This window comes from Protopterus annectens, chromosome 7.part0 (genome assembly GCF_019279795.1).
Source record: "Protopterus annectens isolate FY-2018-M chromosome 7.part0, PAN1.0, whole genome shotgun sequence".
NCBI lineage: Eukaryota > Metazoa > Chordata > Ceratodontiformes > Protopteridae > Protopterus > Protopterus annectens.
The window spans coordinates 1,010,176,277-1,010,248,365 of record NC_056739.1 but is presented as its reverse complement, the minus strand read 5'-3'; positions in this window follow the sequence as shown (position 1 = coordinate 1,010,248,365).

Here is a 72,089-nt window from a genome sequence, read left to right as displayed (position 1 = left end):
TTACATCAATTGGGAATTTGATCCAGAGGAGTGGCAATCTCTGGGAGACATATCTGTCTCTCCAGCCTGTCCTGTTAATGTCACAGGTTAGGTTAAGATCCCCATAGCAAGTGAATCTTGTCCGATTTGACTTGTGGATGTGCAGCATTTCCATTAGGCCAGGATCTAAAACTTCTCTGTAGGACAGACACAAATAGCCTCTCAGCAGCCTATAAGATACAGAGTACAGTGACAGGGGCTTTCAGTCTATCCATGTATGTCATGTGTTGAAGGCCCTGAATTTTCTTGGTGAGAAACCTCTAAGATACCTCCAGCTGCTGCAGGTGTCTAGTCAGGTACTTGTAGAAGGGAGCGTTGTGCTCTTTTAGTGGTCTGATGATGGATGAGTACATGGGAGTTAAAACATCCTTAGCTCTGGATGTGCTGCCCTTACTTATGAGATGTGCAACATAAAAGGCCTTCATTACCAGTGTGGTATCACCCTGTGTTCCCAAATCTCTCACCACAGGGTTTGAGCTAAGGGGGGTACAGTTAATATTGTAATTTTCAAGGACTTCTCCTTTGCCAAAAGGGATGATAATGCATATTTATGTGTTTAGTTTTAGTCTGTGGCTTTGGCATCAATCATTTGTCCATGTAAGCCCCTTTTGTAGTATGTCAACATCATTGAGGGACTCAATGATTGCACCCGGTTTGCAGTCATTGGTGAACTTGGCAAGCCACGCGCCATCTATGTTCACCTGGGCTTCTGAGAAATAGATTCCAAACAGTAGGGGGCCCATAACAGATCCTTGTGGTATACCAGTGGTAACTGGTGTGCTGGTAGAGGTGGAATTCCCAACTTTGACTGTATGCATTTTGTTGGTGAGTTAGTTGGCTACCCATCAAGTAACATCTGGGTTAATTCCCAGCTGGATGACACTCTCAATGATGTCTGAGTTGCAGGATCGTGTCAAAACCCTTGGCTAAGTCAAGATAGGCTGCATCTACTGTTTTGCTTTCATTCAGGGCTTTGGTGACATTTACAAATAAGTCCACCAGGTTTAATAATGAAGTATCTTCATGTTGTTGGACCATTTCTTCCATATTTCCTTACTCCAACCCAGAAGAAGCAATATGAGAAAAATGTTGTCAAGTTCCACATCCTGGAAGACTTCTTTAGAACAAGATCACTGAGTCAGACCCCAGTCATCTACAAATAATCAGGGATATATCCATTTATAGCCTGTATCTTCTATGGTGCCCCACTGACTTCATCCTATCTTCATGTATATACTCTGACTGTATAGATATTAGCACTGTTACAGATGAACACTGCGGGTTTACATGCTCTGTGTATGACAATCATTTATCATCTATGTCCAATGAAATTGTATTTTACAGACAGAGCTACACTCTTGTTAATATTTCTGCATATTTTGTATATTATTGTTTAATGTATTATTAGCAAAGCTTTTCTTCCTTAGTCTCTGCAATAAAAGATCTACATGGAAAAGAAAACCAGAAAATGAGTAGAGAGAAATGAGTGAAGATAAATTAATTTCAATTAAAGTACTGAGTGGGAGCCCTGGGAAGTGGAGTAAGAGACTCCCTAGGGCGTATAAAATAAGGGGGCTGCATCATATTGCCATGAAGTAGTACAGAGAATATACCACCAAGTTCTTCATCTGACTTAATTTTACCCAAGTTCAATCTGAATGGAAGTATATCCCATTTCTAAAAATAAGTACTTAAACTCCTTATATCCAAATGATTTGAACACTTATATAATAATGCAACACAGACACAGACTTAAATAGCCAGTGTGCTTTAACCATATTACTCTACCTAGATAGTAGAGTGATGTCTCAAGCTTATCTCTTTTGTTCATTTAATATTACATGGATTCACTTCCCTGAATTAAATAAACTAGTTATTTCACAACTGACTGTCCTTTATCTCTTATTTAAAAAAAAGGTCATATTTTATGGTGTGGATAAAATACATCCATAACAACAGGCGTACCATACATGTTTGTACATATCATTACTGAACAGGCGTACCATACATGTTTGTACATATCGTTACTGAACAGGCGTACCATACATGTTTGTACACATCATTATTGAACAGGCGTACCATACATGTTTGTGCATATCATTACTGAACAGGCATACCAGATGTGTCTATGCATATCATTACTGAACAGGAGTACCATACATGTTTGTACACATCATTACCAAACAGGCGTACCATGCATGTTTGTACATATCATTACTGAACAGGCGTACCATACATGTTTGTACATATCGTTACTGAACAGGCGTACCATACATGTTTGTACACATCATTATTGAACAGGCGTACCATACATGTTTGTGCATATCATTACTGAACAGGCATACCAGATGTGTCTATGCATATCATTACTGAACAGGAGTACCATACATGTCTGTACACATCATTACCGAACAGGCGTACCATACATGTTTGTACATATCATTACTGAACAGGCATACCATACATGTTTGTACATATCATTACTGAACAGGCGTACCATACATGTTTGTGCATATCATTACTGCTGCTGCTTCGAGTGCTGCAAGAAGAAGGAGATACAGAAGTGAGCTGATTTGAATATGCCATAAGGTGCCTATACTTTTACTGTAACGCAGGTTTCGTAGGTATGACCAGCAAAGGCACTGGAGTGGCCAGCCAAGGTGTGGGGTATGAGTGTGTATGCAAAGTAGACTCATCCATCAGGAGTGAGTTAAAAATCCTCCCAAAGGAATGCTTCTTGATGAAAGATCAGTATTGTGTTCCTACAAATGATAAGTCAGTTACAAAACCCCTGCATACACTAAAACTGACATCACGTATGAGCAAACTAACAGGGACATGACATAGCCAGGCAGATCACCAGGCTTATCAGTATGCATGTGGAGGGCTGCCAGGATCATTGAAAAAATCTTCTCTCCTTTTGCCAGATGACAGCCATACTCAGTAGCTCTTTCCTTCCTGTATGGTATATCTTAGTGCTTGGAATGGTGAAGTGTTGCTAGGCCAAACTGTGTACCTGTCTTGGTGGTTGCGAAAGTGGGTGAAGGAGGAACAAAACTTGTAGTTAATACAGAATGACCAGTGGAACATCATTGTCCAAGCCATTTATCAAATTCTGCAGGTAACATGAAATACTTGTGATGTGAATAATATCAACACTTTCACCCTTCATCATGATCATTAAATTATAGGGCAAGTCAGTTAAGATTTTATAACAATTTCAGAGAGCAATTATCAGGATTCTTCTCTAAAACTGTTGACATTCTGACTAGGAGCAAGTTCCCTGAAGAACTGATCAAATTGTCCATCACCATGTCTGTAGGCCCTTGTGCTGCTCTTCTACTTTTGTTCATGCCTATTATCAATTTTAATGCATTTCTCTGGCTTTTCTTCAACCCTACACTATCCAGCAGAAATGACATGCAACCTTAAGCTGTATAACTGGTACTCCTATAGCACAACAAGCAGACATGTAAGTCAGTCAATGTAGTTAACGACTTTAATGTCTTACCTTTTATGTGATGATATAATGTATTCTTTCCATCTTCTTGATTTGTTTCTTTGCACAAGTGGCCCATATTGCACTGAAAAACTTTGATCGTACTAAAACACTATACTGAGAATGTGCTATATTAGCAAATCAGGATATTCAGTGTCTCAGTATACACCACACTATGTTTAGAGCCTCTGTGTATGCAGTGTCTTACCAACTCTTAAATGTCATTTTATCAGTCACAATAAATGACCACATTGCTAAAATAATTTACCTTTTAAAGTCTAATGCTTTGATTTCATAACCAGAATTAATCATACTGGGACCAAAGCTCTGGGTGTTGATTCAATTAAAATATGAATTATTCCACTAATATAAGTTTGTGTGTCCTCCATGCATGTTTGTTATTCTCTTATCCAGTCTTAAATCATCTCTGCATCTTAACATATAGATACTAAAAAAAAAAACCAGCATCCTAACACACATCCACTCAGAACCCCATGATTTACTTTACTTCACGGACTCTGTTCTTGCTTAACTTATGTTTTCTGAAGTATCTTTACCTTTGTTTGACCCAGCTTTTTAAATTTTATAAACCAATGTAATTTTTTGAGAAGAAAGGCACTATGGTTATAAGGGTCTATATTAGATAAACAAAAGTTTGTCTTACCGAACGCTGACATGAGCGAAAATCCTGGAACCCGAAACCGCAATTGTGAGATTGCGGTACAGTGAAGATGGGAATATTTGCCCTTTCCTCACTGTAGTGCAATCTCAGAGTTGGAATATATATTTAGTGGAGGGTGTGGGGGGCACAGCCCCCCACAAATGCAGTTTTGAGTTCCGGGATTTTCGATCATGTTAGCGTTTGGTAAGATAAACTTTTGTTTATCTAATACAGACCTGGTTATAATGAAGTTGCAATCAGCCAACTTCTCAGTTTAGTATTTGGCAGTGTATTGTGGAAGTTCAATGAAAAAAAGTGAAGCACATACTAATACTGAATGATCTGCTATTGTTCAAATATAAGATATATATATTATATATATATATATATATATATATATATATATATATATATATATATATATATATGGGTGTGTGTGCGAGTGTGTGTGTGTGTGTGTGTGTGTGTGTGTGTATATTCTATATGTATATATATATATATATATATATATTTATATATATATATGTATATATATATATATATATATATATATATATATATATCTATAGGGTCTATATCAAAATATTGAATGATTAAAATCACGGACTCTCTAAAGAGAGAAAATGCCGGACGTTGAAGTGCTTTTTTTGAGATCACAGTACAGTGAAGATTGAAATATTTGTCCATTCCTCACTGTAGTGCGATCTCAGAGTTAGAATATTTATTTAGGGGGGGGTGTAGCCCCCCACAATAATGAGATCGAGGTCCAGAATTTTTGTTCTTTAGAACATTCGCAATTTTAATCATTCAATGTTCTGATATATACCACACACACACACACACACACACACCTTGGCCGACGCAGCAAATGTTGAAGGCAAGAACGATGACCACAAAAGGTCCCAATAATGCAAACATTGACAGTCAGTCGTGCATGTGTGAGAGGAAAAGCCTCAGTGCATGCAAACAAACAAACAAAAAAGATAATATCGCTATGTCCCAACCCCCCACATCCCATGATAATTTTATAGATTAACTCCAAGAATGCACAATCCACATGGAAGGAGAATATTCCTCCATCTGGGCTTATTGATCTATCACACCTGTTGACCCTCTGCATGTGTCGACCAAACTGTGGTCGATTAATCAGCTATTGACCAAATTCAGGACTTCCATATATGGGAATATATATATATATATATATATATATATATATATATATATATATATCAAGAAATCCGAAGTTCCCAAAGTATGTATAAACCAGTCCCTTAACAAAAATGTATAGGAAGCAGAAACAAAGTCTATGTGAAAACACTGTTATTTAACTTTCCAGTAAATTGCGTTTCAGTAACAGTTGAAAGCATGTGAGAATGTTCAGTTGCTTACTCAAATATAAATATGCTGGTTTCTAAATACCTGTTATTTTCTTTACAGGCATTAAGTATGCCAATGTCCAAAGTGAAAAACAGACCTTAAAACGCTATTGTGTGTGTGTGTGTGTGTGTGTGTGTGTGTGTGTGTGTGTGTGTGTGTGTGTGTGTGTGTGTGTGTTTGTTTGTGTGTGTATGTGTGTGTGTGTGTGTGTGTGTGTGTGTGTGTGTGTGTGTGTGTGTGTGTGTGTGTGTGTGTGTGTGTGCGTGTGTGTGTGTGTATATGTATATATATATATATATATATATATGTAAAATAATATATATATATATATATATCTATATATAAATTTATATATATATGTAAAATAATATATATATATATATATATATATATATATATATATAAATTTATGTATATATATGTAAAATAATATATATATATATATATATATATATATATATATATATATATATAAAATAATATAATATATATATATATATATATATATATGGATCACCTTTATATCCTCGAAATCGCGTTTCGCCGACACACTAATAACCAACACCAAAAGACCGACAACAAAAAATGCCGACAACGTGAAACACCGAAAACCATTACAGCAACACACTACATGTAAACAACACAGTACACTACATAACATATGCACTATCCCTAACCCAAACCCTAACCCTAAGGTCCGACACTACCGCACACTTACCCTACCTGCACCCTAACCCTAACTCACTTACCCACCCGTAACCCCAAGATCCGACACTACCGCACACTCACCCTACCTGCACCCTAACCCTAACTCACTTAACCCACCCCTAAACCCACAGTCCCTCACTATCGCACACACACCCTACCTGCACCTAACCCTAACTCACTTAACCCACCCCAAAACCCACAGTCCCTCACTATCGCACACTTACCTGTCCGCTCCCTAACACTAAATCCCTCACTCGATCGCAAACTTACCGAGTCCGTCGGGTTCTCACCTTGTCGGTCATCTGCGTTGTCGGTGTTTTCGTCCGTCGATTCCGTGTCGGCGAACGTTGTCGGGCATATAAAGGTGACCCATATATATATATATATATATATATATATATATATATATATATATATATATATATATATATATACCTTCTTTCAAGTTCTTTATGATGGGGTAACTCCGAAAATCACTAAGGACGTTGCTACGCTTATAATAAGAAAAAAGAAAAATCTGGACAGAGATCTGTAGCAATACAGTAACCACCTTTCTTACCCCTTCATAATAATTCTAATAAAAGGAAAAAAATGACGGAATAATAAAAGGAATGACTTTCAACAGATACAAAGACAAACTCAGAATCGGCACCTTATTTATTCAACTGCAGCAAACTTTAATGATATCCTTGTCTCTACACCTTCCCCTCTACAACTTCACACCTCTCTGCAACCTTTTGTATCCCCAGGTCAGTCAAACCAGATACAGATGACTCCTACTCAGATGAGAGACACTAGGGGAAGAGGCAGAGGAAGAGGCAGGAGGAGATTTCAGAACCTAGGAAATACCATGTGTGCAAGGAGCTACTTGCGAACATAGAATCTAACTTTTCCCTACATACAATGAATCACTTGATGACTCTCGCTACAGCACTGAACCATCACTAAATGTTAAACTACAAAACATTAATTGTGCAGTTTACAGTTTAACAGAAAGAACCTTTTCTAATATATACATCCAGCTTTTGAGCAGAGGCTTCTCTTTCATCCATGCTCAAAGAGCCCCTCGCAGTAAATTGCTTCTGGACTTATGCTTATACACACAGAAAGTTAACCTTGCATTTCTTTTTGATAAAGAACAAGATGAGCCCTTTAATGCTTCACAAAAAAAAAAAAAAAAACAGCAACACAGGAGGCAAGATGTGAGGTAAAAGGAAGAATCCTTTAATCCAACACCATACATGTTCTGGTACCTCGGCAATTCGCCTTCTTGGAACATTTACCATGTGCACATATCTTCCTTTTAATGCTTCCCCTGTCTCTCACCTTAATGCCCCGCTTAAAAAGAAGAGTCTTTACAACCCAGTGATTAATAATAATACACTCTCTACTTTTTTCAAAGTTTGTGAGATGGATCTTCATGATTTAGCAAGTTCAACAGACACTTACAAATGGTTTAATTTAAGTCCTTCTGAACTGGAAACCCTACAATCTCTTAGTAATGATAAGCAACTATGTATTATGAAAGCTGATAAAGGCAATGGCACTGCTCTTATGGAACAAAAAGACTACATATCTAAAATGGAATCAGACTTAGACAATAATGACTTTTTTAAACAAGTTACCTTGGATTTTGTACAAGATCAGTTTAATATTATTGATAATCTACTCAACGAACTTGAACATAACCAAAGTATTACACTCAAGGAATATTTTTTCATGCATGTACAGAATCCCTCTCTAGGAAAACTATATGGGATCCCAAAAATACATAAGGTTCCTAAAAATTCCCCCTTTCGGCATATCATTTCTAACAAACAGACAAAAACTGAAAAGATTTCAAAATGTGTTGACCACATTCTGTTATGCAAAAGGCAGACTTTTTCTTAAGGGACTCATGGGTTTTCCTAAATAAACTTTTTCTAACCTAACTCGATGCAATTGACTGTATTTTAGTTATGCCTGACATTGTTGCTTTATATACGAATATACCACATCAACAAGGACTTGAAAGCATAAGATCATACTTGCATAAATATGTCATGTTTTCCCAGAGTAGAATTGGCACCCTAAGCAAACTTATTTCAACGGTGTTATTCAACAACTTTTTTCACCTTAATGGAAAGATATACTAGCAAATGAAAGGCGTAGCTTTAAGCTCAAAAACGGCCCCACCATGCGCTAATATAGTATTGAGTACTTGGGAGGCTGAAAAGCTTGTTCACTTACCTGGTTTCCAACACATCCACATGTATCATCGTTATATCAACAATATATTTTTTGTGTGGACTAGCTTTGAAAATGAATTTGACATGTTTATCCAATGTCTGTCTGATAGCATTGGCTTCATAAAGATTCAGCTCAAAAATTGCGGTTGCCCAGTTACATTCCTGGACACAACAATTACAGTAGATACTGCTGACAACTGCTTAGTCTCTGACATACACAGGAAAGATACTTATAGAAATAATTTCTTAGACTACATGAGCCAGCACCCACACTTCATGAAAGTGAATGTTGTCCATGGCCAGTTCATCAGATTTTCACGCATTGTGAATGAGGATGACACTTTTGCTAAAGAATCCTCCTTCCTGAAACATTTGTTTTTCCAAAGACATTACCCCATGCACCTAGTGAACAGAATAGCTGAGGAAGTTACAAAGGCTAGATACACTTCCTATAAACCAATATTTACATTTGGCTTCATAACGAACAACAAGAATAATACGTCAGAGCAATCCAACCACTTGCTCAGTTTCCCAATCCTCATTAGCAGGAACATGAATGCTATTAAAGACATTTTCTGTAAGAAATGGAACATCATTGAGATTAACAACGACCTTGAAGGCACTCTTGGCAGCAAACTGATTATCTTCTGTAAAAGAACAAGACCAAATCAGGACCACCATTTACTGATCTCTAATAATTTGTATGTCTGATAAACCTCCTGGCATGTTTACATGTGGAGCATGTGTCTTCTGTCAATATATTTTAACAGGGACTTCATTCTTTTTTAAGCACTGCAACTACACTACCAAGTTTTTCAAATATTTTGATTATCACAGTAGCAATGTTATATAGGCAGGGATTTATGAAAATTGTTCTTCATTTTACACAGGCAAGGCTAGCCACACTTTCAGATAGAGTAAAAGAACATTGTAGGGCCATTCACACTAAAGATAAAACTAATGCATTGGGGAAACATAGTGATCTTTGCTTAAACTTCACTAAATTATTATTTTTTTGTCTTAGATCAAGTTGATGCTTTTATTGGAGACCATAACACATTAGTAGAAGTGAGGGAACTCATGTGCCAGCTCCTTCTAGGGGAGGAGACTGATCCTGATATAAATAACAATTTAAACCTGAAATGTGCACTGCGACAGTATAATTAACTTAAAGGAACATTACATGTTTCTTTGCTTCTTTCCTCTTTTACAAGTTTTTCTTCCCTATTGTTTCATGTTACCACTGTAGTAATGTCAGACTGCAAAAATAAACCCTGCTATTGACTGTTTCTGTCATCCACTGTTCTCATGGCTCCGATACAGTGAGCCGTCTTTAAGCCAGTAATAGTCTCGCAGAGCAACAGAAACTCTAAGGGCGCTGGAACAGCATAGTAATAATGCCCTTGGTTATTTTGCACACTTTCCTCTGTTGCTTAGGAAGGACCACCCGTGAACTGCCTTTTTCCAGTCATTTTGTCCAGGAAACACCTTCAAGAATTATATATTCATTGCATATGTTAAATGCAGCCAATGAAAATGCGATCTGGATCAGCTCGCTGAACTTTTCTCAAGTGTAGCTGCTGGATGCATCCATTTCCTTGATGGAGTACTTTTAATGCATGCATTTCAAGTTAACCTGCAGCCAGTGTTCCCCATCAAGAAATACATTTTCCCCACACATTGGTAAGCATATCTTTGATATCACCTTTCCGATCCATTAAATTTTGTTTCTGCATTTGTGCCTAATGTCCTATAACTGCTTGCTATTTTCTCTAATGACTACCACTGGCAGCCTATTCAAGCACTTCCATATATTGTGCTATTCTTCCCCCTAAAGTTGTGCAAGGAATCTTGAGAATGCCTCCCATAATGGTGGAAAAAAGCTCAAAAATAGGGACATATCTTAAATGTTGCTTTTATAAACTTAAAAAAGTTGCTAGAATAACATAGCCTGTCTTAGCATGCATTATTCAGAAGGATATGAATCTTGAAACTCATGTATGTCATTATTTAGAGACTTTAGTCCTCAGATGCTTCCTGTGAGTTGCTTGAAAAACTCAGATTTTATGAGGAACAGACCAAAAATATAAGGCAAAAATTTAGACAGATAAGAGTTATGATTGTGACTAGCAATCTTACATCAATATTAGAAACATGATAATTGACTAGAGTAGCACAGTCAGAGTAAAATATTTACTTTTAATTGCGTGTACCAGTCAGTGCTATGGAGCCTCATAATTTTTTTTAATTTTCCAAACCATTTGTGTTTCTAATAGCATGAAGGGAATGGACCCCATTCCTAAGTCAAAGCATGATTAAAATCCATGAAATTAGAACTGTTTCAATCTTTTATGTCTGCCAGAAGTGCTCTTCGCAGCACCTGCAATGTGCCTGATAATGACTCCTGCAGTTCGTGTGTAGCTACATGCATTGGTAACATAAGACCCATTGCTCCTACTACTCTTGGAACGGTCTGGGTGTCTCTCTTCCACATTGTTCTCATTTCTGCCTTCAAATTGTGATATTTTATGAATTTGTGTCTCTCTCTATACACAAGACACTGTAGTCACTGGGTGTAGTGATTTCAATGATCAATGCTACTTTTGTCTTCTTTTCATGGACCACTATATATGGTTTTCTCGCATCTATCTTTTGAACTGTTTATAATGGGTGATCCCATATGATGTGACTTCATCATTTTCTTTGATGCTTTGTGGCTTATGTTTCCAGTGTTTTTCAGCTACTTCAGTATTATAATGTTTGCACAATCAGTCTTACCACATTAATATGCCTTTCAGTATACAGTCCTTCTGCCAATAGTATATCACAACCAGCAACGAGGTGTGCGACTGTTTCCATTTCTGTTTTACAAGACCTACATTTGTCTGTTTCTCCCACATGCTCAATGGACTTTGTAAATCAACGTGTACATAGCCCACTTTCTTGGGCCACCAATAGTAACCTTTCAACTTTTTGGTTTGAATTTGCCTCTCCTTAACAGTTCCTGTGTTTGTTCCTGATCCACATGAAGTTCTTCCAGGAGGTTTCTATACTTGCAACTATATTTATGCATTTTCCACATTTATTTCATTCTCATCTGATCCTTCACCTTATATTGTTGCTTATTTTTTGGCACATTCAGTTGCTGCCTGATTTTTATCTACTTCTGGTTTGATTTCCAATCCTGCTTGACACAGATATGCTTCTGCAAGAGAAAGAAGGGAAGTCATCTTAGATTTATTCTCCTCATGTTTCATCACTTTCACTATATTTGGGTCTTATGAGGTCAGCAGATATATATGTAGTCCTACAATTGCAGATCTATGTATGTAATCAATTTCAAGTAGGCCCATACCTCATTTGGAACGGGGAATATATACTCTTGTTATGCACTGACTGATTTTTCTAAATCATTTGATGAGCATGAAGCATCCTTCTTGTTTTTTTCTTTCTAATCTGTCTAACACCATCTGGAGCCAGTTAATCACTCCAAACCTGTACGTTAGGACAGGAAGAGCAAATTGGTTTATAGCTTGAATTCTGTTCCTACAGTGGATATAAAAAGCATACAAACCCCTGTTAAAATGCCAGGTTTTTGTGATATAAAAAAATGAGACCGCAATAAATCATTGCAAAACTTTTCCCACCTTTAATGTGACCTATAATCTGTACAATTCAATTGAAAAACAAATATATCTGTTAGGGGAAAAATATAAAAAATAAAAAATGTACAATAAGCTGGTTGCATAAGTGTGCATACCTTTAAACTAATACTTTGTTGAAGCACCTTTGGATTTAATTACAACATTCAGTCTTCTTGGGTATACACCTGCCATCAATTAAAGAGACTCTGATTAACCCCAAATATAATTCAGCTGTCCTACTAGGATTTTTCTAACATTTACTCAATTGCCTGCTACAGCAAAAGCCATAGCTCACAGAGAGCTTACAAAGCATCAAAGGGATTTCATTGTTGAAAGGTATTCGTCAGGAGGATACAAAAAAATTTCCACAGCATTGGATATACCATGGAACACAGTAAAGACAGTCATTAAAAAGTGAGAAAATATGGGACAACAGTGACATTGCAAAGAACTGGATGTCCCTCCAAAATTGATGAAAAGACAGGGCAAAAACTGGTCAGGGAGGCTGCCAAGAGACCTACAGCAACACTGAAGGAGCTGCAGAAATTTTTGGCAAGTACTGGTTGTGCACTACATGTGACAACAATATCCCATATTCTCCATATGTCTGGACTATAGGGTAGGATTGTAAGATGGAAGCCTTTTCTTACACAGAAAAACATCCAGGGCCAGCTAAAATTTGCAAAACAATACATCAAGTCTCCCAAAAGCATGTGGGAAAATGTGTTATGGTCTGATGCGACCAAGGCTGAACTTTATGGCCACAATTCTAAAAGGTACATTTGGTGCAAAAACAACACTTTGCATCACCAAAAGAATATCATCTCCACGGTGAAGCATGGTGATGGCAGTATCATGCTTTGGGGTTGCTTTTCTTCAGCTGGAACTAAGGCTTTAGTCAAGGTGGAGGAAATTATGAACAATTTCAAATACCAGTCACTTTTGGCCCAAAACCTTCAGGTGTTTGCTAGAAAGCTGAAGATGAAGAATAATTTTACCTTTCAACACAACAATGATCCCAAGCATACATCCAAATCAACAAAAGAATGGCTTCACCAGAAGAAAATTAAAGTTTTGCAATGGCCCAGTCAGAGTCCAGGCATAAATCCAATTGAAAATCTGTGGGGTGACCTGAAGAGGGCTGTGCACAAGAGAAGCCCTCGCAATTTGACAGATTTGGAGTGCTTTTGCAAGGAAGAGTGGGCAAATATTGCCAAGTCAAGATGTCCCATACTGACAGACTCCTACCCAAGAAGACTGAATGATGTAATTAAATCAAAAGGTGCTTCAACAAAGTATTAGTTTAAGGTTGTGCACACTTATGTAACAAGCTTGCTGTTCATTTTTTATTTTTTATATTTTTTCCCCTAACAGATTTGTTTGTTTTTCAATTGAATTGTACAGATTATAGGTCACATTAAAGGTGGGAAAAGTTGTGAAATGATTTATTGTGGCTCATGTTTTTTATATCACAAAAAAATGGCATTTTAACAGGGGTGTGTACACTTTTTATATCCACTGTAGATGTCATAGCTGTTTTCAGGATTAATTTAAGTCTTATAAAATATTCCTTACTAAGTTTCATTTACATTTGTTCATGTTTTATTGTTGATCCTTCATCAATTTCCAAATATTTATAACCTCCTTCTTGCTCTAGTTCTTTTATATCCAATTCTTATCCCAAAGTGATGTTTTGTTGGTGCTGCAGCTTTCCTGCTCTAAAGGTTGCTTTTGCACATTTATCAAGACCAAATGACATTCTTATATCATCTGAAAAAGTTTTGACTATTTGCAGTTGTGCTTTCAGTTCCTCATCTTATGAGCTATACAGTTTAATATCATTGACAAAGAGAATATGAGAAGTCTTTACACTTTGTTGCTTTCTGGGAGCCAAATTATAGCCAAGACCTAATTTAAGTAGACAGCTTAATGGGTTAAGGGCAAGGCAAACGAGTAAAGGTGACAGTCACCCTGGAATATCCCCTTTGGATTTTTATCAGTGGAATAATAATCTGTCCTTTATCATGGTTTAACTACAAAGTGGTTTGCCACCGTTTCATGGTCGCTGTGATGTAGTTTATCAGTGTCCGGTATATCTTATTCATTTTAAGCACTCTTTTATCCATGAATGTGGGATACTGTCAAATGCTTTTTTGGAGTCAATCCATGCCATACTTAGATTCTTCCCCTTCTTAAAATTTTCCTCTATGACTTTATTTAAAAATAAATGATCCTTTGCTTCATATGACTTTCTTTTATTACTCTTTTGTTCTATTGCCATAATTCAGTTTTCTTCTAAATGGCTGCAAACTCTGGCAGCATCAATTCCAGGGTCTATATTAAATCAGCAAATGCTTAAAAAAGTGAACTCTGATTTATCAACCCCATTTAAGCGAAACTTACAATGCTGAACACTTGGAACAGCGATTTTTTTTCTCAGGGAAAAAAATTGCTGTTCCACAAAAAAATAAATGAATAAAAATAAAAACTTCAAAACATCACTTAAAGTGCGAGGATTCATCCCCCACACCCCCCTACTTAAATATATCAACTCCAAGATCACACTACAGTGAGGAAAATGGCAAAGTAATGGAGGCAGCCAAGTGATTTCTTTCCCAGGGAAAGAAATTGCTTATATGCCGTTTCGCTATTTTGTTGTTTCGTGCTTTCAAGTTTGATCAAGATACATTTGAAGGATTGCATCTTCGATTATATAATAGGAACCCCAATTCCAGTCTATAGTTTATACATCATTGGAAGACAACTTATTGGTCTATAATTTTTAGGGAAAGCTTTCACGTTCATTCTTAAGTAGGAACATTGATTTTCTTGTTGTTAGCCAGGTTAATGTCTGTTAAGGGTGCACATATAGTCTCACGGCTAAATCTTAATGCAGAGATGTTAATACTTTTAACTAGAAGTTAGGTACTGCATCTGGGCCAGGGGTTTTACTGTTAGAGGCTTTCCTTAGCCTTGTTTCAATCTCTCTGGCTGTTACTTCATCTCATTTCATATCCTGTACCTTTGAATTTCTTATTTTTTCTTTTACTTCTTCTATCCATTTAGCATTATTTGTTATGTTCCACAGGATCTTCAAAAATACTCCTCCAAAATGTATCCCAAATATATCTATGTCTTCTTTTTGGCTGGTCTTTCAATTTCTTTTACCTTGTTAACCAGTTATTTATAAAACTTTTTGGGTCATCAGTAAATTGATTATTTTGTACTTTTCCTATATATTTATCTGTGTTATCTTCTACATTTTTCTGCCTGTGCTGATATTTTTAGTTTACTATTTGTGATAGTGCATGATAAATCCTGATATGTTATAATACTGTGCATTGCTTTTATCACGTCTATATTTCTGAGTATTTTTGTTGATCTATTCCCCCTTCTATACTCTAAAAGTGACACTTCTTGTCATAATTGCTTTATGGTTTTCTCTGTTTTCATACTTCCATGATGGTATTCGATTTCTCCCCTTCCTTTTCCCTTACCACCCTGTGTTCTTGTGGTAGAATTTTATCTGTTGTTAATTTCGCTGCACAGTAACATATCCTGTTTACTTCTGTTATATCGCATGGATCTCTATGTACAGTCCTAATTACTGTGTTCATTTGTTTTATCAAACTTCTAACTTTTGGGGTTTTATTGACCTTCTGCAGGCTATTTCTTTCATTGATCTTAATATGTCTATCTAGCTGTATTAAATCAAGCAACTCTTCTCTTAGCTCATTTTTTTCTAAACTAAGGGCACATTATTTGTTCTCCATTTCCTGCGGGCATTCTATAGAAAGAAAGGCGCATTCTCTTCAATTTTATCCTGTGCCATCTGTTGCGCTGTCATATGGGAACTCACTGGCCTATTACTTCTCAACATTAACTGCATCAGAGTTGCCACAGTTTCCTGTTCCTTCCCTTGCTGTCCAGTTTCAAGTGAACATTTATACTGGATTCATGTTTAAGGCTCCAAAATATCTTCATATGGCAAATGACCAGTTGCTTCCCATTCCACTGTTTTTTTCTTAATTTGGATGTCTTTTCCTCTATCCTGCTGTGGTGCTTTGAGTCAGATTTTCTACACTGAATCCTTCACTTCACAGGTACTTCATAACCTTAGTTTTCATTTCTTTAATTTCTCAACTAATAATCTCCTTTTCTACTTTTCCTTTTTGTCTTCTTATTTTTTGCATTGTAAAGTTTTCTATGTCCAGATTCCTTTGTCTGAATTTATATTTAAATATCATTGATGCCTATCTTTTTGAATTTGCTTTCTCCTTTGCGGAAATATTACACCATATTAAATCTCTTTTTCTTTCCCATGTCGATATATCTTCTTCACATGTTGATTTTCCTATTTCCCCTGACTCTGGGGACTCATTCCATCATGCTGTGATATAACCTGTGTTAGACCTTCTACACCAAATCCTTCACTTCAAGGGCACTCCTAACTTCAGCTTCTATTTTTTTAATATCTACTTCACTAATCTTCTTTTCTAAATTCCATCTTTGTGATATTATTTTTTTTATTGTGACATTTTCAATATCCAGATCCCTTTGCCTGTATTTCTCTTTAAATAGCTTTGATGCTGCTCTTTTTGTATTGGTTAGTTTTGCTTTCTCCATTCCATACATATTACACCATATTAAATCACTTTTTCTTTCACATGTCCATATTTCTTCTTCAGATGTCTCCTGATCTTCCTATTTCTCCTTACTTTGGGGACTTGTTCCATCATGCAGTGATGTAACCTGTGTTAGACTTTCTACACCGAATCCTTCACTTCACAGGTACTCCATAACTTCAGCTTCTATTTTTTTAATGTCTACTTTACTGATCGTCTTTTGTACATTCTCTCTTATTGATAATTTTTTTATTGTGAAATTTTCCATATCTGGATGCCTTTGCCTATATTTCTCTTCAAATATCTTTGGAGATGCATTTTTGTACTGATTAATTTGGCTTGCGCCTTTGGATAAATATTGCACCATATCAACTCTCTCTTTTTTTCCCATGTCCATATTTCTTTTTTAGAGTTTTCAAAAATCTCCTGGGTTTGTTGCTTATATTTTTGCACTATCCTCAGATGCTTATTTTTCCAAACGTTTCAAAGTTTCTTGGTCTATATAAAGTTTTTCACAAATCTGTTGTATTATTGAACACAAACTTTAATTACAAGCTTCTGACAGTTTTTCTTGTGTCAGTGTTTTTATTTCCTCTAATTTCTCTCTCAATCTTTTTGTATCTCTTTTGTCTGTAAATTTTGGGCTATTTGGATAATAGCAACAATACATATTTTATTTCTTATCCTTGATAGTTCAGTCTGTTGTCTTTATGGCTCTTCTTTGGCCCATCAGTTTTTGTGATTTTTTTGTGCACTGCTACTTCCTTCTACAATGTGGGGCATCCACCCACCCTAGGCCTTGCCTAGCCCCTTTGTAGGAATGTTTCATTATTTTGAGGATTCTACACTGTCATTTTTTCCAGTCCTGGCACCAGTGCACCTACCAGGATTGTGCACATCTTTTTATCCTAGGCCTTGTGCACCCATCTATATTTTTTAATTTTTGAACTACCTCTGTCCATGATATATGCTGTATAAAATACAGTCTATATATCAATGTCAGCTTGGTGAGATTTTGGGAAAAAAAACAGGGTCCAGAGCATGAAGGTACTCAGCAAGAGGTGAGGATGAATTCAGTTTCAGCCAAACTGCTCTCCTTTGCTTGTTGACTTATCTCTCCATTTGGAGAGTCCAATTATACTTTAAATGAGATAAGTGGCACATCCTTTTGAGTCCTATGGTTATGTTTATCTTCTCTCTGAATTAGTCTTCAACAAATTCTTATTAACAGTTCCAGTGCTCAGCAGTAGATGTGTGCTCTCAGTGACAAATGCTATGATATTCCATCCTGTCAACCTCACTCTGTGACTGTGCTTGTTGCTTGTGATCTCATTTCTGTTTTCCACTCAGAAAATCTGGAATTTGAAACTTGCTATCACTGGTAGCAAACTCCTGCAGCACATTATTTTGAGTTTAGTTTTGATATGAAAACATTCTGAGTGATGTTGAAAGGAGATACACACACACACACACACACACATACACACCTATGTATGTATAAATACATGTATGTATATATATATATATATATATATATATATATATATATATATATATATATATATATATATATATATGGGTCTAGGACTGTTCACTGAAAGCACATTTCACTGAAACACATTTGACTGTGCACAATTCACTGAAAGCTCAATTCACTGAAAACACAATTCACTGAAAAACATTTAATTGAAAGTTATATATGGCCTTTTCCCCACTGTAGTGTGACTCTGGAGTTAGAATATATATAATAAGGGGGGTGTGGGGGGCTTAGCCCCCTCATAGTTTTAACATATATTAAGTTTAGAAAAGAGTAATTTATTGAAATTGCAAGTATCCATGTGTATAGTTCACAATATTTGAAATAGGTGGGGGTTGCACCCCCCAGACCCCCCCTTACTATATATTCTAACTCCAGGGTCGCACTGCAGTAAGGAAAAGCCCATATATAACTTTCATTGAAATGTGTTTCAGTGAATTGTGCTTTCAGTGATTTGTGCACAGTCATTTGACTTTCAGTGAAATATGCTTTCAGTGAATAGTCCTAGACCCATATATATATATATATATATATATATATATATATATATATATATATATGTAGATTTACCATTATAATGTCAAGCACACATTGCTCGACACTGCAAATGCGAACACTGACCTGCGACTGCTGAAAATGCAGAACGCTGATGTTCCAAACCACAAACTCTCGCCTCTGTTTTGACCCATGTTAGGTTCATGGGTTCATAGGTTCATAGGTTCATACTAGGCTATTTGCCCTAGGGCATTTATAAGCATAGCCAGAGTGTGTTTGGCTTTCGCCACCCATTTTAAATGAATTTTGCTATAGGTTCATAGGTTCATACTAGGCTATCTGCCCTAGGGCATTTATAAGCCTAGCCAGAGGACTTGTTTTTAGGTGTAGAACAGTCAGAAATGTCAATGTCGATGTTATGTGTTTTTTGTGACATTTTGACCGATAGGCATTATGGGATTTGCTTAAAGAGCAATTTGCACTCGACATTATGATGGTAAACCATATATATATATATATATATATATATATATATATATATATATATATATATATATATGTGTATGTACACACACACACACACACACACACACACACACACACACACACATACATACACCTACAGATATGTATATATTGTTTTTTTCATCCACCCTGAGCAGGAGGGATAACGATTGTATTGGCTTCTAGCCCAATCAGTGAGGCCGAAGTTTCTGAAAGTTGTGCTTGTCCTTGTCCCTTGCAATGTTGTTGAAATACATTGTGTACTTTTTCCAGAGAGCCAGATGTGCCTGGAAACACTGCATTAATGAAGACAAGTATCTATCTCTCAAATCCTTTACTAAAATCTCCTTCACTGTAGTTGTGTACCCAGGTTATGTATGGATGTTTTTGTGTGTGTGTGTGTGTGTGTGTGTGTGTGTGTGTGTGTGTGTATAATATATGATTATATTTCTCTACATCACCAAATGTAAACAAACTTGTTACATTACAGATCACCTAAATGAACTGCAATGGCTTATGTAATATGGGGGATTTCAAGCACATCTCTGGAAATCTAATACACTAATTTCTGGTTTGCGCAACTGGAGAGAAAGGGGATATATACTGAAGTGCTTTACAGTAAAACTGTTGCATTTCAATGTACTATCATTCAACTACTTTAGTAACCAAGGAAAAATACCAAAAGTAGTGGCATGAGACAATTGTGTGTCACAACCAAACCCATGGCACTCATATACTCATATACAGATATTTACATCTCTCTCTCTCGTGTATATCATGCATGTATAAACGAATTTATGTCAGATTATGAAGTTTTCAGAAACTCAAACTTCATTAGGTTGAGATTTTCCCCTATTCTTCCGTGCAGGACTAGCTTAGTTCTGCACAGAAGTGGCCATTTAGGAGCAGGATGGCAGTGCACCATGCATATTAATGAAGGTGCGGTGCCTGAGCTTCTAATCTTACACGGAGCATGTACGTATGCAGGGGGCATGTCTGAGAGCAGAGCTGTCAGAATATACACACCCCTGCAATAAAGAACAGCAGAAAGGCCAAAGAAATGAGCAAGAATGCTCATAGGTGTCCGCATATCCCCAGCAACTTTCCTCCATGTGTACAGCAGAAAGTAAATACAAATAAAATGAACAAACCCTCCTTTTTTATTTTAGTTAAAATCCGATTAAAGCTAACCATAGTTGCACGGGTGTGCTCATAGCTTAGCTACGGTTAATGAAGCTTAAATGGCTGAAGAGGATAACAAGGAAGATATATGCCAATGTAGCAGTATAGCAATATTGTAGTGGGCAGAGCATTCACCTTACGAGCAGGCATTCCTGGTTTGAGTCCCACTACAGCACATTCCATTTTCTATGGCAAATCACGTTATGACCAATATTTGTGTTGCATAACCCACTAAATAACATATATTTGTGAACTGGAGTACTGCATTAAATGCACATGTGATGTGTCAGTGTCATAATGTTGCAAAGTCCCCAGATAAGCACATGTGCCCTATACAGTATATGTGCACAGGAATCATGGATACAAATGGAAGGTAAAATGTGTAATGAATGACAACTCCATACAGCTTCCAAATCCTCCATCTTCCCAAGAACCATGAGATATAACTGTCCAAATCAGTGTAATTGTAAGCAGGAGTAAGCACTAGTAAGCAAGTGTAAGCACTAATATGCAGAAGTAAGCATATTTAAGCACTAACAAGTGAGTTTAAGCCTGTTTGTGTGGGGGTAAGCAATGTGCACACAAGTTAAGCAATTTTGAAGCTGTCTGTAAGCATATGTAACCAGAGGTTGGCATTGCTTACCCTTGCACAAACCCATGAAAACCCACTTACAACTGCTCAAAAGTGCCTTAATCACTCTGTATCCAATGGCCCTTGTTCTGCCCAGCAACAAAATAAACAGCCTTCCAGGCCTTGAACCCAGGATCCTATACACTATAGTCACAGTAGTTAACCACCAAGCCATCACAGCACTATAGAAGAATGAGGTATCACCAAACAAGTCCTCACTATAGTAAAAGCAAACTGAACCTATGAAAGGAATCAGTATAAAGTCATATGTTCCATAACCCACTACATAACATAAATATGTGAACTGGAATACAGCAGTAAGTCCAGAAGTGAGGTGTAATTGTAATAGAGTGTTGAAGTCCCCAATAAAACACAAGGACCCCATACAGTGTACGTACACATGAATCATGGATACCAGGCAGATATATAAGATGTAATGAATAAGAAATCAAGGCCAAAAAGAAAATATAATGTAAAGTCTAATGTAAGCAACGCTAATCATTGTACAGGCCATCTTAGGAGGTGTAAGCAATGTGTAGGCCAGCTAACTCATTGTGCCCGGTGGTATACCCTTTAAACAATGCCAACCTTAGGTAAGATGGTTTGGCCATATATTAGCCTTTTCAAAACCGGCCAATCATGGTAAAGTGTGGGAAATCAGCCCTACTTAAAGCCAACAGGTGGGAATATATCTCATAACTGGTTGTAGTTTCCCCTTGCAGGCACTATGTCATGTAGGGGAGAGGGAGGGGCTTTTGTGTGCAGCACTGATGCATTCAGGAATCCAGAGTCATGGCAGGACTCTTTGTCAAAGACCATGAGCAGAGACTGTTGCAGGGCCAGTACCAGGGTTCCCAATATAAAGCAGAAGCCTGGGACCATCTTACCTATGACCTCAGCAGTACCACTGGCATTCCCCGAACTGGTGAGCAGGTAAGGCATCACTATGCTGACCTGAAGCGGTGTAAGGGGGGCCTTTTGAAGCACTGGATCCAAGCAGTTAGAATGGCAGGGCATGTCCCAGCTGTGTGTAAGAATCACTCTACTATGTGTGTAATAATAGCCAGCTCATGTATATCATAGATAGGTATGGCTAAATATTCCTCTTATGTCCTCAACAGCTCCAAGTGCATGGGTCACAAACCAGGAGGCCCATGGAAGTCACCTGGAGAGGTTGCGATGTGAGCAGGTCAGTAATACTCTTGCATGTTCTGTCATAGGAAATAAATCTAAAAGTATTAGTACATGAATTGCCTGTATAAAACCTGTATTGTTTAAAGCACATACTGCATACACCAGAGAATATGGCAGAAAGAGTCTCATATAGTTTGTATGTAAATAAAAGCGTAATAGCCTGACAAAGGCTTAACTGCTGGACGGCATGTGTATACTCTGATATCATATGGTAATGTAGATTTGCAATCACATAATAGTACTGTTGTATTAAGCACTGTTACCCACACTATGCACCATAAATAGAATGTGTAGGAATACCTGTATATGACTGCTGTAATACCCAGAGGCCATTTAGTACAACTGAGAGACACATAGACAGAAAACAGGGAAAAGGCAGACAACAAAACCCAAATAGCACAAGCAACTGAGACATGAACTGTTGTAGTTTTAGCACACACAGCCATGGTTTGGATCCTGACAGTGTTAGTAGTCTACATACAGAATCATACACCACAGCTGTAGAGATATGTCCAGAATGTCCAGTAAAGTGGCCCATATATCATGCCTGTCAACCTGACACCCTGGAAAATCAGTGGGATGATCCCAGATGTATAGGCAGCAAACAAGAGCTACAGCTGATTGACACACATCTATGAGAACAAAGCCGGCACACTAGCAACTCTCCAAAACCTTATGAGAGTAAGAAGCCACTTATGTTCCATTTACACCCCCATGTTGCCAAGCTGTGGCCAGAGTGTGTACAGTAACAGAGTGAGATGTATGTGCATAATAGTAATGTGGAATCTGGTACTGTGTGGCAACATTCAGGTAGTGGTAACAAACATTTCTCCCACAGGTCTGTGAGATACTAACACTGTACCCAGAAATAAGAATGATACCCTGTACTGGTACTGTTTACTTTGGTATTGTATGGCATTGTGACTGATTCAATTGCTCTGAATAATAAATCCTGCATAAGAGTGTTGTAATACAAGGTCAGAATGCAACACCACAGGAGAATTATAAGACAGAAAGCAGATAGGAGATATACAGCAATATCTATATTGCACACACAACTCTGATGGACAGTACTTAAGTTGTAGCAGACACAGCCATGGTCTGAATCCTGGGAGTGGAAGTAGGCTGCATACAGAATCATACCCCACAATTGTACAGCTAAGACCAGAATGTCCAGTATATGGGCCCATATCTGCTGCCTGTCACCCTGTCCCCCTGGAAAGTCTGTGGGATGATCCCAGATGTTTAGGCAGCAAACAGGAAATACAACCGATTGACACACATCTATGAGAAAAAACCCATCACTCTAGCAACTCTTGAAACTGTTATGAGAGTAATAAGCCAATAATGTCCTATCTACACCCCCATGTTGTCATGCTGTGACCAGAGTGTGTACAGTAACAGAGTGAGATGTATGTGCATAATACTAATGTGGAATCTGGTAATTTGTGTGGCAATATTCAGGTAGTGCTAACAAACATTGCTCCCACAGGTCTGTCAGATACGAACACTGTGCCTAGAAATAAAAGATTGATACCCTGTACTGGTACTGTTTACTCTGTTATTGTATGGAATTGTGAGTGTTGCAGTTGCTCTGAATAATAAAGTATCACTGACCACTGTCGCCCACACCGTGCTACATAATATAACTGTGTAGGAAAGCATGTATATGTGAGTGGTAAGTCACTAAAGGTTGAAGAGGGCAATAGTCTAGATATGTCCCAGTACACCTGCATGTAGTCAAGACGTGGCCAGAGTCTGTACAGAAAGAGTTGGATAACTATGTGCACAACATCAACCCGGAATCTGGAAGTATGTGTAGAAACAGTTAGTGTTAACAAACATTCCCTCCACAGGAATACCAGGTAAGAGGTGTATACTGCAGGTAAAACCAGTTCATGTATAACGATGATGACAGCCATATCACTGTCCAAACTAAGGCTATAGGGTAGTGTAGTAATACATGTAAGGTACAGATAACACCACTGACTAGGAAAGTAATGTGGACTACAGGAATATGCTAGTTGTTAATTGACATCTTTCTCTCCCCCTACCATATCTCCAACAATAAACTACATACCCACCTCAACCTGTATGTAATAACTGCACTCTTCTGATTATGTCCTATTCGTTGATATATATTTAAATTAGTTTCCATGCATGTGCTATATTGAATTATTCCAACATTGGTTGCATGGTGCCATCAATGTACCTGCATGCTGTTCTTATTACCACTGTGGTCCCATATATGCATGTGTTCCATTTGCTATGCAACTGTTCCATATCTGGTGTCTGGGTTAATGGGAACTCATCTATGCATGCTGTTATACCTAACCCTGGAATGTGTTGACTATTACTAACCCACATATGATGATAAAATCTAAACACTATAGTATGTTTGGGAAGGCCAGTACCAGAGGAACCACTTTTCCCACCTCAGCTGGCCATGGCACTGAGCACCAGCATGTCTGGAGCCCAACCCAGGATCTCCTCATACATTGGTGGAACACCTCAGGGGATGGGGCTCATCCCCCCTGGGAGCAGTCACAGACAGGAACCTGTCACCTGTTGCCAGGTCCGTGTCGTGGTGCATAGCGAGCTCCACAGGGAGGTCGGAGATCTGCTACGCCAGCTCGAGGGCCATGTGTTGCAACTAGAGGGTTGACCTGGTTCTGCGACTCAACAACCAGCACAGCCACCTTTGGGGCTGTGAAGGTGCAGTGGTGACTGCCCATGGGTGGGGATCTCAGTCCCATTGTTTTCACTAGGGGTCATGGACTTCCAATTTCCCAACACTCCTCCCCATCCAGGTGTTTACCGCCCACATGTGTCATACTGCCCCCTGTATGCATCTTTTTTGTCTTGTCTGTTTAGCTACCCAACCTACCTCCCCAAATATACCTACTATCCCTCCCCAACATCCCACTCTCACCTGAAGAAAAAAAAGGGAAATATGTTCCCAAAAAAAAAACATCTCGCCCCATACATAGTTGTCCATTTTGCACAAGTGTCCACTGGACACATGTAATCTGATCTAATTGGCATCACAACATATTATTGTTGTCCTCACACCTCCCTCAGGGGTTTGAATGTTTAAATCTACCTCCAAAGTCAGTGTATATGCACAGCTGTTGCTGTAGAAGAAATGGGCAGCTATGGACCTTCCCTACACCCTTCCTGCACATCCTTAGCTATTTTCCCTACTGTCTTTCCCTCTTTGTGCCCCTTTTTCACCACTTTCCTATCAACCCTTTTTTCTTTTCTTTTAAATAAATTAGCAGGGGGTAAGCGGGAGTAAGCACTTTTAAGCAGCAGTACACGGTTTTAAGCCTGTTTGCATGGGGATAAGCAATGCCTATACATGTTAAGCAATTTAGAAGCTGAGTATAAGAAACTGTAACCGGACGTTAGCAGTGCTTACCTCCATGCAAACTCACGCAAACCCACTTACAACTGCTTAAAAGTGCCTTAATCACTCTGTATCCAATGGCCCTTGTTCTTCCCAGCAACAAAAAAAAAACAACCTCCACAAGGCTCAAATGCAGGACCCTGCACACCATAGCCAAAGCGATTTTCCACTAAGCCAAGTCAGATATACATAACCCTAATGTTTTCACAAACATATCATCCAGCCTAGTAATACAACAGTACAGGGAATGTATTTCAACATGTAGATGTATATATGTAGATATAATATGGAAATATATATATATATATATATATATATATATATATATATATATATATATATATATATATATATATATATAAACATACATACATACATAGAAACAAAACCAACTGCTGTAAGTAACCCACACAAAATGTCTCCAACAAACCAAATAACAAAAAATATTAAATAAAATGAGAGCCAGAAGGCTATAAACTCCAGAATAAGGCTTTTACTCAGTGCAAAAACACAAGCGTTTTCGCAGTTAAGCTTCTTCAGGTGTAAATAAGCACTAATAAAACACACCTTTATATCCAAGAAGTATATCACATGATACAAAGTCATATGACAATAGGCCTATATAACTCAATTATATCATGAACAGCTTATCTAAAACTTTATTAATACAAAAATATATAAAAAATATATAAAACATGTATAAAAAACTATCATATAAACATATATATATATATATATATATATATATATATATATATATATATATATATATATATACATAGCTTATATAAAAAAGCATATATTTAAACTAAATGCTCAGTGTTTCAAGGGCCTACTCTTTAGTCTTGGTCTCAAAGGAATACATTCATTGAGACCATGACCATCAGTACTCCTAAGTCTGGTAATCCAGACAGCTTCCAAGCTCTCAGTTCTATTACTGATGTCACCCTGTCTCAAGCTCTCATAAGTCAGACCTACCACTCTAAAATTAAAAACATTGGAACTGTCTGTATTGAGAACATGTCTAGCAAGTGCATTGGTCTTATTTCCCTTCTTAATATTATAACAATGTTCCCTAATATGTTCCTTAAGACATCTATCTGTCTTGCCAACATAGAATTTGGCACAGACCATACAACAAGCAAGATAAACAACATGTTTACTGTTGCATGTAGCTGAAATCCTAAAAATATATTCTCTACCTTGATCAGGGTGAAGAAATGTCATACTACTATCTATATAACAACACCAATTGCAGTGTCCACATGGATTGGTGACACTATTACCACTGTCATGTCTATTCACTTTAGGATAACACAATCTCCTCTTGAGGGACCTCTCATTTCTAAAACTAATCCTAGAGACATAATCAACAATACTGGCAATCTCATCATCTGTCATTAAAACCTGCCAGTGTTTCTTAATAATATCAACATATTTATTCACATCTGCAGTATACTCCAAAGAAATTCTTAAACTAGTCTGAGTGGAAACTCTAATAACATCTCCAGGAGAATCCTTTCTCAAAGAGAAAAATGGTCTAGCTTGTTGACCTCGCTTGTCTATTGCTCCTGGTATCTGTTTTGTTAAAAACGTATCATTATATCCTCTATCTTTCAAATGCCTCATTACCCTACCTACTTCACAACTGAAATCCTCGTCTCTGATATTGAGCCTAGAAGCCCTCATTACTTGGTTAGTGACTATGTTCTTAAATATATGGGGTGGATGTGCACTGCTGCGATGTAGAAGATGATTAACATGACACTCCTTCCTATGCTGCTTAGTGTACACTTCCCCACTCGAATCTCTCAACACAGCTACATCTAAAAAATCCATCTTATCATATGACATCCTGTGTGTGAAACGCAAATATTCAGTAGTATTATTGACATACACCATAAATTCAGAGAACTGTTCATACCCACCATCCCACAAAATAAAAACATCAACAAATCTATGATAGAACAAAATGTGTTCCCTGAATCGACCTTTAAAAATATAATTCTCTTCCCACACAACCATTACTGCATTGGCGTAGCTATTGGCACATGAAGTGCCCATAGCTACGCCATTGCATTGTCTAAACACATAACTACCAAATAAAAATAAATTGTGTTCCAACACTATCTCTAATAGTTGCAACAATAAAGTAACAACTTTGGCAGAGTGTTTCGTATGACATTCCAAAAACTGTTGTGTAGCTGTAATCCCAGTTGCATTGGGTATCATAGCAAATAAAGAAACTACATCCAAGGTGACAAATTTAGCATCACAACCAGTATATGTCAAAAAGAACCCATACAAATCTCTTAAAAATGCTCAGTATCTCTAAGTACATGTTGTATGTAATTTAGAGCAGGTCTATGATGTTTCTCTACAAAAATAGAGAGAGGTTCTGTGCACCAGCCCCTACTAGAAACTATCGGTCTCATAGGGGGATCCTGGACTGACTTATGAACCTTAGGTAGGCCCTGTAATATTGGTATAATCGGCTCCGCAACCACAAAATAATCAAACAGTTTCTTATCAATTAACTGTTGATCAAGTAAATTTTTCACATTAGTATAAACATTAGATATATATACACTGAAACCTGCATTATAGTTAATGCCTCATAAAAAGAATTATCCCCCAAGCTTTCAAACATCTTGGTCTCATACCAGCTCTTATCAAGTACCACAATGAGACCACCCTTATCTGCTGGTCTGAAAACAAGGTGACTATCAGTCTCAAGTTCCCTCAAGGCAAGAGCTTCCTGCCTTGATAAATTTAAACATTTGTTGCCCATAGAATCTAAATTAGAAGTTACACATGTATCATAAATGTCACGTATACAAAGCTTCTCAAAGGCATTTATCAATGAATTGCTGTTAGGAATAAATGAACTTGGTTTCACAAAAACATTATGGACATTTTCTGCATTACTATCAGTGTCTCTATGCATCAATTTTAATTCAAATTCCTGGTGAAAGTCTTGATGTCCTAAATGGCATCCGCATAACAAGAGCGACTAGTAGGAATAAACGAAAGGCCCTTACTTAACACTGATAAATGATGTTTATTCAGTGTAACACTAGATAAATTCAGAATTAATCCCTCTTGGCATTGGAAAATGCCCTTTTTATACTTATCTGATTGCCTGTGGAATTGTCCCATTTCCTCTTGCTTCGTACATGACTCCTTCCTCTCGAATGGTCTCTGTTCAACCTGAATGAATTCTCTTTCATCAGTAAAGGGAATTCGATGTTGTAACGCTGCAAAAAATCATCGGGACTAGTAGTTGATTCTAAAGAATCAAGTCTCCCTCGATGCACTTGCGCTACAGTGGTGATAATCTTCCTCTTGGCTCCTAAATCCATAGGACACGCCGTCGGAGCCGTAGTATCATGTATTACTTCCACCTCTCTCAACTGTTCTACACGTGAAGTCCTAGACGCTTCTGCTCTCTCAGTCGCATTCACAGCAACTTCCGTCATGGATGTAGCACTCAACTAATTCATTCCCTCTCAATCACGCTCCTCTCTCGGCCAAGTAAAGATGTTCCCAGTTCTAAAATCCATCCTATCTCTGACAATTTTACCAACATTAATTTTCTGTAGCTTACACTCATATAAAGCGAGAGAGTTCAAGATATCTTCTATATATGAGTCTAGTATATCCGTAGAATAGTCTTTAAGTAAATCAGTGTACATTTTGTTAATAGAAGTAACCAGGGCACCCATCTCCCTTTCTGCTGCTGAAATTAAGAGATGCAAATAACAAAAACTGGTCTGTAGATTTGTCTTCTGCCATTCCATTAACAAAATTTTGTCCCCATTATGAAAAGAGGGCATTTTCAATGCATGTAGCCCACGAGGTATTATCTGTTCAGCAAGACATACCTCAAGATGAAATTTCTGGAACTGACATCTTTTTAACTTGTAAAGTTCCTTCTCCAGACTGAAAAGTTGAGTTTTAAGGGCTATGACATCAAAATTCTCACTCCTCTTCTCCACGGCTGTTTCTTTATAATTAACTAATGGATTGGAAACTTAACTGTGAAAGCGCTTGTGTTTTTGCACTGAGTAAAGGCCTTATTCTGGAGTTTATAGCCTTCTGCGTCTCATTTTATTTAATACATACAAACATATACATACATCTATAGATATATATGTCTACATCTATATGTATGTATATATATATATATATATATATATATATATATATATATATATATATATATATATATATATATATATATATATATATATATATATATATATATATATTTATATATATATATATATATATATATATATATATATATATATATATATATGTAAGCAGATATATATATATCTATATAGGTATATATGGACATACATCTGTAGATAAAAACGGAAACATAACAAAAACATATATGTCCACATGCACCATTAATTGGGTTGAGAGACCCCAAACAACATACGTCTTGTATGAATAGGTATTCCCCCTCACAGCCAAACACATCTGCCCTACAATACACTAACGACTCTTGCAGACCCCATAACCAAGACCTGACACGACATGGGCACAAGATGTTAACAGTACTCCATCCCACCTGTATGATGTCAGGCTGGTATCAGTAACATATCATGCAGTACAGTCTGGCTCCCATAGGGAATGTAACAGTGTGGAAGCAATCAACACCCCTAGGATACATCTACACAGATACATATATGTGTCTATATACATATATATATATATATATATATATATATATATATATATATATATATATATATATATATATATATTCCTATCACATCGCCAAAAGCTGTTGAGAGCTATGCAGACAGACTCCATTCCAAGTTAAACTAGTATGTACACACAAACCCTGAAACACCAGTGCTATACAATGCGTACAACAACTCTACTCAGACTCTGTCTGTAGTTCTGGAACTTCCTACAAATATGTAGCTGGCCTGAGTGTGCAGGTTCACCTGTAAGAGGTATTGCTACCTGCTGTCTGTAACAGTGATGCCCACACACAGGAAGGATGTCCATCGCACAGGAAACATAAAGGGGCCACGCCCACATGATGTAGGGATTTATAGTAGGTGGTTGCCATGACAGTGGTCATTGGAAGTACTACACAGCAAGCTGCATGCAGGTAGCAAGTGGAGGACACTGATTGGTGCAGAGGCCATCACCTGCTCATGTGCATCACCTACAAAATCCATGCTGCAATCTTTTCAAAGCAGCTCAATCCATTTACTGGACAGAGATCGAGAGAGAGAGAGAGAGAGAGTGAAAGTGGAAGTGGAAGTGAAAGTGAAACTCAAAGCCACAGCAAAAAAAATATATAATCACATCCAGCAAACTATCCAGAAAAGACATCATTCCCGCAACAGGTATGTGAAGTATATATGCATGTAACTGAATGTAGTACTTGGTCCATAATAATGGGATAGATGATGCTGAATGATTTATATGTGCCATCAGGTGTTGTAATGATGTTCAACTGAACAACTGTTATGGACAAAAGTCTGTCCCTTTGGGTAGTGGGCCAAAGCCGTCAACTATGCAGATCATAACTGACTGACAAGATGTAAGCTATCATAGTGTGTGTTGTGTAATGGGAAGTATGTATATTATGTGGCCAATAGCTGGTGGTGGAAGTAATGCCTTTATGATGGACATGTGGGATCCATAGCCCACCCCTTGCAGGATACTCAGGTTAATCTGTAATGTAGCATGCAGGAATACCATAGGTATGCAATAGGGTTACCTGCAATCTGGTCCTACATATAACCCCCTAATGTCTGGCTGTGTCCATATGTGGCACCTGTCTGTGTTGTATCAAGGCAGAACAGTGCATCTGTGCAGGAAGGTGTTGTGAGATTGTGGACCAGATGTCTGATCTGAATGTCCTTGTTGGGACCACATTGCCCTCATCTGTGAAGTATGGAATGGGAATATGGGGAAGTATTGCAGGTATAGTTGTGGAGGTGAACAGGGTTGATAGATATAGAGGACAGTCTACAGGAGTGGTATGTGACACCTGTGGTGGGTAAACACCCTGGATGGTGTGTGTGGTCTATGATGTGGACACCCCATGGGCCGCAATATGGACACAATGGGAACAAGCCTCCCACCCACTTCTACTCACAACAACAATCCATGTCATGAAGGTGCCTGGCCTGGAGGCTGAGCAGGAGGAACATGTCAGCCCTATGAATGTGTACTGGGTGCCTCAGAGTGATGTAGCACATCCCACATGTGTCTGTGGAGCCCGTTATGGGACAGACCCTGGACCTGACCTCAGGGGACAGGTACAAGTCTGTGTGTGCCCCCGGGGGGGGACAACATCCCCTGGGTTGGTTCCACCTGACAGTATTGCTGGACCAGTACATGAGGAGGCCCCAGGGTGGGACACACATGTGATGTGGCCAGGTAAATGGGCAGATGGGTTTGGAGAGGTGGTTCTGTTGGGCAATAGTACATATACATGCTATTGTATCACTGTTATCGAATATATGTTGCTAGTAATAGTCTACAGAATCCCGGAACATGTCCAACAGCATGCATAGATATCCCCAATAACACAGAATGTCAGATGTGCAGCATTCACAAAGCAGCCATACCACAGGCATATATGGAACCATAGTGGCCCTGACAATGGCATGCACGTGAATATTCTGTAACAGGCCAGCAATGATAGTGTCCACATAGGGAACATGGCTACAAACACATAGTAGAAAATGTGGTACAATACAATATCTGTCCCACTGGTAGGTAAGCTGTAACAATACCTAATGAGTTGTGTGTACAGTTTGTTGTCGCTAATATGGTGGGGGGACAGAGATGTGTATGAAGAACCGTGGTAACCTTGCTGTATGAGTTGCTCAGAGCTGTTACCATCTTTATGTCTTTCAGCCAAGATGTCACATGCATGTCTGCCAACCTATTCAGTGGCTGAAAATGAAGTGAAGATCACGTATTTAATCCAGCACTACACTGTGCTGTTTGGCCAGGCCACCCATGACCAGCAGAAGCAGACCACACTGTGGAACGACCTAGTCCACAGGATCAATGGTGTCGGACTGCGCAACCACAGTTATGAGCAGGTCTGGCATCATTGTACTGACCTGCTTTGCAATGCTCATTGACGTGCTGCTGCAGTCTGGAGGGATCACCTCACCATGGGGGGGTCACCACAGGGGAGGGCCATGCCATCCACCCCCCCTGACATGTGTGAAGGAGCTCCTGGCCTCATGGCACCTGCCCGTCCGTTCAGCCACCAACCTCTGGAGACCTTTGTGGAGGTGGGTGCCACCCATACACTGGCCAAGGAACATGCAGGTAAGGCCACAGGGCACATCAGTAGACTACTGTTGGGCATACATCCACATCGGTACAGGTAGAGCATGCATATCTGGCATGTCATAGGTATATTGTGTTGCTGCATAGTAGTAATAAACAGATATCCGTATGTGGTAGTATTGTGGAAACATGCTGTTGATATATTGGAAAACTGCACCCACCATGTAGCACTGCCACATGTGTGGCCACTGACATTGTATCTTTCATCACCTTATGTAGATCCCTTAGGGATACCACCAAGGCAGCAGCCTGTAGCTGGTGAGTATGGTTTATGTAGATGCCTGTCAACACACCTGGCATGTAATGGTGATGGTATATGCCATGCACACATCTAATACACCTACTCAGAAAGCATGCTGTACATGTGCACGTATTGTTGCTGTGAAATGCACTGCTTCACAGGTGTGACCATGATGGGGTATTGGAAGGGTATGTCAGACACCTGCATGATAACTAACATCCGGTCATTGCGGAATGTGTCAGCAGGGAGTAACTTAATGGTGGAGACATGGCCTAAAGTAGGGGCATGTTTGGAACAACACCCATATACAGTGCAACATCAGTGTATATACCTGTAGGACAATGGCAACTGCTGCAGAGATACACTATGGCATAAGGCATTTTAGTAGTCCACATTGTCAGCAGGGACTAGGCTGGAACATGTGGTGTACAGTGTATGGGACACTGCAAAGTGATACACATGTGTAGGGCTTACTTGTCATGCATCTGCAAAATGGCTGAAGGAGGGGGGTGTCAGCATGACACACCAGTGCACTGCAGCAGGGATCCTAAGGGTGCTAAGAATGGCAGTATCTGTACATTGTCAGATTCAGGACCTGTGGCAGATGTAACCATACCCCCACAGCAATAATGACAGCAGAGTGCAAACACCAAGGGACGTGCACAAGTAGACCTTACAATCATGCAGAGTAGAGGGACATGTGTATGGCAGATTGAACATGCACTGGCAATTGCAGATGGCCCACGCTGGTATACTCCCACCAGGAGTAGTGACTGCTGTAGTACACACAACAAGAGGAGCAGCAAACTGTCATAGCACACATATGCCCACATGGAGTGCATGGATTGCGGTCAGCATCTACACACCTAACACATTCCGTAGAAACTGCACATGAAAGTACAGGACATATGTCACATATTGGGTACATGTACTGTTAAGATATGCAGTGATGTGGTCTCAATGCAGATCACGGATGTGTGCATCATATCAGGAAGGGTGTGTATGCCCCATATAGCCATGGTATGCTCTGATGGTTGTTAGTGTAAGAGTATTGGATTGGTCCGCTGATGTTGAGAGCTGTAAATCAGGCATCAGGCATTCACACATGACATCTTTCCACATATCATCCCCGGTATGTGTTGCTGAAAAACATAGGGGGTGAGCATTAAAGCTGACATAACTGACTCAGTACTACACATTCCGCAATGGTCTGTACACCTGTGAGGTGTGGTGCACAGTACATGGAAGGGTGCAAAACAAGTGCACAGCAATACATGTACATGGGTGCAGTAGTATCCAGGAGAAGGGGCATCACCTAGTGACACAGCATATGCATCACACACATGTATACTGTTGCTAGCATGGATGGACTATAGCTGAACTGCATGCTGTTGTGCACCATATGTTCTGCATGTTGACAGATGGGTAATAGGAGGACTGTGTGTACTATCATTGTGCAACCTCACCCATATGTGTGAGTGTGTGCATCCTGGTGGTTAGTTGGTTTGTCTGTAGGGTCACTCTGGTGAAGTGGAGGGAGGTTGATGCATGTAGGGTGCGTGTGTGCATGTGTGTGTTTGTGTGGGTGGCCATACATGCACATGTGAGATTGTGGGGTATTCATACAGCAGTACCTCCCTCTGGGACCATGCAGTACATGGACATGGACTGCCACATTCCACACCTGGAATACCTGCCACGTGTATAATCACAGGACAGCTGATAATATAATATGGTCTGTGGCATAGAACAGGCATCAAGAGGGAAGGTAGACACCAGGTACACCCTTAATATTGCATTCAGTAGGGAGGTGACCTACAACACATGTATACAGCACTAAAGATGCATTGGGGAAGTGCTAGTCAACACCAGGGAGTGTCTCCAAATATTACAGTTGTCACATGATAGGCTGAATGAGCAGCATATCTGGCATGTACTGAGCATTATATACACATGTCACACCAGTGCATGATACTATGGATAGAACATAGTAGCCAACACATATAGGGGCCATGCTCATGATGTCCGGACATACAGAGCATGCATACTGAATGACAGCAGTGAGGCCATGTAAAACCACTACACACATGTCAGGCAGGTAATGTAGTAACAGGTATTGTGGTGTGACCGCTTGTGTAGGCATTTAGAGGACTGATATGTTAATGAGTGGTATCAATGTGTGTATGTTAGCAAGTGTGATGCAGGATGGGGTATCACATGGACATATACATGGGACTGTCTGTAAAGCCATGGACAGGTAGGTATTGTGAATATGTGTGTGTGTGTGTGTGTGTGTGTGTGTGTGTGTGTGTGTGTGTGTGTGTGTGTGTGTGTGTGTGTATTTGTGTATTGTTAGGCAATGTTGTACAGGTTTTAAAGTGCATTTATTGTTTTCCCCCACAAGTGGCAAGGTGGGTCAGGGTCTCTCCTGCATGCAATCTAATGTTGGTGTCCATACAGACACCGAAGATAATGATAGTACTGTTGAGGCACAGGTGAGGTTGTCAGGGGCCGACACTGCACCAACATTTGACATCCCCCTTTTAGCCAACCCAACCATGCACACAGTTTCAGTGCCTATACATACCCCATCACCAGTGGCCATAGCAGAGGGACAGCTGGCATTTGGTGGCAGTGCACAGGAAAGTGTGGTAACCATGCCTACTGTGTCCGGTTGCAGCAGGCATAGCCTGATGTCTGGCAAGGCACCACATAGGTGGATGACCCAGGTTGTTCGTGGTAGGGCCGCTGGACATCATGCTCCTGGCAGAGGCAACATAGCTGGTACCAGCAGGTGCATGTGTCAGGCTGTCATGGCGGTGCAAGCACATATGGAATGTTACACCAGACAGGGCCTGAGGCTGCAGAGGGCTGCTCTTGCATCTGTAAGCAACAACATCTGTGAACTGTCTAGTGCCATCTGTGCTTATACCGAGCTCATGGATAGATGGCATGGTGAGATGATGGCCCTCATCAGCCGTGGTGTGTCTGTGCTTCAATGTGTGGTGGGGATGTGGCAAGGGCCGCATGGATGTGGGCCAGCAACACCAACAGCTGGCAGTCAACATGGATGTGCTAGGACACCAAAAGGCTTCCGTAGTGGCAGTACCCACCCAGGCAGTTCGGGAGGTGCTGTCCACACCACACCACAGCAGGCCACATGCATGTGGTCCTGGCAAGTCCCAAGAGAAGCCTGGTACCAGTGGACATTTGTTGAAATGGTTATTGCATGTGCCACATGGACAGGTGAACCGCTGAGGTGTGTTTACCCTGCAACCTGATGTACACCCATCCACATACATGCACACTGTTACTTGGCAAAGCTGGGACTAGACCCCTACCTAGCTATGCAGTGATACTGAAGTGTTTGGCTGACATTGCACACACCACACAGTGTTTAGGGTGAGGTGTGTCCCAGGTTACATGTTACATGCAGAACATCCCCAGACATGTACAGTATGCTAATGGGGGATGTAATGGGTGTATATGGACAATACGTAGTGTGACATAACTTCATATACACATTAACAGACACATAACAGGTAAACACACATCTGAGATACCAGGGCCTATCGCTGCTAACTTGACCATGTGTCCAGTGTGTTACAGGTAGGCTACACACATCACATGCATAACTAGCCTAGATTGTGGTATCAGTTACCTGTATGGTTGATGGAGACAGCATTTACCATAATGTGGTACATGGGACATATACTGGGTGTACCTTGGTGTAATGTTAGTGTACACAGCACCCACATCCCCCAATGGATATTGTACTCCTGAAACCCATGATGACACTCTGTCATACCCACCATCACACATTGGTCGCAACTGCAATACAACCCATAGTATACCCCAACAGCGGTACTGCAGGGATATGCATCTGATGCACATGCCACACATAGTAGGGTGTTGCATTGTCATGTCTCACCTATGGGCAGCATCAACACTATCCATGCTACTGTGTGGCAATGGTTATTGTAATTGGAATATGTGGCCTCAGAATGCTGTCCCCTACAAATATACATAGGTTCATAGGTTCATAGGTTTGTACTAGGCTATCTGCCCTAGGGCATTTATAAGCCTAGCCAGAGTATGTGTGGCTTTCACCACCCCTTAGGATGGGAATACTAGCCATTTTAGAGTTTAGTTTACTGTGCCTCTGTCTAGTAGTGACACAGAGATGACCCCCGGGGTAAACCTATGATCTCCCATGCACAACTACACACACATGCCAGAACACAGTGGGTATCCCATGCCTATCAACCCATTTGTAAAACCCTGTAGTGCTGGCACTGCAAGGCTCATGTAGCCAGTATGGGGAGGAGCAAAACAGGGTACATGTATTGTCCCATGCAGCAGCAGCCAAAACTGTCTATGGCAATGGGTGTTCCGTTGGTTTTGAAGGCCCACATGGAATTTTCAAGTACAGGTGTGCTAACACATACACAATGCTATACTCAGTCATGCACACATACACATGTGTCACTACAGGGGTGCATCGCTGCAGGTGGTCATAGCCATGTACCTAACTATTGTCCAAGGAGAGATGGGTTGTGTAGGGGTTGTGTGTACAGTAGTATCCTGCCACCTGCCAGGTGTCAGCAGGCAATCTATCAACAGTCACCACTGTGGTGACCCTCAGGGTGAGAATGACATGCATCAGCCAATCCTTCAGGTGCCTCCTGCACATAGCCACTGAGGTGATCAAGTCAACATGTATGCAACATGCATTACAGCACATGGTTAGTGTCTGTGATGGAGACCTGTACCCAAGCATGTTCTGTTGACTGTGGTAGTGTAGTGGTGGTACCAGTGGCATGTGGTGCATACAGGGTGACATCTCCTATATGTGCCAGTTCTTACACAGCTGGGCAGACATGTCAGTTCAATCAAGCTTAGGTTGCCTGCACATATCCCAGCTGGATACTTGCCATCTGCACATCTATACAGGGACTGGCAGTCATCAGCTTGGCAAGTAACTATGCAGTAGGATGAGTGTGGTGACAGATAGATGTTTGACAACAATATGTATGTCATAACTACATCAGAAGCCCTCACTAACATGTGCTGTACAGATGGTAGTTTACAGTTACATTCCACATGTCAGATCATTACCCAGAAAGGGGTATATACTGTGACACAGGTCACACACCAGGGATACAGCAGGGAGGCCTCAGTTTCTAGCTATGCCTGCAGGTATACCTGTTGTCAGTACTACAGTTAGCACTCTGCTCTTGACTGGGTAAGCACTGTCAACAGTAGTGCTGCCATGATACACTGCATGCCAGTGTGACAGCACATACCCTGGCCTAATAGACCTGTATGTAACACATTCACATGGGTAAAAGTGCTGTACAGGCCATATATATGTCTGTGTCCCACACATGACACACACACCCCTTACTACTGTAATGACAGCACGTAGGTGCATGTATTGTACATGGTATTACATACACTTATTACAGATGTGAGTATCCTGATATGTTATCAGAATGGGTGGTGTGACCTGCACCAGGGCTAAGCCATGCTTAGCAAGTATCAGCGTTGCTGCAATATAACAGCTGAGCTGATTTGCAAACTGGTAAGCAATGCCTACACTGTGTAAGCGCCCATATGTTTTCCCATAGTTTAGCACCGCTTAGCTTCGCGCACACCCACTTAAAGCTGCTCAACTCTGCCTTAACCACGCTGTATCCGACAGCCCTTGTTCTGCCCAGCAACAACATGAACAGCCCTTGCAGGTCTTGAACCCAGGACCCTGTACACTACAGTGACAACAATTAACCACCGTGCCATGACCACTGTAAAGACAGCTATTGTTTTACGAATATAGCTGTCAATACACATATTGTGTAGTATTGAACAATTACCTTTACTTCCTAAATTGTGTAGTCCTTGTTATTAATATGACTGTTGCATCACATATGTTGTTTTATCATAATGTGCACATAGCTTACACATTCAATGAGATACATCTGGGTGGGTATACACAACCGTGAGGTTTACACATAACAGGGATATGGTTATATACATATAATAGGTCTATATATGTCTACATGTACATACAGATGTATATTCATACATATGTCTGTATACACATCTGTATAGTGCTACATATATATGGCCAGGTGTACATCTCTTTGTATGTACATATATATAAATAAATATATATATATATATAAATATATATATATATATATATATATATATATATATAGATCTAGGACATTTCACCAAATGCACATTTCACCAAAACTCATATCACCGAACACAAATAACTGAAAGCACAATTCACCAAAAACACAATTTACCGAAACACATCTCACTGAAAGTGGTATATGGCCTTATCCCCACTGTAGTGCGATCCTGGAGTTAGTATATATAGTAGGGGTGTGTGGGGGGTACCGCCCCCACATCGGGGGTGGGGGGTAGGGGCGGAGCCCCACCACATATTTAAATTATATATCATGTTTGGATAAGAGCAATATATTGCAATTGCAAGTATGCATGTATATAGTTTAACACATTTAAAATATGTGGGGGGGTATGCCCCCTACACCCCTGATGTGGGCGGCGGTGGCCCCCACACCCCCCTACCTTATATACCAACTCCAGGGTCACACTACAGTGGGGACAAGGCCATATACTACTTTTGGTGAAATGTGTTCCGGTGAATTGTGTTTTCGGTGAATTGGGCTTTCGGTGAAAAGTGCACACTAATTTCACTTTCTGTGAAATGTGCATTCGGTGAAATGTCCTACATCCAGATATATATATATATATATATATATATATATATATATATATATATATATATATATATATATATAAATAAATATATATATATATATATATATATATATATATATATATATATATATTTATATATATATATATATATATATATATAGATAGATAGATAGATATAAGTATATGTATATATAGATGTATGTATATATAGCTATATATGTATGCACATCCTATGTGTACAGATATGCCTAGTTATATTGGTATATATGTAGATATCTATAACTATATGTGGATGCATATCTATTCTGATATACCTACTACTGTCAATATATATGTAGATATCCATACGTATATGTGCATATGTATCTCTGTCTGTATATGTGTAGACATATAGTGCTCTGTATATGTATATATCTGAGTCTTTATATGTATATCTATGTACATATATATATATATATATATATATATATATATATCCCTCTATGTATGTTGATATGCATATATGTATATAATTATATAGATATCTGGATAATCACATATATATATATTTTCACTATATGTCCTGAACATGGAATGTAGCCTTACCTCAGCCCCTATAGTCCCAACTTCATAGTGTAAGGGGATGTCAAGTATGTATAGCAGGTATATTTGTAGACTATTGCTACTGTAATAGGGATTGTCTTCACAGACATGGTGTGTTTGGGAGGTCACATCTGCTTTTAACATGTGCGCCACTGGCTACTGACAGGCATCCTAAGGACATCATAGTACAGTACCACTGCTAGTACATAATGCTCCTGTGGACTACAGCAGAGATATTGGCCAATATATGTGGACAGACTTACACACTCTGGACAGTCCAGAGGTATACACAGAACCCCTTAGTGCAAGACATGTGGACCAAGCCTAACATTATGGATGTTAACAGCTATGTCGATGGGTATACCATTTAACTACTGGTATACATTTGCCCCCATAGGTTATGCGTTCACACACCCCTGTCTGTCCTGACACATAATAACCACTGGTACAGAGGTGCCATGGCCATGTACTACCCACTATATATTGACATACATCTGTCCAGCATCCCACTACTCTGTCTGACATACATGACTGTTATGGTGGCCTGGCAGCAGTACATCTGGCAAGTATCTGGACATAATGCCTCACTGGGTAAGTACACTAAGCTGCTAGCCATGTAACAAAGCACTCTGCAGGCTACAGACAAACTGGCTCAACACTGGCCTACATTTCCTATGGGGAAATGCACATATACCAACTTATAGCAGGCTCTTCAGGCATGTCACAGCACAAAGTATGACACATCTGTGGGAAAGTGCATAACCACAACCAATGTGAACACAGCCACAGCCACATATGGTAAGCTAGTATAATATTACAGTATATGGACTATCTGTTCAACACCATCCTCATATGTGCCACTCACACACTAACCCTACCTATACTGGGCCGCTACACAGTGTGGTCCGATGGCTGTCTGTGGTATGGGATATGTGTGTGTATGGCCCTACAAACATATAATCCAATGGGGTAACATACAGTTAAGCAGCATGTAACATCAGATAGAACCGGACCAAGAACAATGACATCTGCCACTGTCTTTACACAGGCCAAAGTACATATTAACAATACACACACTGTTGACAATCACCATAAATACACAGACCTCAGTACTGTACACACAACCACAGAATGTCCAGGTTATGTCATAAAATATAACCCCTACTATACATAACATGTGTAGCAGTCTGATATCTCTCTGGCTTGTCATCAGATATGATGTCACTAATTATGGTGTACAGCACATATGCACCTGTACAAAGGTTGACAGAGTTGTGGCTGGAAGCACATACACAGGGCCAATATTGATATGTTGTTGTGATAACCTCATACATTTACTGTTGTAACAGGGTTTGTTGCATCATATGTCCTTTGAGGGATATGAAGTTAATAACTCTCACAGCTGTCACCATCTACAGACTGCCATCCTCACGCTACCTTCTGCAGTTCACAGATAGGTGCTATGTGGGTAACACATGAAACAAAAGGCACCACACACTGCCCAGTCTGCAGATGACCCTACAGATGGGGGTTTCCTCATAAACATAGCACTGACATAGCAAGTATTAAAACATGTAGGACAGCCATATCTGCACGCACCCTGTTAAGCCAACATTACTCCAAATACAGTATAGCAGCACTTACACTCTGTAGTCAGGTCAGGCACATTTCCCTCTTGTGTGTTGCCCTGTTTCCACAGTGTATGTTGTTAGAGGTAATCCCCAATCCATCTGAGATGTTGTTTGCTAAACAACAGATTGAGTTCCTGCTCACAGTGAATGTAAAGACACAACACCAATATGATGTTCCTAGATATTGGAGTGTGTTTCCATGCAATTGGCTATGGGAATGTTACCACAGCTGTTTCACATGCAGTCAGCTAGAGGAGGGCTGCAATTCATGCAGAGGCTATCAGCTGATCATGAGCATCACTTAAAATAGACATGCTGCTGCCTAAGCAAAGCAGGTGTAAGTCCCCACATCCACCAGAGAGGGAGTGAGAGAGGCAGACACAAGCAAAGAAAAGGCAGGGAGGGGTGGGAGAGTAAACCTTAAGCATGTTTGTGTCATATACCTACCAGTATGGGGTATCAAACCTCTGACAACTATGTAGTGCTATCGCATGTCTATGCAGTTATTGGATGCACCACATGGGTTACATGTTGAGGAGCCCTCAAAACATACATGTGATGGGGAGTGACATCTGCAACAGGGATATGGTAGCTATACGGTAGGTGTAGTGCACGTGCCTGTTCACATGAACAGGTTCCAATGACAACACAGCCACACTCTCACAGGAATAAACACACACACTGACACATTTGGCAGGGCCAGGAATACAACTCATCACTAGTGAGATTGCCACAACACATTACTGTGCAGGTATCACATGCACCACAGCGGTCATACGGAGGTTATATGGGCAAAGGGTATGTGGAGGTGTCTGACATCAGACAGCATGCTTCAGTATGCCAATGGGGGTTGTAGTAAGTAGGAATGTAGTCATACACATCATACAACACACACACAAACACAGGGTGCCTGTACTGACATGCATGGGTGCATTGCTTCTTGGGTGTGTAGGGGTAGACTGTGCCAGATGGCTATACAAGGCTAGGTGATGGGTATACCTGGGCATCAGGGCACATGACAATGGTCTGCATTGTGGTTCAGGGGTGTAGTGTCTGGATTTGACCACACAGGTGGGTATTTTATTCACCATCCAGTCACCTGGGTGACTATTGCGTGTGACCAATGCTGTGCATTGCTTGCCATGTATGTGTTCCTTAGTCCATAACATGGGCAGTGTCTGTGATGTGCACACCTCCCACATGCATGTACATTGACATGTGGAACTGTACCTGGGATGTCTGGCCCATGTTGTGTACACAGATTGTTATCATCAGATATGCCAGTCCTGGCCTCATGTGGTGGGAACTGTTAATGGACGGCAGGTTGACTCTGCACCTACATTGATAGCATGATACCAGTATTCCCTGGTGTCAGTGGCATCTGTCCATACAGGACATGTTTTTTAGGCATGGTATGTCCTTTGTGGGTCACATGTGATGGCACCACAGGTATTGCAGGTGTCCAGTGGGGAACATGGGGAAGGTGCACTGTCAGCATGTGCATGCCTATTGGACTAATGGGCAGGGTGCCATGCCCTCTGTAGCCCACTGCAAACACACCATGGTTACTATCAGTGGGCAATATGCAGGGTACTACCAACATAGCGGTTGTTGCCTAGGCAATTGTGTGTTTATGAGACATGGGTTGAGAGTGTTCTCTGGGTAATACTAGGGTTGCTCACTTTGTTCACCTGACCTTGATGTCACATGTAGGGGTATGGATTTGCACACCAGCCTCTCATCTATTTCACATCTTCTATCCCTGTACGGTGGACATTATGATATCAACTAGGGCCACCATATAAGAAATTTGCAAAACCCACTCTACATTGAGTCCAGTTGTTACACACTCACAACCTCCTCCACACAGGATACGAATTACAAACACAGATGCATACACACCTGTCATGTCTGGGATTAGCACTCCTATCTAATTATTTTACTACACTACAGCACTACGCAGTTAAAGGACATGCCATGGAGATTACTGGAGTACTTTCCCCAAAGGTGTATTTCACAGTGAATGACATCAGCAAGATTGCCAATGTAGGGCATTTGAATTGTAGTGAGTGTGATTAGCCTAACATGCATTGCTCTATACACAGACATAGAAACACACACAAAACATCCACAACTGCCATGTGTGGGACTAGAACCCGTGCCAGAGTTCTATATCACACTACAGCATGAAGCTGTTATAGGACACACCATGGGGATAACTAGAGTACTTCAGCCTTATAGATGTATTTCCCAGTGAATGACATCAGCAAGATTGCCAAAGTAGGCCATTTGAATTGTAGTGAGTGTGACTATCTTAAAAAGCATTGCTGTCTACACAGACAGAAACTCACACACACACACACACACACACACACACACACACACACACACACACCCACACACACACAGTTGCCATGTCTGGGATTTGGAACTTCTACCCAACTAGTTTATCACACTACAGCAGTATGCAGTTATAGGATGCACCACAGAAATTACTGGGCTACAACTTTCCGAAAGGTGTATTTCACAGTGAATGAGATCAGCAGCCTTGCCAAAGTAGGGCATTTGAATTGTAGTGAGTGTGACTAGCCTAAAATACACTGCTCTCTACACAGACAGAGCCATAAACACAGTTGCCATGTCTGGGATTAGATCTTCTACCTAACTAGTTTATCACACTACAGCAGTATGCAGTTATTGGATGCACCACGGAGATTACTGGGGTTCAGCATTCCAAAAGGTGCATTTCACAGTGAATGACATCAGCAGCCTTGCCAACATAGGGCATTTGAATTGTACTGAGTGTGACTAGCCTAAAATGCATTGCTGTCTACACAGAAATACACAAACACACAGTTACCATGTCTGGGATTAGAACTCCTACCTTACTAGTTTATCACACTACAGCTGTTCACAGTTATAGGACATGCCACAAAGATTACTGGGCTACAACTTTCACAAAGGTGTATTTCAAAGTGGATGACATCAGCAGCCTTGCTAGATTAGGGCATTTGAATTTTAGTGAGTGTGACTAGCCTACAAAGCATTGTTCTCTACACAGACAGAGACACATGCACACACAGTTGCCATGTCTGGGATTAGAACTCCTACCTAATTATTTTACCACACTACAGCAGTACGCAGCTATAGGATGCTCCAAGGAGATTACTGGGCTACAGTTTTCCGAAAGGTGTATTCCACAGTGAATAACATCAGCAGCCTTGCCAAAGTAGGCCATTTGATTTGTAGTTCGCATGACTAGCCTAAAAAGCATTGCTCTCTACACAGACAGACACACACACACACACACACACACACACACACACACACACACACACACACACACACACACACAGACATACACAGGTGCCATGTCTGGGATTAGAACTCCTATCTAACTATTTTATCACACTACAGTAGTACGCAGTTATAGGTTGTGCCATGGGCTACAGTTTTCCCAAAGGTGTATTTCAAAGTGGATGACCTCAGCAGGCTTGTCATAGTAGGGCTATGGGGAAGGCAGTGTGTGTGTGCATAGGCCATAACCCATTCATCTAGAGATTGACACACCACATGCAGGCACACACAGGGCTATATTCCACATGTACATGTATACATCTGCTAGATGACTACTTCCTTGTATAGTCATGTTGCACAGCTAACAGTTACACCACATAGTCTGCAATGCTGACAGATACAGGTGGCTAATATCTACAGTGAGTGACATCTGAACCTCATGTGGGTGTAGCCATTTGGCTGTGTGCTGGGTGGGACATGCCTCATAATGGATGGCTCCTTGTCACAGTCACTCTCTTCCACACATCTATGTACATCTACTTTTGGCTTATTATAGTGTGTTGCCCCTGGATATATGTCTGTATTCCTATCCAGTGTATGTGCAAAGCATGAGTGATGCATACTGAGGAGTGTCTGCACTAACATCTGCAACTGCCAGATATGTGTGTTCCACTTTTTGCAGACATGGGCTTCATTTTAGTGTGTGAGCATGCCCAGTATGAACTTTCAGTATGTTGTTGCCTGACATTGCCTTCATTTCTCTAAGTTTGTGAGCATGCCTAGTATGCCTTCTGTATTGAATGTGTGGATTGATTCCAGGAAGTTTGTACTCCAGTGCAGACCTTTGTGTTGTACACCTACAGCTAGCAAACTGTTTCTGCAGGGTATCCGTCAATCATTTGGCAATATGGGGACAAAGTGTGCAGGGGATAGTGTGTTCTGTAGGTGATTGTGTCTGTGCTGCTTCAGCTACATGGTGCTGCTGTTAGCAGCGATATTCAGACATGTGTACTGTTATACACTGTGATGTTTTCTGTCCTCATGTACTATCAGGTGGACATTCCTGCTCACAGTGATGTCTTGGGGGAACAAGGGTGACTGCAGCTGTGTGCAGTATTGTGGGCAGATGCCTACATATTCATGGTAGGTTGTGACATCCTGGAGGGGGAGCTGCAGACACTTGCTGCTGGGTCTGTGTATCCAGTTCAGCACCTTGGTACAGAGCTGGCAAGGATCCGATACTTGTACATCCATCAACAGGACAGTATGGCCTTATATTGCTACGGCAATACCTTACAGCTGTACAGATTCACACAGGTTACCCAGTGGCAGGGGCCATGAGTCAGGACATTACCCCTATTGTGGTGTATGGGCAGGTATGTAGCCACCCATTTATGTGTTTATAACCAGGGACAGTGTGTGCACGCAGCTTTGTGTCGGACCTTGCACATTCAATGCTGCCCACGCTCCCACCTCCCCTGTTATTCTATCCTCTTCCTTACATTATGCATACATTCTCTGATACTTTCCCTAAGGTTATCACCCCATCACAGCGGTGTGTTAGTGTTCGTCCACAGTTCATGCAGTGTAACATGGTGGACATGTTATTGCGGTTTGTCCACATGGCCTTGCATATGGCTTATGTGGAGTGTGTTGTGTTGTTATTTGGGTGTCCATGACATAACATGCATTGGTAATACGTGTGAGACACAGGCCCTTGGCACAGGCCTGTGAGCCATTAGGTGTTGATGCGGGTCAGATGTGGCAGGCTGTTGAATTCTTTCAGTTCTACAGTCTCAAACCACCATACAGTATATTCCCCTGAGGTGACAGGGTAGGTGTGCTAGGTGTTCATGCCAATACCTTCTATCAGTCTTGATCAGGTGGTGTGGATGCTGGCAGGGTGCTACCTACAGCTAGCGACACACCTGTATGAGACTCCTGTACTGCATGCTGCATTCTTTTGCTATTGTCATATACAGGTGGGGTCATATTGTACCTATTCCCCACACCAGGGGTACAACCAGAGAGGTACCTGTGCATGGGTGGTGTTTGCCTGAGCTGGGTGCATGTGTGCTATGGACACTACTTGCATCTCACACACAGATATGCATTGGGCATTCCAGTTACACTTGCATGTGCAGGTACATCCACTGTTTCCCAATACATCAGCCCTACCTCCTTTGTGATCTGCGAGTGTTTGGGCAGACAACACAGGTATCCCCTACTACAGGACCAGATAATGTGATACATACCTGTATGTACAATTCCAAGGGTGTGTTGATTTCACAATGACGCAATATATACTGTATGTCTGGGGTACTTTCCCCTGTGTACTGCTTGTATATCTAGCCCAACAGCCACACCATGTCAGTCTTTCAGATGGTGACACATATTACCACCATACATTTACAATGGCTTACTGCTAGCATGTGCTATACTGGTGGGTATTCTCTTTGGGACTGCAGTTGTGAGGACTTGTCCCTGTCATCAGCAGTAGTGGGCAATGGCCACCAGGTCTTACCTCAACATGCACACATGCTGATCACTCTCATACAATTTGAAACACACACCAACCTAACACACAAATACCTCCATATTGTGCAGATGCTACAACCTGTCCTGGTACCTTGGCCACATCTGTGCATCTGTGCTCCACTGGTATTATACCTACACATACATTTTACTACATTTCTACATAGGGTTGTGAAGGGGCACAGCTGATTGTTACGATGTGTGTACATTGGACTGGGGGGGGCACACTAGACCATTACTTCATTTCTAAATAGGTTTGGGGGGCACAACTGACTGTTACTACATTTCTAAGTAGGGTTGGGGGAGCACACCTGACTGTTTCTACATTCCTACACAGAATTATGGGATGGAGCACACCTGACTTACTACATTTCTGTGGTGGTTTGGGGGAAGGGGCACACCTGACTGTTCCTACATTTCTACATAGGATTGTGGGGGGACAGACCTGACTGTTTCTACATTTCTATACAGGATTCGGGAGGCACACATGACTATTTATACATTTCTTCACAGGATTGGGGGGGCACACCTGACTGTTTCTGCATTTCTACACAGGATTGGGGGGCACACATGACTGTTACTACATTTCTACACAGGATTGTGGGGGGAGCACACATGACTGTTTTTACATTTCTTCGTAGGATGGGGGGGGCACACCTGACACTTGTACACATTTGCTAGGACTGTACTGGTATATCAGGTACTCCATTTCATTCTGTATTCTAACCTATCATACTGACTAGAGGCATATCAGTGTAATAAATGTCTTAGCTTTGATTGACCTACATATTAATTTTTGACTTCCTACCCTTCAGAACTAACATCCCACTGCCTGACCTGCTGTAGTCTGTCTGTATATGCCAGGGGGGGAGGTTACCCACAGGCATCTTTCAGCGGCCATAGCACAGGCTTTGTTTGTGGTTGTCTACACCTGTCCTGCTGGCTGAGACTGTTGTTGGGTATGTGAACGTCCCTGACTGGCATGTGTGTCATATGGACACACATGTGGCTCAGCACATTTCCTGCAGTGGGTTTTGTCACCCTGTGTAGTACTGGCTGCTATGGTGATACCAGTATTTGTTACAGATGTCATGGTGCCACTATAGGTGTCTACTATCTGTAGGCATACCATTCAGCCACCCAATTCAATTGCATGCTCACATTCATACCATAGATAAAGGTAGCAAAACATTCTACTCCATTCGGCAATTGGTAGGTTGAGTGACTTACCTTGTGGGTGTCCCAGTACTGAGGGTGGTGCTGCAGGGCTGCTTTTGTCGGATGCACATAGTACACTCCCTACAAATAGTTGAATATAGGTAGTGTCAAGTTTGGCATCCCTTTTACTGTATGTGAGAGTCAGAGAGAGGTGTTTTTCCCTTGGTCCCTCCTGTGTCAGTGCATGTGCTGTGCGTTGCCTCTTTGCCAAGGCCAGGGCATACTGGGCATGCCTCATTTTGCCTTCTGGGGCAGGCTCAGGTTGTTTCTCTTCTGAGTCACTCTGTGCCTGTGCAGGCCATGGCAATGGTGGGGGGCTGTGTGGGCCTGCCCCATGCTGTTCCTGCTGCAGCTGTTTCCGCAGGATCATATTGTGTAGCATGGCACATATGATGACAATGTGGGTACATATAGCTGATGAGTACTGCAAGGTTCCACTGGATGTGTCCAGGCACAGGAACCATTACTTGAGCATCCCAAACACATGCTCTATTATAGTTCTGGTCTGTACATGTGCCTCATTATGAAGTTCTTGTTAGTGTGTGTGTGTGTGTGTGTGTGTGTGTGTGTGTGTGTGTGTGTGTGTGTGTGTGTGTGTGTGTGTGTATGTGTGTGTGTGCATTTCTGATGGGTGCCATCAGCCATGGCTCTCCAGTGCATATCCAGCATCCCCCACTATGTGACTGTAAGGGATGTCCCCACTAGGAAATCTGTGGTAAAGCTGCATCAGACGCCAGATGTGGGAATTGTGATAGCTTCCAGGCAGCCAGTACACACATTCATTATTATGCCCTGGGCATTGCACGTGATCTGGCAGTTAATGGAGGAGGAAGCCCTTGCAGTTGATGTAGACCCTACCTTGCTCACTGGGTGGTGCTTTGATACATATGTGCATGCAGTCTATAGCACCCGCTACCTCAGGGTATTCTGTTATTTGGTGGAACAGTAGCATATTGCTGACCAACACCTCATGGGTGCTGGGGAAATATATGCACTCACCAGCATGTGCTGACATGGCATCCAGGAACTGGTGGAGTACCCTGGATGCTGATGCCTGTGAGATCCCCAGCATATACCCAGTTGGCCTTTGGAAGGTACCTTTAGCTAGTATTGTTAGACCTACACATACCTTGGTATCCACTGGGATTGGTTCCCCTCTGTTAGTTCTGTGTGTCAGGTGTGGCTGGCACACCTCAACAATTTGCTGCAGGAGGTCCCTGTCCACCCTATAGTGCTTTACTATCTCCAGCTCATGTAGTCCCTGGTAGGTTACCCTGGGTCTGTACACACTTCTCCTTCTCCTCACTCTGGGTTGGTCAACAGCATTCACATCCTCACCACCCTCAGCCTCTTCCACAAGTTGTTGTATGATTGCTATTGCAGCCCCTATCATTTTGTTGTTTTGTTTGTTAAAACTTCCCCACTTGTATACACCGATGGTGTGGTGTATGGGAAAAGCCAGAGGGGAAGGTGTTTGCATAGTTTATAGTAGTGTTCTGGGCTGGGCTGGTCTGCTGCCTGTGTAACTGGCTGATTCTGATACATTTCACCTGCCAGCTATGCTAGTTTTCCAAGATTACCTTCCTATTGCTGTTTTCCCTTCCCTTTGCCTGTTTAAGCCCGAGCCCAAGGCTCCAATCCACTTACAGTATGTCAGACATACACCCCTATGATGTCAGCTAACTCCTTAGGCTTCCACCAAGCTATCCTTGCTCTTACACTCTTGGGAACTGACTAGCATGCAGTGGATATTTGGGATTCACTATAATTTCCTTCATTTGCATGGGATTGCCTGCTAATGCATAGTTATATGTCTCACACTGAGCCTCACCCCCTTAGCACACACTATTCACTGGCCATGTTGTCTTCTGCCTGCCATTGACTATAATGGCAGAATAGTGATTTTAGTTAGAATGCTTATTTTAGGTATATTTTCTTATTTTCCCCTCAATCCCATTTGCACGCTTTTGCCCTACACTTAAACAGCCGAGATCGGCTAAAAATAAAGTTGATTTTTTTTCAACTGTTTTCCATGCCAATGGCCTTATACTTGGCTATTGGCATGCATTCTAAATTTTATCCACCCTTTATTTGGAGCTGTCATGGCTCCGTTTTAGAATTTGCAGAAATGTACTCCGTTACTGGCGGAGTACATTTCTGCAGATAACACTAGTCCTGGATTCCAGGTTCCTGGATTGCAAATTTACCTCATTTGCATGCATTTCTCCTGCAAATGTGGTAATTTGCATACAGGGGCTGAGTCCATGCAGGACTAGTGCAGGAGCGCTCGTGCACGTCCCTACAGGTTATTCCTGGGTCGCATGGCAGACATATTGACTGCTGGAGCTCCTGCACTAATCCTGCACGCAGTACAAGGCTTGCAGAATCTGAGGGTATATGTTTGAGCTTCTGAAAACTCACGAGGTTTTTCTGGAGTTCATTGGACAGTGGGGATTGGGGAGTTAACCGTTTTTCCCTCTGTAGTGTTAATGGGGTTAGAAAGGGTGTGGTGGAATTTGCCTGCCTGCCTGCAAAAACATAGATTTTCTTTTTTCCATTTTCCAAAAAATCAGTATTCTGAACTAAATCCTTATATATGGATATATATATATATATATATATATATATATATATATATATATATATAGTTCTACTTCAGAATGCCAACCGTTCAGAATGCCGACTTTCATAAGGCTGACACCGTATGATCGACATTCCAAAACAGAGACATCCTGAAATAGCACCATTTACCTACCTGTAAACACAGTAAAACTGTTATGCAGGGGGGCAAGCCCTCCTGCACCCCCCACTCCCCCTGCTACCTAAATATTCTCACTCCGAGATCGCACTACAGTGCAGGAAAGGATAATCTCCCAGTCCCACACTGTAGCGGGATCTCCACTATCATTTGTCAGCCTTTCAAACGTTCGCTCATATGGTGTCGGCCATATGAGTTTCGAACATTTGAAAGTTTGAACAAATGAAGGGTTCTTGATATATATATATATATATATATATATATATATATATATATATATATATATATATAAGCAATCAATATATCTTCTAAGGGTATAGGCTATAACCAGTAATTAACAAAATCAGAATAACAATGTACTATAGAGCTTATGTAAAGTGGTCTAGCTGAAGTATTTTTTAGCATGTTTTTTTTTTTGCTTGTATTTAATTGATGGCTTGCTTTTTACATCCTCTCTGATACTCTGTTACTGCAGATGTACTTGAGTCAGAAAAGGAAAATACTGTTTAGGTATGCTGTATGCCCTCAACTGATACCATGCCCTCAACTATACGGAAACAAATTAGATGTGTTGTTAGCAGATGACCAAGGAGCGGTAAAGAAAGTATACTTTCTTATTGCTATGGAAAATACTGGAACAATTTGGTAAGGGAGAAATTAATCATGTACTTAATGAGGAGGAAAAAACAAGGTTTTAACGTTTTACTCAGGAAATTAAGAGATTGTTTAAATCATCCAGTAGTTATTGGCTGTAGAATAAGTAGGCTATCTAATTACAATGATGGGGAGGTTCTAGAAAGCAATGCAGGAACCCACTCAGAACAAAGGACAGTCAACAACATCAGAATGAGTATGTAAAGGGCATTGTGCCACTTCCTTCCCTGGCATTCACTTATCGCTTCCATAAAGTCAGATTCTCCATTTCTGTCTCATGGGAACATGCTGTTTCTGACAAATGGGTTCTGAGAATGACTCACTGAGAAGAGATTCCCCCCTTTACAGGGCATTATTCCACATCCCTAGACCAATCACCTCTTCATAGGTTCATAGGGTCATAGATTAGTACTAAGCTAACTGTCTTTGCAAGCCATTTTAAGCCTAGCCAATTATCCCACATGAGACTCAAACCCTGCAGCTTGTGTTTGCAAGGCAAACACCTTAACCATTAGGCCACCCTCCCAACCCACCGTCCAAAAAAAAAATGTATATTCCTGGAGGTCAGTTATGGACCTTTGTCTTAAACCACTTTAGGATAGTGCCCAGTTCCTTCTTGTCATACAACACATGCTTCATTGGGGGAGGGGTAATATGAATAGTTCCTTTCTCCCAGTGAGGAAGAGTTTTTCATTCAGGAATGTTCCTGATGCCCCCCCCCCAAAAAAAAAAAATGTATATTCCTAGAGGTCAGTTATGGACCTTTGTCTTAAACCACTTTATGATAGTGCCCAGTTCAAGATGCTTTCACAACACAATCTTTTTCCACCTCTTCCCCATTTGAGATTGTCTCTATAGTACACATGTAAGGAAAACAGTATTTGATAGTCAGATGGTACAAGATGGTACTGATATCAACTGTGATGTTTATTAATTCCGTTGTGTTAAAAAACAAGATTTCCACATCTAATGGCCTCATATCTTCCAATGCAGAATATGGCTAAGTTATCTTGATCAGTGGAAAGGAGGCTGCACAAATATGGATGCAAATTTGCTTTGAGCTTCTTTCTGGTGTCCTGTCCATGCTTAGTTATAACTGTTTAGTGCCACAAGCACCAGTAAATATTAATGAGTATTTTCAGTTTAAAAACTGGTTTCATCTATGATACTACTTATGCCATGTCTGATACTGTTAAGATTCCTTTGAAAATGCTAGGCCATTGTCTGGGACTAGGGGATCCCATGCATATGCATCACACCTCCTTCTTCATCTTCTGCTCCTGAACAGTCAGCTTACGTTAGACTGAGGAGTTATGATGTCTGCATAAATAATTCATCTCCTCAGCATGATACCTGTTAGCTCAGCTTGTTCCTTCCTCTACTGAGTACTGAGAGCCAGAGGTATTTCTCAGCCTTTACAAGATAGGCACTTGTAGATGCTAAGATACATGAAAGGTGACTTATCTGCATAACTGATCTGCCTTTAACATTAGAGAATCTCTATGATATTTTTCTTTATGCAGTGTTGCCATGGACTGTTTGTACATTTACTGGCTTGCTTGTACTTTGATATTACAGCTATTTAAAACAAAATCTTTGCTGTTTGCACCCTTTTCTTTTAATGAAGCCATGGCCCTTCCCTGTGGTACAATCGAGTTGATGTTTCTGTATTATATATATATATATATATATATATATATATATATATATATATATATATATATATATATATATATATATATATATATATATATATATATATATAAATATATATATATATATATATATGTGTGTGTGTGTGTGTATGTATATGTATATATTTATCTAAATATATATTATGCATATACACACACACACACACACACACACACACACACACACACACACACACATATATATATATATATATATATATATATATATATATATATAATAAGCTGTAGGGACGTGCAGGAACGCTCCTGCACTAGTCCTGCACGGACTCAGCCCCTGTATGCAAATTACCCCATTTGCAGGTGAAATCCATGCAAATTAGGTGAATTTGTGATCCATGAAGCTGGAAGCCGGCCGTGCAGGACTAGTGTAACCTGCAGAAATGTACATGGCCAGTAAACGAGTACATTTCTGCAAACTACAAAATGGAGCCACGACAGCTCCATATAAAGGGTGGATATTATGGAGAAAGCATGGCAATGGCCAAATATAAGGCCATTGGCATGGAAAACAGTTGCAAAAATAAAAAAATCAACTTTTATTTTTTTTAGCCGATCTCGGCTGTTTAAGCATAGGGCAAACGGGATCGGGCGAAAAATAAAAAACAGAAAGCTAAAATAAGCATTCTAACCAAAATCACTATTTTGCAGGCAGAAGACAACATGGTCAGTGAATAGTGGTTGCTAAGGGGGGAGGCTCAGTGTGGGACCTGTAACTATAAATCAGCAGGCAATCCTATGAAAATGAGTGGAATGATACTGAATTCCAGATCTCCCCTGCATGCTAGTCAGCACCCAACAGTGTAAGAGCAGGAATAGCTTGGTGCAATCCTAGGAGGTAGCTGACATCATAGGGGTGTGTGTCAGGCATACTGTAAGCAGATTGGAGCCCTGTGGCTCGGGTTTGCCCTTAGCTTAGCAGACCTAAGCAAGGGGGTGTGTCTGAGGCCGCCCAGCATTCTTTACATTGCCTAAGCAGGTGTGCGTGCCGTGGACAAGATTTTAAAGAAAAAAAAAGTAAAGTAGGAAACAGCATTTCTGTGCACATTTGAGCACTATGTTTGCATGTCATGCCCCTGGGCTTAAACAGGAAGGCAATGGGAAGGGAAAACAATAGTAGGAAGGTAATCAAGGAGAACTAGCATAGCTGGCAGGTGAAATGTATCAGAATCAGCCAATTACACAGGCAGCAGCCCAGCCCAGCCCAGAACACTACTATAAACTATGCAAACACCTTTCCCTCTGGTTTTCCACATACTCTACACCATCGGTGTATACAAGTGAGGGAATTTTAGCAAAGGAAAACAACAAAATGATAGGGGGTTCAATACCTATCATACAACAACATGTGGAAGAGGCTGAGGGTGGTGAGGATGAGAATGCTGTTGATCAACCCACAGGGGCTACATGAGCTGGAGATAGTGGAGCACTATATGGTGTACAGAGACCTCCTACAGCAAACTGTTGAGCTGTGCCAGTCAAGCCTCACACACAACTAATAGAGGGGAACCCATCCCAGTGGATACGAAGGTATGTGTAGCCTTAAGAATACTAGCCACAGGTACCTTCAAAAGGGCAACTGGGTATATCATGGGGCTCTCACAGGCATCAGCATCCAGGATACTCCACCAGTTCCTGGATGCCATGTAAGCACATGCCGGTGAGCATGCATATTTCCCCAACACCCGTGAGGCATTGGCCAGCAATATGCATCTCTTCTACCAAATAGCAGAATACCCTGAGGTAGTGGGTGCTATAGAGTGCACAGACATATGCATCAAAGCACCACCCAGTGAGCGGGCTAGGGTCTACATCAACTGCAAGGGCTTCCCCTCCATCAACTGCCAGGTCACATGCGATGCCCAGGGCATTATAATGAATGTGTTTGCTGGCTGCCCTTGAAGCTATCACGATTCCCATATCTGGCATCTGACGCAGCTGTACTAGAGATTTAACAATGGGGACATCCCTTATGGTCACCTAGTGGGGGATGCTGGTTACGCACTGGAGCCGTGGCTGATGACACTCATCAGAAATGCACACACACTCAACCAAGAACCCCATAATTAGGCACACGCACAGACCAGAATTATAATAGAGCATATGTTTGGGATGCTCAAGTCACAGTTCCGGTGCATGGATCCATCTGGTGGAGCGTTGCAGTACTCACCGGCTACATGTACTCAAATTTTCATCACATGTGCCATGTTACACAATATGATGCTGTGGAAACAGCAGTAGCAGGAACAACATGAGGCAGGGCCACAGAGCCCCCCACCATTGCCAAGGCCTGCACAGGAACAGAGTGACTCTGAGGAGGAACAACCTGAGCCTGCCCCGATAGGCAGAAGGAGGAGTTCCCAGTATGCCCTGGCCTTGGCAAAGAGGCAACGCATAGAACATACACTGACACAGGAGAGACCCAGGGAATGACACCTCTCTCTGACTCGCACATACAATAAAAGGGATGCCAAACATGACACTACCTGTGCTCATCCATGTGTAGGGAGTGTACTATGTACATCCAACATAGGCAGCCCTCCAGCACCATCCTCAATACTGGCACACCCACAAGGTAAGTCGCTCTCCTTATCAATTGCCGAATAGAGTATTATGTGTTGTTACCTGTATCTATGGTATGGATTTGAGCATGCAAGGGGATTGGGTGGCTGAATGGTTTTCCAGCAGATAGTAGACACCTATAGTGGCAGCATGAGATCTTTAACAAATACTGGTGTCACCATAGTAGTCAGTACTACACATGGTGACAAAACCCATTGCAAGAAATGTGCTGGGCTACATGTGTGTCCATATGACACACACATGCCATTCACAGAGGTTCACATACCCAACAGCAGTCTCAGCCAGCAGGACAGGTGTAGACAAACACAAACAAAGGCTGTGCTAGGGCCTCTGAATGATGCCGATGGGTAACCCTCCCAGGCCTACACAGACAGACTACATCAGGTCAGACAGTGGGATATTAGTTCTGATGAGTAGGAAGTCAGAAACTAATATGTAGGTCAATCAAACCTAAGAACTGTAGTACACTGATATGCCTCTAGTCAGCATGATAGGTTAGAAAACAGAATAAAATGGAGTAGATGACATACCAGTATAGTCATAAAAAATGTGCACAAGTGTCAGGTGTGCCCCTCCAATCCTGTGTAGTTATGAAGAAACAGTCAGGTGTGCCCCCCCAAATGCTATGTAAACATGTAGTAACAGTCAGGTGTGCCCTCCCAAGCCTATGTAGACATGTAGTAACAGTCAGGTGTGCCCCCTCAATCCTATGTAGAAATGTAGTAACAGTCAGGTGTGCCCCCCAATCTTGTGTAGCAATGTATAAACAGTCAGGTGTGCCCCCATAAATCCTATGTAGACATGTAGTAACAGTCAGGTGTGCCCCCCAATCCTATGTAGAAAAGTAGAAACGGTCTGGTATGCACCCCCCAGTCCGATGTACACACGTTGTAATAGTCAGGTGTGCCCCCCCATATCCTATGTAGAAATGTAATAACAGTCAGGTGTGCTCCCCAATCCGATTTAGACATGTAGCAACATGTATGTGTAGGTATAATACCATTGGAGCACAGATGCCCAGAGGTGGCCAAGGTAGCAGGATAGATTGTAGCATTTGTACAATATGCAGGTATGTGTGTGTTAGGTTGGTGTGTGTTTCAAATTTTGTGAGAGTGGTCAGTATGTATGCATGTTGAGGTTTGACATGGTGGCCATTGCCCACTACTGCCAATGACAAGGCCAAGTCCTCACAACTGCAGTGCCAAAGACAATTCCCCCCAGTATAACACATGCTAGCAGTAAGCCACGCTAACAGTAAGCCAGTGTAAATGTATGGTGGTAATATGTGTCACCATCTGGCATGGCTGTTGGGCTAGATATACAAGCAGTACACAGGGAAAAGTACCCCATACATACAGTATAGAATGTGTAACCATGAAATGGACACACCCTTGGAATTGTACATACAGGTATGCATCACATTATCTGGGCCTGTAGTAGGGAATACCAGTGTAGTCTGGCCGAACGCTTGCAGATAACAAAGGTGATAGGACTGATGTATTGGGAAACACCTGATGTATAACTGGAATGTCCCATGCATAGCTGTGAGTCAGATGCAAGTAGTGTCCATAGCACACATGCACCCAGCTCACCCAAATACCACCCATACATACCTCTCTGGTCGTATCCCTGCTATAGGGAATGGGTACAATATGACCCCCACCTGTGTATGGCAATAGCTAAAGAATCAGGAAAACTAAGACAGGCAACACAATATCAAACGCTGAAACTAGTTTAATGATAAACAAAACAAAATAAAGTAAAATACAGTAGAAAAGAAGTACTAAATGCTTTCACCCATACATATTCTGGGCCTCATCAGAGTACTAAATGATTCATTTACCGACGTCCATATTTATACAATTGTTAATTAATAAATTAGTAATTTGATGATATTGGTTACAGCACAACGCCTAACCAGAAACTTTTTAAAGTGAAATTTCCATAAAATACAGACATAGGAACTTGCTAAAATATCAGTATAAACATATAAATATGGTATAATACTAAAACACACTACGTGTATATTACTATATTTTTAAATAAAATCCTAAGAAATATATAGTAAATAACTAAAAACATTGTATATTGAATATACACAGACTTACAGGTACATCCTATATAAAATTTTTTGATAAAAATTACATGAAAATACTATAGCATAAAAACTTGTGTTATGCTAAATAAACAGATTAATTATTTTCTAGTCAAAATACATAACAAAAATCAACTGTTAGTTGTTAATAGTTACTAAAATTTTTTTTTATATATATAAAATGGTACAGTAGATGTTCAATGTCCTAAAAACTAAATACTTGTATATGGTTAATAACCATTTAACTTAAATTGTTGTAGCCAAGATCAAATAAAGTATGACTTGTATTTTAATATACTAGCTATAGATATGTGTTCATTGATACCCGGTGTGATGCTGGCATTTAATCTCAGTTGCCATAGGCATTCTTTTGCCTCCAGTAAATTCTTGTCATCACCTCCTTTGTTAGTATTAAGTGCAACTCTATCTATCACGAAAAATAAAAATCTCTTAAAGTTTTTACATTTTTGACTATGTGTGTATAGAGAACTCGTAGTTTTTTTCCTTTTTTATATGTCTAATGTGTTCAACTATACGTTCCCTCAACTTTCTAATAGTTTTTCCTACATAGTATGCTGAACAAGATGAACAAGTAGCCAAATACACAACCATTTTAGTGTTACAGTTGCAGTATCCAGGACATCTGATTGTTTTCCCATAGTTATGTGTAGCAACATAAGGTCCATCATTAATGTATTTACAAGTCCTACATGTGCCACATTTGCTCATCCTTGACATTTTATACACATCCTTATTAGTACTTGTCTCAAAAAGCTCTTTCAGGTTCATACCTCTGCTATAAGTAACCTTAGGGTAACTTCCTATGATGTCTGTTAATTCAGCCTTGTTCATAAAAACACTGGTCCAGGTCTCTCGCAAAATGTTGACTATATTGAATGATGTTTCATTGTAAGGTAATATAAAAGTGCCCTTTCTAGTCTTGTTATTACTTTTAACTGTAACATTGTCAAATCCAAATTTAATTATACGTTTGTATAAATGGTTTCTTTTAGTATAAATCTCATTTCTAACGTTACTTAGAAGTTTGTGGGGATATCCCCTGTCTGAAAACATATTAGAAAGTTTCTCAATCTCCAAGTGAAATAATATATTGTCACTTATAATTCGTGAGAGTCTAACCATCTGTCCTTTAACCAAATTCTTTTTTTGGTAATAAGGGTGGCAACTGTTGAAATGCAGAAATGAATTAGAATAAGTTTTCTTTCTAAATGTGTTTGTTTCTATCACACCATCACTAGTGTAGAATAATATGTCCAGATATTCACAATTATTCTCAAAAATGTTACTGGTAAAATTTAGAAAAGTTGATGTTATTATTAGAAAATTTTCAAATTCTAGTAATTCTTCTCTATTACCTTTCCAGAAAATGAGAATATCATCCAGGTATCTCAGATATAAAGCAATGTTTGACCAATAACTAGATGTAAAAATATGCTGTGTTTCCCAAAGGGCTAACACTAAACTGGCATAAATAGGAGCACATCTAGCTCCCATGGCCACCCCTGTGCTTTGTCTAAAATATTCACCATTAATGTAAATGTAATTGTTTTCAAGTACTATTTTCATCAGTTCCACCATAAGTTTGCATTTTCCAGTGTGCATACCACTAAATTTCAATAAACTGGCCTCGAACATTTCTAAACCTAGTTTGTGTGGTATCACAGTGAACAAATTAACAATATCAATCGTGACCATAATCATATCGGGATTAATGTCAACTAAATGTTCTCTTACTTTGTCTAGGCAATGCCATGAGTCCTTCAATATATGTGGTAGGTGATTTAACGTCTCTTTGCATTGAACATCTATAAATGAGGCTATTGCCTCAGTTTTGGACCCCTTGGCAGATACTATAGGCCTAAATGGTGGATTGTTGGTATCCTTATGTATCTTAGGAATACCAAAGATGGATGGAGTAATAGGAAACTCGACTCTTAAATAATCATGTTCTTCTTTACTAATAACTCCATCCATCAAAAATTCGTATAATTGCCAATCCACTTTAGCATATGCCTTATACATCTCATGTTTAGACACTTTTTCATAGGTGTTATTGTCACTCAACATAACAGTCATTTTGTTCTCTGGGTTTGTGCCTCTGGGTAACCTGTGTGAATCTGTACAGCTGTAAGGTATTGCCACAGCAAGATAAGGCCATACTGTCATGTTGATGGATCTACAAGTATGGGATCCTTGGCCAGCACTGTATCAAGGTGCTTAACTGGATACACAGACCCAGCAGCAGGTGTCTGTAGCTTCCCCTCCAGAATGGCATAACTCTCTGTGAGTATGTAGGCATTTGCCTACAATACTGGACACAGCTGCATTCACCCTTGTTCCACAGGACATCACTGTGAGCAGGAAATGTACACCTGACAGTACTTGAGGGCATAAAACATCACAGTGTATAACAGTACACGTCTGAGTATCTCTGCTAACACCAGTACCATGAAGCAGAAGCAGCACAGACACAATCACCTACAGTACACACTGTCCCTTGCACAGTTAGACCCATATTGCCAACTGATCTACAGATATCCTGCAGAAACAGTTTGCTACCTGTATGTGTATAAAATAAAGGTATGCACTGGAGTCCAAACTACCTGGAAGGGTTCCACACATTCAATACAGAAGGTCATACTGAACATGCTCACACACTTATATAAATGAAGCCCATGTCTGCAAACAGTGGGCCATACATAACTGACAGTTGCAGATGTCAGTTCATACACTCCTCAGTATGCAGTAGTCATGCTTTGCACACCCACTGGATTGAAATACAGACATACATCCAAGGACAGCACACTATAATATGCCAGAAGTAGAGATACATAGATGTGTGGAAGAGAATGACAGTGACAAAGAGCCTTCCATCACGAGACCTGTCTCACCAAGCACACAGCCAAATGGCTACAAACACAGGATGTGTAAATGTCACTCACTGTAGAAATTAGCCACTGGTATCCGTCAGCAGTACAGACTCTGTGATGCAAGTGTTAGCTGTGCAACATGACTGTACAAGGCAGTAGTCATCTAGCAGTTGTATACACGTACCTGTGGAATATAAACCTGCATGTGCCTGCAGGTGATGTGTCAATCTCTAGATGAATGGGTTATGGCCCATGCACACACACTGCCCTCTCCATAGCCCTACTATGACAAGCCTGCTTATGTCATCCACTTTGAAATACACCTTTGGGAATAGAGTAGCCCAGTATTCTCGGTGGCATGTCCTAAAACTGTGTAAAGCTGTAGTGTGATAAACTTGCTAGGTAGGAGTTCTAATACCAGACATGGCAACTGTGTTGTGTGTATCTCTGCCTGTGTAGGGAGCAATGCTTTTTAGGCTAGTCACACTCACTACAATTCAAATGGTCTTCTTTGGCAAGTCTGCTGATGTCATTCACTGTGAAATACACCATTGGGAAAGAAGTAGCCCAGTAATCTCTGTGGCACATCTTATAACTGTGTAATGCTGTAGTGTGATAAATCAGTAAGGTAGGCATTCTAATCCCAGACATAGCAACTGTGTGTGTCCATGTTTGTTTAGGGGGAAATGCTTTTTAGGCTAGTCATACTCACTACAATTCAAATGCCCTACTTTGACAAGCCTGAAGATGTCATTCACTGTGAAATACACCTTTGGGAAAGGTGTAGCCTAGTAATCTCCATGGTGCATCCTATAACTGCATAATACTGTAGTGTGACAAACTAGTTAGGTAGGAGTTCTAATCCCAGACAAGGCATTTGTGTGTGTTTGTGGGTGTGCCTCTGTCTGTGTAGAGAGCAATGCTTTTTAGGCTAGTCACACTCACTACAATTCAAATGCCCTACTTTGGCAAGGCTGCTGATGTCATTCACTGTGAAATACACCTTTGTTAAAGAAGTAGCCCAGTATTCGCTGTGGCGTGTCCTATAACTGCGTAATTATGTAGTGTTATGTAGTGCCTTGGTAGGGGTTCTATTCCCACACATGGCAAGTGTGGATGTTTCTGTGTGTGTTTCTTTGTCTGTGTAGGGCACAATGCTTTTTAGGCTAGTCACACTCACTACAAATCAAATTCCCTACTTTGACAAGGCTGCTTATGTCATTCACTGTGAAATACACCTTTGATAAAAAGTAGCCTAATAATCTCTGTGGCTTGTCCTGTAACTGCGTAATGCTGTAGTGTGATAAACTAGTTAGGTGGGTGCTCTAATCTCTGATGTGGCAACTGTGTGTGTGTGTGTGTGTGTGTGTGTGTGTGTGTGTGTGTGTGTGTGTGTGTTTCTGTCTGTGTAGGGGGCAATGTTTTTTAGGCTAGTCACACTCACTACTAATCAAATTCCCTACTTTGACAAGCCTGCTGAAGTCATTCACTGTGAAATACATCTTTTGGAAAGAAGTAGCCCAGTAATCTTCATGGTGCATCCTATAACTGCATAATGCTGTAGGGTTTCAAACTAGTTAGGTAAGAGTTGGCAGAGATGGCAACTGTGTGTGTGCGTCTGTGTAGGAAGCAACGCACTTTAGGCTAGTCACACTCACTACAATTCAAATGAACTTCTTTGGCAAGCCTGCTGATGTCATTCACTGTGAAATACACCTTTGGGAAAAAAGTAACCCAGTGATCTCTGTGGTACATCCTATAACAACGCAATGCTATAGTTTGATATAGTAGTCTGGCAGGGGTTCTTGTCCCACACATGGCAAATATGGATGTTTGTGTGTGTGTGTTTCTTTGTCTGTGTAGGGAGCAATACTTTTCACGCTAGTCACACTCACTACAATTCAAAGGCCCTACTTTGGCAAGCCTACTGATGTCATTCACTGTGAAATACACCTTTGGGAAAGAAGTAACCCAGTAATCTCTGTGGTGCGTCCTATAACAGCATAATGCTGTAGTATGATGTAGTACTTTGGTAGGGGTTCTATTCCCACACATGTCAAGTGTGGACATTTTTGTAGGGAGCAATGCTTTTAGGCTAGTCACACACACTACAATTGAAATGCCCTACTTTGGCAAGCAAGCTGATGTCATTCACTGTGAAATACACATTTGGGAAAGGGATAGTCCAGTAATCTCTGTGGCATGTTCTATCACTGTGTAATGCTGTAGCATGACAAGCTAATTAGGTAGGAGTTCTAATACCAGACATAGCAACTGTGTGTGCATCTCTGTCTGTGTAGGGAGCAATGTGTTTTAGGCTAATCACACTCACCACAATTCAGATGCCCTACTTTGGCAAGCCTGCTGATGTCATTCATTGTGAAATACACCTTTGGGAAAGAAGTAGCCCTGTTATTGCTATGGTGCATCCTATAACAGCATAATGCTGTACTGTGGTATATTACTTTTGTAGGGGTTCTATTCCCACACATGGCAAGTGTGGATGTGCGTGTGTGTGTGTCCTTGTCTATGTAGGGTGTAATGCTTTTGAGGCCATTCACAGTCTCTACAACCTCAAATGACCTTCTTTGGCAAGCCTGCTGATGTCATACCCAGTGAAATGTACCTTTGGGAAGGAGTACTCCAGTAGTCTACGTGCCACGTCTTATAACCATGTAATGCTGTAGTGTAATAAACTAGTTAGGTAAGAGTTCTAATTCCAGATATGGCAAGTGTGCGTGTGTGTGTGTGTGTGTGTGTGTGTGTGTGTGTGTGTGTGTGTGTGTGTGTGTGTGTGTGTGTGTCTGTGTTTGTCATTTGTATCCTGTGTGAAGGTGGCTGTGAGTGTGTAACAACTGGGCTCATTGTGGAGTGGGGTTTTGCAAATGTATTATGTGGTGGCCTTATTATATGTCATGATGTCCACATTACAAGGATAACAGATGTAAAATAGCTGAGAGGCTGGGGTGGTAATCCATAACCCTACATGTGACATCAAGGCCTGGCGAACAAAGTTAGTAACCCCTTTATTACACATAGAACACTCTCAACCCATGTCTCATACACAAGCACACTTTCCAAGGCAACAACCGTTATGTTGGTAGTACACTGCATATTGCCCACAGATAGTAACCATGGTGAGATTGCAGTGGACTACAGAAGGCTTGGCACCCTGTCCATCAGTACAATATGCACATATATGCAGACAGTGTGCCTTCACTATGTTCCCCACTGGACACCTGCAACACCTGTGGTGCCATCAAATAGCACCCACAAAGGACATACCATGCCTTATACACATGCACTGTATGAACAGATGCCACTGACACCATGGAATACCTGTATCATGCTATCAGTGTGGGTGCAAGGTCAACCTGCTGTCCATTACCTGTTCCTGGCACATGTGGCCAGGACACGCACATCTGATGATAACAATCTGTGTACACAACATGGGCCAGACACCTCAGGTACAGTTCTACATGTCACTGCACATGCATGCGGGATGTATGCACATCCCAGACAGAGCCCTTGTCATGGACTTAAGAACAAATACATGGCAAGCATTGCATAGCAATTGCCACACACACTAGTTACCCAGATGACTGGATGGTGAATACAATACCCACCTGTGTGGGCCAATCCATACACTACACCCCTGAGCCACACTGCAGACCATTGTCATGTGGCCTGACTCCAAGGTATACTGTTCACCTAGCCTGGCATAACCTTCTGGCACAGTCAACTGCTACACACCTGTGAAGCAATGCATGCATGCATGTCAGTGCTGGCACCCTGTGTCTGTGTGTGTGGTATATGATGCTTTTGACCACATTCACACTCACTACAACCCCCATTGGCATACTGAAGCATGCTGTCTGATGTCAGACACCTTCTCATACCCTTTGCCTGTATAACCTTCAGATAACCTATGTGGTGCATGTGATACCTGCACAGTACTGTACTGTGGCAAACTAACTAGTTGGAAGTGTATTCCTGACCCTGCCAAGTGTGTCAATGTGTGTTAGTCCTTGAGAGAGTGCGGCTGTGTTGACACTGACAACTGTTCATGTGGACAGGCATGTGTACTACACCTACTATATCACTACCATATCATTTTTGCAGATGTCACTCACCATCATATATAAATTTGGACAGCTCCTCAACATGTAAGCTATGTGGCGCATGCAATAACTCCATAGATATGTGATAGTAATACATAGTCAGTCAGGGGTTTGATACCCTGTACTGGTAGGTGTGTGACACAAACATGCTTACGTTTTACTCTCCCACCCCCTCCCTGACTTACTTTGTCTCTGTGTGTCTCTCACACTCCCTCTCTGGTGGATGTGTAGAACTACACCTGCTTTGGTTAGGCAGCAGCATGAGTTTTGTACGTGATACTCATGATCAACTTATGCGCTCTGCACAAATTCTAGCTCTCCTCTCACTGATTGCATGTGGAACATCTGTGGTAACATTCCCATAGCCAGTTGCAAGGAAACACACTCCAATATCTAGGAACATCATGTTGGTGTTGGGCCTTTTCTTTCACTGTGAGCAGGACCTAGATCTGGTGTTTGGCAAACAGAATCACAGATGGATTGAGGATTTACCTCTAACAACATACACTGTGGAAACTGGCCAACACACAGGAGGGGTATATGCCTGACATGACTACAGAATTTAAGGTTTGCAAGTCTGCATTTGGAGTAATGTCGGTTTAACAGTGTGGGTGTGGATATGGCTGGGCTACATGTTTTAATACCTATCATGACAGTGCTATGTTTTTGAGTAAACCCCCATCTGTAGGGTCATCTGCAGACTGAGCAGTGTGTGGTGCCTTTTTTTTCTTGTGTTACTCACATAGCACCTATCTGAGAACTGCAGAAGCATAGTGAAAAAAATATATTTTGAGCTCTCTCTGCTTACTGCTGCTTACTGCTTGCTCTTGCTGTGGGATTTGAAGTCTTCTTAAGACACTCAGTCTTGCTGGCTGGAATCAAAGTCTGGTTATAATTGCATTCACAGACTGCTGCATACAGAAACTTGCAGAATATACACTGATACAGCATCTGACTTTAAGAGCAGTAACCAATAACTTTTATAATAAACCAAACTGGACAAATGTTGCAGCTTAAAAGTACTGTTCCAACTTTACTTCTCATATAGCACATATGATGTGAGAGATATAGCATTTACCTCAGAACACCAAATGTGTCCCTACCATACCCCTAACAACTAGATTTAATACAGACTTTTTATACATATTTTAGTTAAACTCACACCCTCTAGGTTTTGGAAAGATACTGGCTTGATGACGCAAATGCTAACACATCTGTTCTTGTGCAAATGATGATAAGTAAACTGTCTTCAAGAAAATGCCTTGTAAACTGTCTTCAAGAAAATGCCTCGTGGATTCTGTAAATGCTGATAAGTAAACTGTCTTCAAGGAAACGCCTTGTGGATTAGAAAAAGCACATTTTTAAACTTTCTTAGAAAAGCATGTCCTGTTGTCCAGTGAAAGCAGATTACATTCTTGTCACGTCTGTAAGAAGTTCAGCTTTCTTGATGTGTGTGTAATACACTCATAAGCAAGTTCCTTATTTTTTTAAGCCACAGTCATTTAGTATGGTTGCTGATCACATATTACTAAACTCTGTTTCTGCATTTAAGCATTATTTTTCTTTCAGCATATTTAGAACATAATTAATTTAAATTCATAATATCTAACAATTCCCTCTGTTTTTAAACATACTCAAAACATTTTATACTGATATGTATTTTTTTATCACATTATATAGAAAACACAAGAAACAAACTTTCAAACTTTTAGTCTTCTTTTGATCAAAATGCAATTTTACATAGTTAATACAATGATATTAAGTATTACTACCAAAACTGAATGTATTTAACAACTTTTTTTTTTGCAGACCATTCTGTGAAATTATTTTATCAGTTATGAGCTGTGTCTGCTTTAGTTTAACTTGATTAATTTATTCTTTTGCAATTACAGAATTTAATTTATGACTTAGAACTGTTTCATTAACTCTTTGAAACTTGTTGAATTAACTATAAGACAAGAACCATGTCTGAGGATTGCAGTCAGTACATGGTGACAGCCATGAGAGTTACTGACTTCATATCCCTCACAGGGCATGTGTCACAACAAACCCTGTTACAACAGTAAATGTATGAGGTTATCACAGCAACATGTCAATATTGGCCCTGTATTTGTGCATCCAGCCACAACTCTGTGAACCTTTGTACAAATGTCATGCAGTAAGATATTTATTTATTTCACATCATATCTGATAACAAGCCAGTGAGATATCAGACTGTTACACATTATGTATAGTAGGGGTTATATATGAGGACATAACCTGGGCATTCTGTAATTGTGTGTACAGTAATGAGGTCTGTGTACTTATGGAGATTGTCAACAGTGTAGGTATTGTGAAGATGTACCTTGGCCTGTGTACAAACTGTGGTAGATGTCATTTTTCCTTGGTCCTGTTCTATCTGATGTTGCATGCTGCTCCAGTGTATGTTACCCTACCATGTCACCTCTGTACCAGTGGTTATTATGTGTCAGGACAGACAGGGGTGTGTGAATGCATAACCTATGGGGGGAAATGTATACCAGTATTTACGTGATATACCCATCTACATGGCTGTTTACATCCACATTATCAGGCTTGGTCCACATGTTTTGCACTAAGGAGATATGTGTATACATCTGGACTAACCAGAGTGTGTTAAACTGTCTACATTTATTGGCCATATCTCTGCTGTAGTCCACATGATCATTACTGTTCTAGCAGTGGTACTGTACTATGATGTCCTTAGGATGCCTGTCAGTGGCCAATGGTGCACATGTTACAAGCAGATGTGACTTCCCACACACAACATGTCTGTTAGGTCAACACCTATTACAGTAGCAACAGTCTACATATATACCTGCAATACATAATTGACATCCCCTTGCACTAAAAGGTTGGGACTATTGGGGCTGAGGTAGGACACCACTCCATGTTCTGGACATATGGTGAACATATATGTATATATAATTATCCATATATCTATATAGATGTACACACACACACACACACATATATATATATATATATATATATATATATATATATATATATATATACATAGATGGATATGTATATATATATATATATATATATATATATATATATATATATATATATATATATATACATACATACACATAAACACAGATATCTACATATTCACAGCAATATATGTCTATACATATACAGCTAGAGATACATATGCACATATACTTATGGATATCTACATATATATTGACAGTAATAGGTATATCAGAATAGATATGTATGCATATATATATATATATATATATAGATATATATATATATATATATATATATATATATATATATGTATATATATATATATATCTGTACACATAGGATGTGCATGCATACATATATAGCTATATATACATATATCTATACACACACACACACACACACACACACACATATATATATATATATATATATATATATATATATATATACACAAAGATATCTACACATGGCCATATATATAATGCACTATACAGATATGTATATAGACATATGTATGAATATACATGTGTATGTACATGTAGACATATATCAACATATTATATGTACATATCTATATTCCTGTCATGTGTAAACCTCACGGTTGTGTATACCCTCCCAGATGTATCTCACCGTATGTAACTGATATGTGTACATTATGATAAAACAACATATGTGATGCGACAGTTATATTAATAACAAGTACTATACAATTGTGGAAGTAAAGGCAATTTTTCAATACTAATCAATATGTGTATTGACAGATATATTAGAAAAACAACAGCTGTCTTCACAGTAGTCATGGTGCAGTGGTTAAGTGTTGTGACTATAGTGTACAGGGACATGGGTTTAAGACCTGCAAGGGCTTTTCAGTTTGTTGCTGGGCAGAACAAAGGCTGTCAGATACAGAGTGGTTAAGGCAATTTTGAGCAGCTGTAAGCACGTTTACGTGGGTTTGTGTGACAGTAGGTAAGCACTGCTAAGCTACTGGTAAACGTATGGGTGCTTACACAGTGTAGGCTTCACTTACTAGTACGCAATTCAGCTTAGCTGTTATACTGGAGCAATGTTGATAACTGCTAAGCATGGCTTAGCCCTGGTAACCAGTTCACACCTCCCAGTCTGATAACATAGCAGGGTAATGACATCTGTAATAAGTGTATCTAATGCCATATACAATACATGCGCCTATGTGCTGTCATTACAGTAGCAAGGGGTGTAAGTGTCATGTCTGGGATATAGATGTATATGAGACCTGTACAGCACTGTTATCCCTGTAAATGTGTTACATACAGGGATAGTAGCCCAGGGTATGTGCTGTCACATTGGCATGTTGTGTATCATGGTGGTACTACTATTGGTACTACTATTGACAGTGTTGTCCCAGGCAAGAGTAGAATGCTAAAATGTAGTACTGACAACAGGCACACCTGCAGGCATAGCTGGACTCTGAGGTCTCCCTGTTGTATCCCTGGTGTGTGAGCTGTGTCACAGTATATATTTCCTACTGGATAATGATCCAACATGTGGAATGTAACTGTAGATTACTCTCTGTACAGCACATGTTAGTGAGGGCTTCCAACATGTAGTTATGGCACACATATTGTTGTCAAACATCTATCTGTCAACACATTTATCCTACTGCATAGCTACTTGACCAGCTGATGACTGTCAGTCCCTGTACAGATGTGCAGATGGCAGGTATCCAGCTGGGATATGTACAGGCAACCTATGTTTGATTGACCCTTACATGTCTGACCAGCTGTGTAATAACTGGCACATATAGGAGACAACACCCTGTATGCACCACATGCTATGAGTACCTCCACTACACGACTGCAGTCAACAGAACATGCTTGGGTACAGGTATCCATCACAGACACTAAACATGTGTTGTAATACATGTTGCACACATGTCAACTTGATCACCTCATTGGCCATGTGCAGGAGGCACCCAGAGGATTGGCTGATACATGTTACTCTCACCCTGAGGGTCACCACAGTGGTGTCTGTCGATAGATTGCCTGCTGCTACATGGCAGGTGGCAGGATACCACCGTACACACATCCCATACAGAGCCCATCTCTCCATGGACAATAGCTAGGTACACAGCTATGACCATCTGCACGCTGCAGCCCAGTACTGACACGTGTATGTTTGCATTACTGAGTATAGCAGTGTCTGTGTGTAGCACACCTGCACTTGGGAATGCCATGAGGGCCTTCACACCCACTGCAACATCCCTGCCATAGTCAGTTGTGGCTACTGCTGTATGGGACATTACATGTACCCTGCTACACTTCTCTCCATGCCAGCTACACAAGCCTTGCAGTACCACCACAACAGTGTTGTACAAATGGGTTGATAGGCATGGGATACCCACCAAGTTCTGGCAAGTGTGTGTATGTGTGCATGTCTGTATATCAGTAGGGTACAGCATTCCGAGGCCACATACTCCGCTTACACTACCAATTGCCACACAGTAGTACAGATAGGGCTGTTGCTGCCTATAGGTGAGGCATGACAATGCAACACCCTACTATGCTTGTGGCATGTGTATTAGATGCATATCCCTGTAGTACCACTGTTGGGATATACAATAGGTTGTATCGCAGTCATGGCCAATGTGTGATGGTGGGTATGTCAGAGTGCCAGCATGGGTTTCAGGGAGTACAATATCCACTGGGGGATGTGGGTGCTGTGTACATTACACCAAGGTACACCCGGTATATTTCCCATGTACCACTTTATGGTTACCACTGTCACCATCAACCATACAGGTAACTGATACCACAATCCAGCCCAGATATGCATGTGCTGTGTACAGCCTACCCGTAATACATTGGACACACTGTCAAGTTAGTTAGCAGCAATAGGCCCAGGTCTTTTGGATGTGTGTCTGCCTGTTATATGTCTGTTAATGTGTATATGAAGGTAT